General features: G+C 45.2%; 3 protein-coding genes and 2 pseudogenes across 6 annotated transcripts; 3 read left to right on the forward strand and 2 right to left on the reverse strand.

Moving 5' to 3' along the window:
• The first annotated feature begins 5,293 nt into the window (after positions 1-5,293).
• LOC120665443 (MLO-like protein 1) lies at positions 5,294-9,719 on the forward strand. 2 transcript variants are annotated; one of them, XM_039945016.1, is made up of 14 exons: positions 5,294-5,597; positions 5,681-5,738; positions 5,836-6,071; positions 6,234-6,350; positions 6,447-6,504; positions 6,725-6,816; positions 7,872-7,946; positions 8,026-8,114; positions 8,252-8,301; positions 8,463-8,503; positions 8,626-8,835; positions 8,944-9,011; positions 9,133-9,193; positions 9,278-9,719. In XM_039945016.1, the coding sequence occupies exons 1-14, from the start codon at positions 5,478-5,480 to the stop codon at positions 9,425-9,427; spliced, it is 1,425 nt and encodes a 474-aa protein (XP_039800950.1). In that variant the 5' UTR covers positions 5,294-5,477; the 3' UTR covers positions 9,428-9,719. The 2 variants fall into 2 exon arrangements, with proteins under 2 accessions (XP_039800950.1, XP_039800948.1); XM_039945014.1 differs by having other exon boundaries at positions 5,836-6,074; positions 9,278-9,707.
• A 942-nt stretch (positions 9,720-10,661) lies between these two features.
• Positions 10,662-17,190, reverse strand: LOC120665444 (guanosine nucleotide diphosphate dissociation inhibitor 2). The gene is made up of 13 exons (XM_039945017.1): positions 16,937-17,190; positions 15,051-15,113; positions 14,834-14,917; positions 14,385-14,492; positions 14,082-14,254; positions 13,305-13,416; positions 13,099-13,179; positions 12,947-13,009; positions 12,754-12,855; positions 12,508-12,632; positions 12,184-12,394; positions 12,022-12,096; positions 10,662-11,090 (listed from the first exon to the last, which is right to left on the reverse strand). The coding sequence occupies exons 1-13, from the start codon at positions 17,021-17,023 to the stop codon at positions 11,037-11,039; spliced, it is 1,338 nt and encodes a 445-aa protein (XP_039800951.1). The 5' UTR covers positions 17,024-17,190; the 3' UTR covers positions 10,662-11,036.
• Positions 17,191-20,476: 3,286 nt separating this feature from the next.
• LOC120665445 lies at positions 20,477-28,298 on the reverse strand (annotated as a pseudogene).
• Positions 25,545-26,667, forward strand: LOC120665446 (annotated as a pseudogene).
• Positions 28,299-40,029: 11,731 nt separating the features above from the next.
• Positions 40,030-41,084, forward strand: LOC120667466 (protein AUXIN-REGULATED GENE INVOLVED IN ORGAN SIZE-like). Of its 3 annotated transcripts, none has more exons than XM_039947536.1 (2): positions 40,030-40,350; positions 40,427-41,084. In XM_039947536.1, the coding sequence occupies exon 2, from the start codon at positions 40,487-40,489 to the stop codon at positions 40,808-40,810; it is 324 nt and encodes a 107-aa protein (XP_039803470.1). In that variant the 5' UTR covers positions 40,030-40,350; positions 40,427-40,486; the 3' UTR covers positions 40,811-41,084. The 3 variants fall into 3 exon arrangements, with proteins under 3 accessions (XP_039803470.1, XP_039803469.1, XP_039803468.1); XM_039947535.1 differs by having other exon boundaries at positions 40,033-40,350; positions 40,440-41,084; XM_039947534.1 differs by having other exon boundaries at positions 40,034-40,350; positions 40,433-41,084.
• The last annotated feature ends 17,012 nt before the right edge of the window (positions 41,085-58,096 follow it).

The following is a 58,096-nucleotide window of genomic DNA, read 5'->3' on the forward strand; positions in this document are numbered from 1 at the left end:
CAACTACGACCAGTAATGACTCGGATAAATGATGTCATGCTCGGACTTACTATGGCATCTACCCTACGACGTTTGTGTAGTTATGTTTTAATTTCCACTGCATAACTTTTAAAGTAAGCATAGCTTACTTTTATCTCTTTTCTCCAAATAAACTTGTAAAAGCTAGACTTTTATTTACTAGCTTTAAAACTCTAAATTATACCTCTTATCTATGTGATGTAAAATATTGTGGAATATTATATCTCTGACTCGCCTTTGTGCGGGGCGTATACTTGTGTTACGATAAGATATTCAGTGGTTACATCGGGATGTTACCCGACAGACCAATGATTGTACCAGTTAAGGTGCGCCTAGGTGTTTAGCGTACTCTAGCTGGTGTAATTCAAAGTGGTTCTGCCACAGCTTCTAAAAGTCCCTGGACTACTAAAAGTTCCTGGCCTAAAACCTTCAGCCCCACCCTGTTTGGTTTCAGAGACTAGAGGGACTAAAGGCATTTAATGAAGTTAACAAAGTACAAAAATACCCCACACCTCCACCGCCAAATTCCAATACCTTCTTCTGCGCCTTCTTCGCCATGTACTCCACGATCTGCTCCTCAGTGACGTCCCGGCGCCTCCGGCTTCCACTCCTCCCCCGGCTTCCGCGGCCGCCGCCGGAGTCCGACCCGGAATCCTCGCTCCCGCTGCCGCTCGCGTCACTGGAGGAGGACGGGGAGTCCCTCCGGCAGCGGCTCCGGTAGCTGTGGCGGCTCCGCCTACGGCGTGGCAAGCCGCTGGAGTCCGAGGCGGCGTCCGAGTCGGATGGGGACGGGCTGCGCCGCCGCCGCGACGACGACAAGCGCCGCCGGCCCTCGCTGTCGGCGGCTTGTGCAGGTGCAGGTGGGGAGGAGGCACACAGGAGGGGGGAAACTGAGGGTCACGGGTGACGGTGGTGGTGGGGAGGGGTGGGGCCCGCAGGGTAGGCTAGAATCTGGGTCTAAAAGACCAAAAAGCTCCTCAATAGGGTTTTTTTTATTCTTTAGACTCAAACCACCTTTTATAGTCTTTTAGACTCTCCAGTTTGGGCTTTTAGACTCATAAGACACATGGACTTATGGAAAAGACCCATGAAACAAACACCACTTTAGTCTCAGTGAACAGTTTTATTGCACGGTTACCACGACTGAGAACTTGGTAACTGTGATAGCTAGATTTCATGGTGATGAAAGCCTCTCTCATCTTACATGTAAAACTCTTCCTACTCTCTTCTAATAATAGCACTCAAATAGCACTAAAAAGTTGAAAAAAGAATGTTGATGGAGCATGTTATTTAATGCTTATAAAATTTTCATTAATACTGGATTTAGTTTTTTTATTAGTTTACTGACTACGTAAGGTCGTAGTCTTTAATATATTGGAAGGCATCTTTCTCGAAGATGCATGTGAGTTCCGTCAAACAGTTCTAGTTTTCTGACAAGCATAGCTGTGAACTGCCATTTAATTCCTGCAGGATCGCTTATCCCAGTCATCATACTATGACCTAATATTTTTTTTCAACGAACGACTATGACCTAATTTGATCAAGGCTACATAAAAAAAAAGAGGACCAAGAAAGAATACGCGCCATGCATGACGTACTTAGGATGCGGTCAAGCCAGTCGCATATATAATTACATGTAAGTTAATTACCAAATCAATCTCTCTAGTTACCAGAGAGCAAAACGATGAGACGTGTACGATGGCCAGTAAAACTTAGAATGTTTTAGAGACAGTACTGTGTAAGGAATATGGTCCCATTAGGTCATTGTTTTGTAATTTTGGTGATTGAGTGACACCGCAATCAATGAGACTAATGAGTTTGACAAATAAACATTTATAGATCTTAGGGATGAAGCACGAAGAAAAAACTCAAAGAAACGCTGAATTGGACGAGTTCTACATAAAACAGCTGCACCGGATGAACCGATGCCGAGTCACCAGTCTATCCGGTTAGCATCGGATAAACCGACGCCAGGTCGTCGGAGTAATGTGCAGCACTGGAGGCAAGCCACGTGGAAAGAGCCAAGTGGCACCAGATGATCCGACGTGCCAAGTTGGAGCATCGGAGCAAGCACCGGAGGATCGTGCAGAGACGATGTCAAGCACGCGGAAGCAAAGCCTTCAGCACTGGATGATCCAACAGGCACCGGTGTATTGCGACGGAGCAATGATGTCAGCACAACAGCCGAAGACTCCTTTCAGCACCGGATGAACCGACGCCCACTGAATAAACCGACGGCCCAGGATCGGTTTATCCGGTGACACCTACGTCACTTGACAGAAGACCCAACGGCTACCTCGGGGCGCAGTGTGACCGGATGAACTGGTGCCCTACTGTCGGTCTATCCGATGCCTTCGTAGGAATTTGGGTAATGGCTAGTAACGGCTCTTTGGGCTTGGAATCCTATATATATGGCTTCCTCTGGTCATTTCAAGGTTGCTGGAGTTGCTACAAGCCTCATACACATCCAGAAAACCCTCCAAGGCAACCCAAGTGCATGTTGATCAAATTCTAAGGTGTAGCACTAGATTTAAGTGAGTAAGTGCTAGATTAGCTCTTGAGTGAGTGAGCAAGCAAGGTGTTGTGCCTTGTGGCTGGTTCTTGAGTGAACCAATAAGAAGATCTCGGTGTGCCGGCCCCTTGGAGCATTGGTGGCTCGCCGACACGTCATCGACCCTTCGTCTTGGTGTGGAGTGGCGACGACAATCTTTTACGGGGGACGTGGAGACCCTCTTCTTTCGTGGACAAGCTCCTTAGTGGAAAACGGGATCAAGATGACCGTGATTGTGTTCACGGAAGAGACTTGATTACCGTGAAGCGATACTCTTAGTGAGTGCTTCAACAACATGGATGTATGTGTGCCTTGGTGGCTAACCGAACCACGGGATAAACACTCGCGTCGAGAGTTTGCTTCCTCCTATCCCGCTCTTTACGTTTCCGTATTTATACTAGTTTTCTTGTGTGCCTTTACTTTCATAGAGTAGTATCTTGATAGGAAAAGGCTATAGGTTGCTAAACTCTTTTGGGATGTGGGTTTCACACTAGTAAAGCCGTAGTTGCACATATAGATAGCATGTTTTAGTTTAATATTGTGCAATTAAGTTAGAGTCATAGGTTAAAGTTTTAAGTTGCCTAATTCACCCCCTGTCCCTTTTAGGCTAGATCACCCGATCTGATCTTTCACACTGTAAATACTATATGTGTTATCTATGTTTATATAACCATTCATTAATATAGAGTTATATTGAAAAGCTATCTGATGATTAATAAACAACTCGGTGTATGAGTTATCTATATAGTGTGGTCTTATGTGATATGATAAATATTTATAGACGGTCGATGTCTAACCGTTGTGTATTTTCTAATATTGTTAGCTAGTAAAAAGAAACATTATACTGACAGAATGCACGGCAAAGAAAGAGTTTGGAAGGAGAGGGTGAGGTAGGCAATGGGCGCTTTGCAACCCCTGCCCTGTGGCATCTTCGATCGTTTGCATTAGATATCTATCCTTTTGCTTCCGTCTTTTGCTCTAGTAGCTGTATGTTGTTGTAGTAAGCCTGGGTACCTTTTGCTGTTTTCGCTCGTCATTTCTGTTTAAACTCTCACTACTAGAAAATAAGCCTTAGATCCACTCCAAAAGTACCGATATGGAGATGAACCGGTACCGGTTCATCTCCATAGGTACCGGTTCATCTCCATACCGATACTTTTGGGGTGGAAGGAATTTATGAATGAGCCTTAGGTACCGGTTGGTATTATCAACCGGTACCTAAGGCTCTCCATAGGTACCGGGTGGTAACTTTTATATTAGTACCGGGTGGTACCACCAACCAGTACCTATAGATGAGCCTTAGGTACCGGTTGGTGTTACCAACCGGTACCTTAGTCTCATCCATTGGTTATTTTAAAAGGAAAATATCTCCTATTTGATTAGAACAATTGTGTAGATGAGATGGTAAAGGAGCAACGTGCGAGGCTAAAGGTCGCGAGTTCAAGTCCCAACCAAAGAGAATATTTTGCGTGAATTTTGAAGGCTTAGGCACCAGTTGTTTTACCCGGTACCAAAGGCGGGGTACTGGTTAAAAAACCCGGTACCAAAGACATTCTCCGACCGGTGCCAAAGGTAGTTTTTCTAGTAGTGTCTCTTGCAAAACGTTGGTACGGGAGTTTCTTTGTCTGAACTCTCTAGCTGTAATTTCATTGCTTTTGGGTAATGAAATTAATTTCGGGTTCATCTAGTATGAAAAATAAAAGTAAAAAGTAATATTATTGTGTATATGACATGAAAATTCTGTTCAGCTAGCTTGTCAGCCAGCCAGCAATATTTTTCTCTCACACCAAATCAACATCAGTCACCAGCTAGCAGCCAGCCAGCAGTACTTTTCTCTAACAACAAATCAGAACTAGGTAACAGCCACAGCCAGCGAAATAGAGTGAGTATGTTGGCATTGACCTACAGTTATATATATATATACTTTTCTTAGTCTAATTTCTACAGTACAATGGGAGAGATCAGCACTTACGCAAGGCTAAGACGTGGATTCCAACAAACAATGCAAGTTCATTGGTTACATGCATCACATGACAGGATAATATATTTGATCAAGACTCCACTTACAACTGTATTTATGACGAACACACATGACATTTGATATGATGCAGTCACATGATTCCAAATAGATGAACTAGTAAATATTATTCTCCCTATGAAAAAAATTATTAGGTCTATAGCTGACCTGGGGATGATGGGCTCCAGTAGGATGCATGACTATCCCCCGTCCGTGTGAATTGGATGATCGTCCTACATATAATATATGCGATCTACCCATGGGAGTGTACGAGGTGCGCTTAGTGGCATGCACGCAAGCTTCTTCGGATCCTTCTAACTAAAAAATTTGAAAGTTAAAAAAACAAAAGATCATTATTTCGTATTTACTCCGTTCTTTTTTATATGACACCGTTGATTTTTTTCTTCAACTTTGACCAACATTATTTAATTAATCAGTTAGTTAAATGAAGTGAAATGAGTATCTTTACGTCTATTATCAAGAGTCTCTTGAATCTAACTTGAAGATTTGGCTATTTACATAAATATTTGTAGAAAAGACGAATAGTCAAATGAAAAAAAATCAATGGTGTCATATATTTAAGAACGGAGGGAGTACAAAGTGGAAAATGTCGAACATCATATGTACTGGAAAATATCTTTCGTTCAGGATCCAACGCTATCTTGCTAAGATTTGTACTTGTTTGTTCATGCCCACACATAGCTCTTCGCTTCCGTTCGCGTCTTGCACCGCGGGCCCCACCGAGAACAGCCTCCGTAGTCTGGCGACGGCCCCACGTGCTTCACGGTATAAACGAACGTACCAGCAGAGAAGCGCGCGCAGGTCACAGCTAGCCTTGAGCCTTTGCTGGGAGGAAGAGGAACTGAAGGGGTGAGGGGAGAGGAGAGGGCGATGGCGGAGGCCGAGGAGGCGGCGCTGGAGTTCACGCCGACGTGGATCGTGGCGGCGGTCTGCTCGGTCATCGTGCTCATCTCCCTCGCCGCCGAGCGTGGCCTCCATCACCTCGGCAAGGTACGTAAGACTCCGGGGCTGGCCGGAGTACTACTTGCCATCTGTTTTCCTGCTGACGCCGCCGATGGGCATCGTGCATGCAGACGCTCAAGAAGAACGATCAGAGGTCGCTCTACGAGGCGCTCCTCAAGGTCAAAGAAGGTATTCGATCGATTTCTCTCCACAGATGTCTGAAATTTACTGGACGTACGAGAAAAAACAAAATGTTTAGCTCTTCTTCGGTTGGTGTGTGATGCAGAGCTGATGCTTCTGGGGTTCATCTCCCTGCTGATGACGGCGTTCCAGAGGACGATCCAGCGGATGTGCATCCCTCCCAGCTGGACGGACTACATGCTGCCGTGCCAGAGGCCGGGGGATCACCAGCCTGCAAGGGTCGCCGCGCGTTTTACCGCCGCCGAGATCCTCGCCGGGGTCAGCAGGGCACGGGTGCTCAGCGAGGGCGGGGCTGGAGCCGAGGCCGGGCTCTGCCAGGAGGAGGTGATGAACTGACGACTGGACTGAACCATGCGATTCAGATAAAAACTCATCATTCATGCATGGATTTTCTGCAAACAAATACATGTGTTGAAACAATACTAATGATAATGAAAACATCAAGCAATGTGTAGTGACAACTGTTGTGATTTATTTTGATAGGGAAAAGTTCCACTGCTGTCGGAAGAAGCCTTGCATCAGCTGCACATCTTCATATTTGTTCTGGCTGTGGCGCATGTCTTCTTCAGTGCTACAACTATGTTTCTGGGAGGTGCAAAGGTAAAAAAAAAAAAAGGCCGCGGTTAAGCGCAGAACTCTTTTGTCGCTCTTGCCGGCTGCTGATTACGTGCTGTGTCTCTATTTGTTACTCATCAGATACACAAATGGAAACAGTGGGAGGAGGAAATTCAGAAAAACAATGATGCAGGAAACGGTACCTATCAGGACCTTAGCTGGTTGTTGCTCATATTCTTGTGGCTTGAATTGAAGCAGCCTTTTTGTTCCGTTAACACAGGAACGGACAAATTCTAAAGCAAAAGCTGTTTTTTGTGACACGTTTGTTTTCTTCTCAAGGAACAAAAATGTTTGTTTTGTCACAAGAAAAGAGATCTGCTTGTTTGTTGTGGGTCTTATAAATTCCTATGAAATTGCAGGACCTAAGAAGGTGCTACCTATGCATCAAGTTTCATTCATTAGGGAACATTACAAGGGGATTGGCAAAGATTCTATGACGTTGTCTTGGCTGGTAAGTTATGCATTCACGTTCGCAACTGCCATATCATTTTTGTATACTACAAAGTTTTGTATACTCGCTGCAGTAGAAAAAAAGTGATATTTCATTTTTTTTAAACTATGTGTAATACAAACTTTTTTCCCCCAAAAAAAGGCAATCTGAAGATGTCTGTCTTGAAAATTAGTTTAGTAGTATTACAGTCTTTTTATGCCTACAATTATAGACGACTTCACTATCCAAAAGGACTCATTTCGTAGTTCTGTATTATCTGAGCTCTCAGTTTGGCATACACAATTTCTTCTGTGCAGCTACGCCAATTACTTGATGAGATCTGCTCCAGTGCTCCTCTTTTGAAGAAAAAAAATGCACAAATCTTAAAGCAAGCAAACACCCTAGATGATTACATTACCTTCAAAGGGTAGCCTTGTGCCGCCCTTGTCTTTCTCCTTTGCATGCGGCCAACAAGATCCAATTTTTTGGCGATCCTGTGACGGCTGAATTTAAATCACGTCACGAGGTGATGCCCTGTTCCTTATCTCCAGCGATGAAATCAATCACCAACTCACAGCGTAACGCGCGCTGTGTTTTAGGAATCTGGGATGTAGGCGAAGAGATGAATCAAGCTCTGAACAAACAAGGAAGCAGCAAAGAATTTTCAATCACAGCGCAGGTGTTTTTAATTTTGGCTCCGCTGCCCGATACGTGTGACAGTAACCTCTCTTTCAGTGTCCATGTGAAGCTGAGGCCCATCCATATATACATCAACAGTCGTCAACACCCGCCCATCCTAAACCCTATAGGCTATAGCTGGTATACAACATGCTTAGCAGCCAAAGCATGTCACTGGCTGCCGGCCCGCCGAACTCTTCTCGTTCTCACCTCGACATGACGACATCATGTGCGCTGCCCTTTGCTTGCTACAACACATGAGTGTGTTCTTCTGACTCCTCCATCCATCCTTGTACTAGTAGGGTCGTCATTTAGCTGGTATTAATGTGTTAATGCTTGCAGAGTGTAGTCTGTTGGTGAACTAATCAGCCTTTTCATTTTTCTTTTTTTTTTCACAGCAATCATTTGTGAAGCAGTTTTATGGTTCAGTAGCTAAATCAGACTACACCGCAATGCGTCTTGGTTTTATCATGGTAAGCATCATTTGATTTCTAGCTGGTGTGGTGTCCTTTAATTTCCCTGTATATAAACATGCTTTCTTTTGTGTTGCAGACTCACTGCCGAGGAAATCCAAAATTTGATTTCCATAGATACATGATGAGAGCTTTAGAGTCTGATTTTAAGAAAATAGTCAGTACAAGGTAATCCAAATAATGTTATATATTCTTTTAATAATATTCTTTTTGGATTTAGGAAATCCCGGCTCTTTTAATAAACATAACCAAACCTTTTTGCGAGTCAATATATTTACTTGAACACTGTTTCTATCTCCTTCCAGCTGGAGCTTGTGGATGTTCGTGGTGATATTTCTGTTGCTGAATGTCAATGGTAAATCTACATTTCAATCTTAACGAAAAAAAACTTTTATGGTTTCTACTGTTCCTGAACAGTCTTCTTGCAGAACCAGTTTGCCTTTTAACTTTTGAAAAAAAAGTAATTTTGAAGTAATATTTCAGTAGCACAACTCATCCCATTTTGTCAACCTGCAGGTTGGCACACGTATTTTTGGATGGCTTTTCTTCCCCTTGTTGTAAGTACATATATAGCATGCTGATTCAGAGTCCTTTATTTTACATAGTCAGAACAAACAGAATCATGCTGTTAATGATCCTCCTTGACCACACTGCCTTAGCACCTGCATACTTCTTGCAGCTTCTGCTGGCTGTTGGCACCAAGCTGGAGCACATCATCGCTCAGCTTGCCTACGATGTAGCCGCGAGGCAAACGGCGGTCGAGGGCGATTTGGTCGTGAAGCCATCAGACGAGCACTTCTGGTTCGGGCAGCCACGAATCGTCCTGCACCTGATCCACTTCATCCTCTTCCAGAACGCATTTGAGCTCTCATTCTTCTTCTGGATACTGGTAAGTAACCATTGTGGCACACCATCTCCAAAGTGTGCTCAGCTCAGACGCCATGACTGAACACGACATCGTTCATCGCGTAACGGCTATCATCTTACCTTTTTCCAGATGACCTATGGATTCCACTCCTGCTTCATGGACCATGTCGGTTTCTTGGTGCCGAGGCTCGTTCTAGGGTAATTCGCATGGCCTCCAGTTTCTTGCATCTCGCAGGAAGCCAGGAACTAAAGATGGTGTTGACGACCAAAACACATGAGTGTGTTCTTCTGACTCCTGCACCCATCCTTGTGCTTGCAGGGTCGTCATCCAGCTTCTCTGCAGCTACAGCACCCTGCCTCTGTATGCAATTGTAACCCAGGTGCGTCATCGGTGTTCTTCTTCGATATCGCACACAATTGATATCCTCAAAGCACTGATCAATGGTCTCCCTCTGTGCTCGAAGATGGGGAGCTACTACAAGAAGGAGATCTTCAACGAGCACGTGCAGCAGGGCGTCCTGGGCTGGGCGGAGAAGGCGAAGAAGAAATCAGGGCTGAGGGAGTGCAACTCCACGGTCGAATCCAAGCATGGCGACGGCCCCGATGCGGCTTAGTATTGGAATGGTGAAATGGGCAGCTGGGGAAGAACAATGAGGCAGTTGGAAACACGTAGTGGTAGTAACTTGTGTTGTGTGCTCTACAGCAATGGCTCGCATCATGTGTAGTTTCCCTGCGTTCTAAGGCATAGACGTGGCATAATTTTGGCATATAGCTTCACTCACAGCAGCCATAAATAGTGCTGATATATCTGTAATCTCACAAGTAGTCATCTGCATCGAAACTTACTCAGATGATCCTGAACCTGATACTTTTGATGATGATGCCTTATTTTTAGTTTGTTGCAAATCTGGCAATGGCTGCACCGTGGTACATCAGAATGGATCACTGTAGGAGCAGCACGAGAGCATCAGATTCTCACACGGGACTGATAGCAACAGCAGCAGCTCACCTCTGGTTTTGATGGGAAGTTGGGGTAATGTAGGAAACAAAATTCATTGATTCAGCAAGAGCCGAAGTTTCCAACATCATACCACAAGTGCCACAGGAAATCAAAAAGAGCCAAAAACTTTCACCATCATACCTCGTGCCACAAAATTCTGCCACTTGCACATCTTGCTAAAACTCACATAAATTGTGGAGAGAATTTTCTATTTGGCATACATGACACCAGCTTGATTCCGGATGGAAAATAGAGAATTCCCTCCAACATTTGGCAGTGGATGCTGTTACATCATGCAGCTCGGACAGTACTCATCAGTAACATCAAGGAGAAAAGCACAACAGTGAAAAGCCAGTAACATCAAGGAGAAAAGCACAACAGTGAAAAGCCAGACATCATACCAAGCTATGGTCATAGCCGCTGCAGTCACTGTTTACAGTTTTACACCATTTAATCAACTTTAGTAAAACAACCACCATAGGGTGAGTAGATAGCAATTTGGCGCATCTGTAGAGCGATAGTATGCTCTAAAGCTGTGGTTGCATGAGTAACAACATCAATAACAAAGCCCTTGATTGCAATGAAACCACCAGCAGCTGCTGCATGAGGCTTTGACCAAATTTGTGTAAACAAGAAACAGAGTTCAACGAGACCCAGATGTTTCAACACCATAAAATGTGCCTCCAAATTTCAATCACCATACTTCTGCCAAAAAATCACAACTTGCAGCGAACAATATCTCCATCACAAAAGCCAAAGCGTGCTTTTTCCCACACCAGGCCAAAAAGATTTTTTTTTGAATGGATGCTCCAAAAATCTTTGAAGAACACAACGTGCGACACAGAAACTTCATTCAAGCACGCGATGACATAAAGCTGAGGAAGACAGCATCAAAGAACCAGACATCCAAATTTACTGAACATTATACATCACACAAAGCCATGATGGTAGTAACTCTCACTGCATTCACTGTTTCAGGCTTTACACCATTGATCAACTTTAGTAAATAATAATAATAATTAAACCAGCACCATCCATCAGCTTGAGACAATAATTTTGCATAATACTGCTAGCAAAGAGTATCCAGTAGGCATCGGATAGAACAGTAGAACACATGATGTAATCTGGTTCGGAAGAAACTCAGACTAGCGGCTTCATTAAAGTTTGTCTCGTGCTATCCCCGATGTGCTTCTTTGATGAACATGAGGTAATGATTGAGAAATCTAGTATTCTTCAGCAGCACTGGCAGCACTCAAATCCACACTAAGATCAACCGTCTGCAATGAGAACGGAGTTAGGATGCAAAAGGATATATCCATATTTACAGCATAAAGTAGTGCATTGAGTAATTAGATTCACTCAATCTTCAAAAGGAGAGAAAAGTCTGTTTTGCACCCCTGAACTTGTCACCAAATCTATATAACCCCCTTAACTTAAAAACCGGACAACTATGCCCTCCAACTTTAAATGCCGGACAAATTGCCCACATTGACCATTTCAAATTCGTTTTTAACGTGGTTTTGCTAATGTGGCAATGGACCCAACATGTAAGAATTTTTAGGGCTTGATTTCTCACGCAATCAAGTCCTACCCACTTCCTACTGCTTTGACTGACAAGTGGGGTCCGCAGCTTGACTACACGAGCCATGGCCATGGTCATGGTCATGGCTGGTTGCGGGTGAGGGGCAGAGGGATGGAGCTCACCGCCAGTGGGCCAGCCAGCGATGAGGTTATGGTGCCGGCCCCAGTGGTGCCGGAGGAGCGGACAGGGACCCCCCTGTCTCCCTCCACCGGGCTGCCCTTGGGGACTACATGGCCGCCGCATAAGCAAAACCACCATAGAAAACTGCTTTAAAATGGTCAAGGGGGGTAGTTTGTCTAGTTTTGATAGTTGAGGTATGTAAGATGTCTGGTTTTTGAGTTGGGAGTTGTTTTTCAGATTCAGTGACAAGCTTAGGGGGGTAAAACAGACTTTCTCTTAAAAGAATGACACAAAGGTAGACTATTTGCTCAGCGATTGTTACAGCAGATCATGTGAGGAAATATAATCTAGGTATATGTGTTTTTGGCATAAGAGCATAAAGGCATTACAGATCTTTTAAGAGCAAATATGAGGTTCAAGTGTTTGCCTAACATTTTTCGCAAACCAAAGACTGTTCCTGGTTGCATACAGTCCAATCAAGAAAATAAAGATGAAATGAATGTTACCTTTCCAGTGATCATTGTATACATGTTAAGAACATCTGTGACGGTTGTCTCAAAATGTGTGGTGGCATCATAACTCTGCAAGAAGAAACCACCACAAAGATTTTAGTAGAATGTCCAAGCAATGAAATTTAACGTTCATTTTGTAATTACTGCAAATCTTACCGTTGAGACAAAGCAATTATCAAGAGATGGTTCATTCACTGGTTCATATCTGTCATAAATATCATAAAATATATCATCTACAGGGCCAAGTAGATCAAGTCCAGGCTTTAGCTCGGACTGTGGGTTATCAGTCTCGGCTTCTGCAGACACAAATGCAATGAACTTTCCTTTTGGCGCAACATTGTGTGTGTATGAGCAGCAGAAAACATACCTAAAAAGAGAATACAGACAGAAATATCATAACAGTGGCAAGCATAATGATCCATTCAATACAAGTGTGCACTAATGAAAAGGAAAACATTTGAGCATCAGAGAAGGCCTCACATGTCTGATCTGCGTCCAAGTTGTTTCTGTGGCAAAATAATCTGAACTGAGTGGGACTCATTTGTATTAGGGATTGGGTGGCTCATGATAGCAATTGCGCGTACAACCCTACCTATCTTCCTAACCTGTTGAGGTAGAAAAGCCACAAAGTTGCCGTAAATTAGCTTTTCGTCTATCAAAATACAAGTATTTGGCACCATAATGACCAAATAACCCTTTTACAATATGGAAACAGGAAGTATTCACCTTGTTGGGTAAATACGAAGGATCACAGACCACCTTCTTGCACTTTGCAGTTTCACCTTCAGATGTAACACCACACACTTTCCCCTCCATATCAAATTCAACCTATAAAAATGAGGCAAACACGGGTCAAAATGATAGCTTTTCCTTGTTATCCACATTATGCAAGCCATGACAAGAGAGTAATAAAGCAGACCTTGCACTCTGGCTTATTTAACATGTAAGTACCACCATAAACAGCACTCAGACGTGCAAAACCCTGTAGCCAAAAACAAGCATTGTATAATCAACAAGGAACATGATCCCCACTTGAGATGTATTGGATAAATAGATTGAATTATGACTGACCTGTGGTAGCTCACCCAGCCCGTATAGTGGATAAATATACGGTGAGCCTCCTTGGAAGCGTGCAAGAGACTCTGCATACAGCTGCAAGCACAGAACACGTAAATTTAACTGAACTATATAAAGCCAACATATTCAAACAAGAGCACCATGACAAGTTTATATGTAGCAATAGCAACAATTAGGAATCAGCTTTGGCCAAAACTTACTTTCATCCTTTTCACTGTATCAAATGCCGGTTCATCAAGATAACGATCATCTCTATGAAGAGCAAGTGCATGCCCAATGAAATCCACTGTATCTTCGCTCAAACCATATTTGCTGAAGAAATACACATGGAAACATGGAGTTACTTATTGACCAGAAAGAGGTAAGCCCAACAGGTCAATGCCTTATTTGCAATTGCAAAATTTTGCATTCCCAAAATGCATAAGAACACAAGCAAAATTATGGTATAAGAACACAAATTATGCAAATTTTACATAATATACAAGAGCAACATGCACAAGCAATCTATTTTTCACAACATATGGAAGGTTAAATGCTATCTATGGTATAATCTGAAAGGCAGCAATTTTCACATCGGTTTTTTTTAGCAGCACGACCCTGAAGGTAGCAAGAGCACCACTAGGGAAAAAACCTTGTTGCTAACTACACTGAATTTGGTTCATAGGTAAGATGCAAGACTAAGCAATTGTCTACAATGAAATCGAAAAATTGCAGTAAATATCATATTGGTGAGACACTGTAATACTCTAGGTAAGTCATAACTCACCCCTTCATTTACCTAAAAGGGTTATTCAAGCATTATGCTATTCTGACGCTGCAACAATTAACCATGTGCCCACGTGGTGCCAATTCCAAGTCCCAACACTACTAGGAATATCTAAGACAAATTGGGTTGGGTGTTACAGTTGGTCTATTGGAGTGCTGGCATATAACTGGAAATGGAATCAACACAATGCAATAAGAGCAAAGGTACTGACGCTATAAGCTCCCTAGTTGTCACCCTAGTAAGGTCCAATCCTTGATGGGTTTTTGGATCAGCTTCATTGTAATCTTGGACATAAATGAAGAAGTTCCTTGCTCTGCGCTTCTCAAAGAGGCCCATCAAAGGGGACTTCAGAGCCTCCATATCAGTTGCAGGGACCTTGTAAATCTGATTGAACATGATAACAGAGAAAGGCATGTTACCCCACTAGATCTAAGAACCACTAAATCATCTACAGAAAATTCAGGAAAAGTGATGTTGATGAAAACAAAAGGAGAACATAGACTGAAGAGACTACCTTCCCTTTGCTGAAAACGTAGCTCCCATCAACAGCTTTGAATGACAAGTACTTTGTCACGTCAGTGTGGATGAGGGTTCGAACCAATGTCCCATTTGCCATCATAAACTGATAAACAGTTTTTTTTACAAGCAACAAAAATTAATTATGGTACACACTAGTATAAAATATTAACAAACAAGTCATAAATCTAGCAGGAATGCTTTGCAGACTTCTTTTTTTCAAGCAGTTCGACAAGAGATTTTGCAGTTCTCTAAATGCCTAAATCAGTGAAAATTGACACACAAATCAAACAAAAAGAGTACAAATCTTTCCTGACAAGATAGAACCAATGCACGATCATGGGGTTGGTCATTGGTGTTTATGTAATCTCAAATGCTTTCTGCATACATTAGCTGTGCTAATAGAGGTGTAGAAAGAGATATTTGCATAGGATAAGACTGTTGCACCTTTGGGACCATGTCCACATTGTAGTCTCTGCTTGCACCTAGATGTGCCGGAGGCTTGTCTTCCCCTCTAAACCTCTTCCACAGCTGTCCCAAAAGGTGAGTGAAAAGCATGTCAGTGTAAAAGTTCCAGCAAATCCTAAAAGCTTGTTATGACAAGAAATGGATCCACAAATCAAGAACCATCAGTACTTAAACAGTAGTAGTAAGAGCTGCTTACCTGGTTAAGGTTGAGTGAGGTGGAATCTCCTCCATAGTAGTCATTTCTATCCATGTGCAACACCTAAAATATAATCGCAACCACGTTCATAATGGTGTCCTCAAAAGTGTAATTTACAACACTTACATGTAGATCTCAAAGTAAGGTTCTAAAAAAAGGCATATGCCTCAAGAGCAATTAAAGTCCAGGTGGGCACATAATAATTCAACTAATGCATTCACGTACAGTGCACAGAGAAAAGATAGATGCGTTTGTGAGGGGTGGTGGCAACTGCCAGATATCATTCATGTATTTGCCTAAAATTGACTCATACTGCATTTTCATTAATCATTATACATCTACTTTAAAGCAGTTATCAGAGCATCTATATGGAATTTAGAGAAATTTGCAAAAATGGGACCGTAAACATTGGCCTTTGCAGTTTTGCCATTGGCCCCACATTTCATAGGCACAGATGGTCCCACCGTGTCATTCACTGAGAGTGGCAAATTCACGAGTGGTCGGTGTTTGCAGTCCTAATATTGCAATTTTTTCTGGAATTTAAGATCTAAGGGTTCACTGTTCCATGAAAGGCATCCTTTTCACAAAAGGAACTTTTTGATTCCATCCTCGGTTTGGAGTCGTGGTAGCTCATTTATGACGGGGAACTTGACATCTCACAGTGCAACACATAGCCAACCCCACAAACCATCTCCAATGTGCCACTGCAAACCTCATGTTATGGATGACCTCCTCCCACACCCCATTTGCCATGCCTCTAGCCCTCTACCTGCTGCAGGTAGCCTCTGCCACAGGCTTCTCTGCTACCATCTGCAGTTGATGGCGATCTGGGGCGACCTACGCCCTACAACTCCACTACTGCCACCGCCACATCCTCGCCTTATGCCTGGCCTATTTGGTTGGAACCCTGGGAAAACTGCCTGGCTCAGGCAGCACTCCCAGGCGTTGGATTTCGTCAGCCTGGGGTTGGATGGTGCTGCCTGGCCGGTGAGCTGCCTGGCAGGCAGCAACCAAACAGGCCTGACTGCCAGGCTGCTCCCAAGCTGGACCCAGTCTACCCGCTTCAGACCAGTTGCTTAACAGCAAACCCGTGGTCAGCAATACCCTTGCTGCCCCACTACCACAGGTGTGCCACTACCCATCATCACTCCAGCTTACTCCCTAAAGCTGTGGCGTAAGATCAGGGTGACTTGGGAAACCCAGAAATCCCAACCCTCCATCATCACTGACATTTTTGTGGAAGCGATATGTTGCCACCTGTGTATGTGTGACAAAATTATGAACCCCGCTTATTAGGTCAACATAGAAATTGAAAAGGTCAAGCATGGGCAAGCAACCCAACACAAGGCATTCTAAGGTGCTATTAAATGAATCGATTCCTTCAGGTAAAGACCCTTCTCCCTCTCATCTGGCTTTAATACATGCTCTTCCACCAAAACACCAGCAAACACTAGAATTAGATGCCACCTCTCAATTCAGCAAGCGTCTCGGAGCCCCGATCTAGAGAATTCAACCTGGCTAAGATCAGACTTCACTCACTTCGCGGATCAATGGCTGCCCACAGTGGATCCACCAAGGGCTTAGTAGTCGGGGGCTTCTAGAGTAGACACCCGGGCGCATTACGTAGGTAGACGAACACTATAGGTCAGCACGCAATAGCAAAGCAAAGCCAATCATTCATCTAATTGCAGCGCAACGGCCAGATCAATCGAGCGGTGGCTCCCGATCTACGAGCTCGCGTGCTCCAGCGGCCCAGTCCACTCCTAATAATGATGAACGCGACCTTGAAGCACCGAGTAGGTACGCGGACACGGAATCCGAGCACGGGAGCAGCGGATCGTGCGCGCCGGGGCTGGGGGCAGCGAGCGTGCGATCGGCGGGCTCACCTTGAGGCCGTCGACGGAGAGGAGCCCGCTGAGGATGCACTCCTTGAGCCCCGTGCCCAGCACGATCACGTCGTACTCCTCATCCATGGCTGCCCCGCGAGATGACTGCTGCGACGGCGGCGGCGCGCCGAAGAGGTGGTGGACGCGGCGTAGAAGAGGAGTGGAGTTGACGAAAGGCAGCGAGCGGTGCGGTGCGTGGGGAGGTGGGAATGGGATTTGGCGTTTGGGAATCCGAGAGGAGCAGCAGGCAGCCGGATGCGGATGCCGGTCGCTTTAGCGCGCAAGTCCTCGGCTCGCGCAATATTTGCGGCTCACTCCTTCCTTTTTGTTTAGGGCCCGTGATTCGCCATTTGTGTGACGGATCGGGGGCTGATTAGTCAAATTTCGAGCCATTTGATGGTCTAGGTGCGAGTGTGATCGGGTCTTTGTCTCGACAATCAAATATATGACCACGATTGTTATGTATATGTGGAACGGGTGGACTGGTAGAAGGTGACGAGTTGACGACAAGACACGTGTGATAATTTCGGCTAGTTTGGTAAAAAATTCTCTTTGCTTCTGATTGGACGGGGAAAGGGTTACATGAAAGAATTGATTCCTTGCATATTTTCTAGGTTAACTGATATTACAGTGGAAAACTTTTACATGTAATTTTGTTAAGATAGTATGAACTGATGTTGCAGTAGAAAAGTCACTGCAATCTCAATAACAGAGGTTGTGGTGGACTTCTTATATCAGGGGCGAAGCCAGCCGAGTACGCCACCGGGGTCGGCTCCGTTAGGACAGCAGGGTCAAATACAGATATCTACAATAGTTTATATGGAATTTCACAAAATTCGTCGGGGTCGCCGGACCCCAATGAGTTAGGCAGCTCCGCACTGTTCTTATATGTTTTTTTTTGTTGCAATAGGCAAATGATGATCTTGCAATATAAGTTTAAGTTGATTATTGGTGTTGCAGCGAGAATTTTAGTTGATTACCGGAATTACAATAGTCATTTAAGATTGTTCGATAGGTCGATCTATGATGTTGCGGTAGTCCTTTTCAGTATGTTTAACGCATAAGGTGTCGTTGCAACAATTATTTTAGGATGTGGCATAAATTTATTCTAAATACTTCAATAGTTGATTTGTCATGTCGCACCTCTTTAATCTAATCGACTAGTTCTATTTATTTTCTTATTTCTTAAAAAATAACTTTTTGAATGTTACAATTGTAGTTCAAAAAATTAGGTTGTGACGGGAATTTTCTATCGCAGAATCGGATGATAAGATTTATTTTTTATATATTTTTGTAGTGTTGCATGCAGTGATCTTGAATGTTTTTGTAATTAACTTCTAATGTCGCAATGGAGCATCCGATGAAAAATTTCACATCGGGTGTCTGAGTGATAATAACTCCGAAAAATCATTTGATAGAGTTCACCTAGAACCACATAGAGGTGCTTATTTGGCCTTTGGGACCTCTGTCAAATAAATCTTTGTTCTTATAACGAGATTGTATGCGCACTTAATAAAGAGTGTATCTTAGTCTTTTGAGATTATCATTCAACACATTTTGCTATGCCAGTCATATTTTATGTTTAAATATCTCCCAATTTATCTTATTGCAATCTCCTATGACCCATATGGGACACCAAAAAACCTTCAATTAACTTCTGTTTAGGGAAATGCGTCAGGTACTACCATGGGTTTGGTGATTTTGAACCATTAAGTTGTACTGAAATGATTGTACATGTTGCGGTACTGGTTTGGTAAGGCTTACTATGTAATTTCTGTATATAGTAATTTGAACTGTTAGTTTTGGTTGGGATGAAGCAATATGAACCACAATCTCCAACCACGTTACACAATTATTCATTTTTTTAGGAAAAGGCAACAGAGTGCCCAGTTATTCAGTTGGCACTATGTAATTTCAGACCCTTCAACTTTTGGTTGCGCATAATCAAGTTGGTTGCATACATGTGCAGTGCAATCAGTACATCTCGTTGATTGTGCCGCCCAGCAAGTGTTGGACGGCCGTGCCTTGGTCTTAGGTTCGCTGCGCTCTGACGCTACCGAAACTGGACCTCAAATGAGCGGCACAACCTAGTATGCTCGCTGCGCTAGGCAGTAAGGGAAACTGGACCTCAAACGAGTGGCACAACCTAGCAAGCTCGCTGCGCTAGGCAATAAGGGAAACTGGAGAACGGCGGTCTTGGTGGTGGTGGCAACATCGTGGAAGATGAACACTTGCCAAGGTTGAGGCGGAGCACGCTTTATGCCTGCATCAGGATGGGGGATGGCCGTCTAGTTGCTTCAGCCACACAGGGATATAGGTGACACAAGCGGAAGTCCAAAATTCGCCTAAATTCACTGAGATAAATAACGGCACACAAGTTAACATGCTTTGTCACGTTCGCGGCACAAAGCAGATCTAGGGTGCCTGTTTTGGCTCTCCCGTGAACCACTGTTGGGGCATGAAGCTGCGGGCAAGAGATAGATGCATAGCTAAGAAGTGATTATGATACAGCACTTGTCGGTACCCTATAGCAGGGATACCTACTCTTACTGCAGTAAGATAGGACTCGCGTAATCATCCGTAACTACGTCTTAAGGGGCGGAGCAGCCGGGCCCCACGGGTCAGGCTCTTACCTCACCGGGCCAACGGCCCCGGACCCGCTCTGGGACGGGTCCGGTGACGCCACGTGCCACTGAGGAAGGGAAGCTACGAACCAACAGCCGAGGGCTCGGACCCCCATAGGGGTCCGGGGCCTCCCGTGTCCATCCGAACCTCCCACGCGGGTAGATCCAGCATACCGCAGGGGGGTCCAGAGCACGCCTCGACTCGCCCACCCACCGCATTCAATGCGGGTGGTTGAGGCGTGCTCTGCCGCCGCGGCTTGCGGGGCAGTCTTTGTCAGTCCTCACTGTAGACCGCGTATTACCGAGGTACACAGTGTAGCCGCCTACGCCGCATCCGCGCAGAGCCCGTTTGCCGCATTAATTGGATACGACGACATGTCACTTTTCCATTATGTCGCCTACGCCGCAAGCTACACGGCCGTTCAGCTACGCTGCAGGAAACGCCGCACGCCACACCCTGGCGCCGTTTCAACAAGACAGGGCAAAGCACACCAGTCGGAAGATTCCCACAGACAAACCAGGGAAATCCGGAGATGAGATCTCCTTCGCCTACAACGTCATAATATATGAACAGTACGTTATTTTATACTACATCGTTGGGCCCATCTGTCGGGGACTCAACGGCCATGTACGCGCCTCAACGGCCATGTACGCGCCTCCCTTGAGATATAAAAGGGAGGCACTCGCTGCACACAAGAGGTTTTTTTCCAAGCTCACTCAGACTCAAGCAATACAGCACACAGTGGACGTAGGGTATTACGCTCCGGTGGCCCGAACCACTCTAAACTGGCTGTGTTCATCGTGTTCTTCCAGGAGATCGAACTAGTCCTAGCTAACCCCCGAGTACTCACCCTCTGGGCTTAGGCGGGTGTATTCCACCACTCGGTTGTGGTTTGCCACACCACGACAGCACTGATGAGTACAAAGAGCACAGTTTAAAGTCTACAGCCATTCGACCATCATGTAAGTAACAAAAGAACTACCACCATCATCCGACTAACAACTTTGCACAATGCTTCTGCTGCAAGCATGGATCCGAACACCACAATATGGTGGAGCTGAAGTAACTTTGCAAATTACCAGGCAAGGGCGCAAGGCCTGCCTAGCACTGTTCTTAAAAAGTATGGTGTCTTGAGTAAATGCAAAGATCTCTAGTATTCTTCAGCAGCACTGGCAGCACTCAGGTCAACGCTGAGATCAACGGTCTGCGAGAAGAGGAGGCAGGGTTAAGATGCGCAATCCATCTTTCGACCACAAGCATGGGATAATAGTGGCAAAATTGCAGTGCTAGATGTCTACTGGGGTTACTTTTCTTTGAGGCAAATCGTCTATTACCAACAAGAAGTTAGCAAAGAATTGACCAAATTTAATGTAAAACTAGCAAAACTTGGAAGCAGGTTTTGAACTCTCAGGCCTTATGCAGCACTGATGAAATTAATATCTGATGCATCTACTTTGCTGAAAAAAGAGGCATTGCAAATCTAAAAAGATGTGACGATGAAGCTTACTTGTCCGGTAATTGCTGTGTACATACTGAGAACATCTGTCACAGTTGTCTCAAAGTGTGTAGTAGCATCATAACTCTGCAAAGAAAAAAAAACTCCATAAACATCTAAAATATATGAAACTTAGCAAACACTTTATTATTACAGAATGCTAAACTTACCGTTGAGATAAAGCAATTATCAAGAGATGGTTCATTGACAGGTTCATATCTGTCATACATATCAAAAAACAGCTCATCTACTTCACCAAGTAGATCAATTCCAGGCCTGAGCTCAGACTGCGGATTATCAGTCTCAGCTTCCGCAGACACAAACGCAATGAACTTCCCTTTTGGCGCAACATTGTGTGTACGAACAACAGAAAACATACCTAAGAAACATTACCAGAATGCATATCATAAGCACGTGATGTAAACTGAATTAAGAAACTTAGCCAATGTAAATTATTTGAAGTAGAAGTAAGAGACCCACATGTCTGACTTGCGCCCAAGTTGTTCTTGCGGCAAAATAATCTGAACTGAGTGGGAGTCATTTGTGTTTGGAATTGGGTGGCTCATAATAGCGATTGCACGTGCAACTTTTCCAATCTTCCTTACCTATTCACAAACAAAAAGTGAACCCAAAGCAGGAGAGCAGTACATAGCGCCATATGTGAAAGCAGCCAATGGAGGTGTTAGAGCAGGAAGGTTAAAATGCAGTAAATTTGGTTGGTATAATATGAACGTTTCAGTGAAATTGCTTCGGATATATGTCAATAAAATAGTTCAATTTATATGGGCATGGTGGCATTTACCTTGTTAGGCAAGTAAGAAGGATCGCAGACAACCTTTTTGCATTTAGCCGTTTCACCTTCTGAAGTAACACCACATGCTTTCCCTTCCATATCAAATTCAACCTGCAATTGTATCATATAGTGAAAGCAGAAAAGAGCATATTTGATAATTTGTGCTCTCAGACATGATAGTAGGAGATAGGGAAAAAAAACAAGACACTACCTTGCACTCTGGCTTATTTAACATATAAGTTCCACCATAAACAGCACTTAGACGTGCAAAAGCCTGAACCATAAGACAGCATCTTAGCATGGAAGCTTCTTAAAAGCATCAAAGTGCAGTATAAGCGGCTAAGATTAGAGCAAGGAATTGAGAAACAACTGACCTGTGGCAACTCACCCAACCCATATAATGGATAAATATAAGGCGAACCTCCTTGGAAGCGTGCAAGAGACTCAGCATAAAGCTAATAGACAGCCAATGAAATTTCATTACGTTCCATCCAAGAATATTCAAAATGGTAGGAATATAACAAAAGGACATATATGCCAGGGAGGTAGATTTGTTAAAAATTTACAATAATATAAACAAATAGTCAGAAACCACCTCCTTTCTTGAAGGGAAAAAAAAACTGGACATACCTTCATCCTTTTTACAGTATCAAGGGCTGGTTCGTTTAGGTAACGATCATCCCTGTGAAGAGCAAGTGCGTGGCCTATAAAATCCACAGTGTCATCACTCAATCCCTGTTTCCTAACAACAAATGACAAAAAAGGTTACTTATAATGCAGGACGAAATGCCAGGCTGAATAGCTATAGTAGTTTTACAATGAAGAACTTGTATACCTACTAAAGCAGAAAGAGGCCAAAGTAAGTTAAGAATCATATAAGATGCATGCAGCAACATGGGGAGGAGTGGTATAAGTCATAAAATACGTAAGAACATGGTAAACAAGGAAACATTAAGGAACAAAAATGGCAAAAAGTACTAACTTGACTTATCAATACAGTGCAATGATGATAAAAGGAATGATGCGAGAATGAAGAAGATACTCACGAAATCAATTCTCTAGTTGTAATCCTTGTGAGGTCCAACCCCTGATGTGTTACTGGATCAGCTTCATTGTAATTTTGGACATAAACAAAAAAGTTCCTTGCTCTACGTTTCTCAAATAGACCCATCAAAGGAGATTTTAGAGCTTCCATGTCAGTGGCAGGAACCTTGTGAATCTGATGGAAACGCAAAAAAAGCAATATAATTATAATACAGAAGCCACTTGTGAGAAATCCAGCATAGATTGGACCCACAAGGTAGGAGTAGGACGGATGAGTCTAAGCTTGAGACATTACCTTCCCTTTGCTGAAGACATAGCTTCCATCAACAGCTTTGAATGACAAATACTTTGTCACATCAGTATGAATGAGAGTCCGAACCAAAGTTCCATTTGCCATCATAAACTGGTCAGAGAAAAGAATAGTTTGATACATACACTTTGTCATCAATAAATTACCATAAGAATATATTACTTGTAGGCTTTAAGCATTTCATGGGCTGAACTATAAATCAAGCTATTGTTCATCACAGACAATAATACATTGATAAGAAATATTATCTGAACAGCGATCGGGACTTCGAGTACAAGGTGCCGGTCAGAATTGGCATGTTCCAATACCAGGGAATCTACGATACGCGGATACTTCGCAAAACTCACGTACCGGTATCGGATACCGTATCGGATACGGATACGTCCGGATACGTATCCGGGATGTATCGGGCGATTTAGGCATTTCCAATTAATAAAAATAACTCGGATACTTATGGGATACCTGTGGGATACTTCAAACCCTAACACCACTCAATCGTTTCCTATAAAGTCTCTGCGTTCAGCTGTGCGCACCTCTCACCCCCCTCGCGCAGCCACAAGCCTGCAGCGGCCTCCCGCACGGCAAGTTCGTCGATTCGTGGAGCAGCGCCGCTCCGCTCGTCGGCGTCGGCGCTCCCGTGCCGTCACCGCCGCCCGGCCACCCGGACGTGCCTCCTCCGTCCTCCCACTCCTTCCCTCTGCTGCTCATCGCTCTTTGCCATCACCGCCGCCTCGCCGCCCGGCCGCCCGTCCACCCATCCGTGCCTCCTTCCCCTTCCGTGGTGACTGGTGAGTCCAACTCCGTGCCTCCTCCTTGTCCTTCCCTTCTCAGATCTATCTCCCCATGTGTTGATTCATCTGCTCTGTGGCTATTTCCCCTCATGTTAGATCTAATGGCGACTAGTAGTAGTACAAATGCTTCTGCATCTACTGATGGTGGTGAAAGTGAAGGATTTCCTGTTGCCAACAATCTTGCTCTTGCAAAACAAGTCTTGGCTTCTGCTCGTGTGATTCCTCTAGACGATGATGACAAGAAGCCCCTGTGGAGGTATGTTCGGATCATTGAGAGGTGTGGAAAGGGTCAGGGTGGCAACGCAAAGGTGCAGTGTAGACTTTGTGATAAGGGTTTCCAAGGAAGTTACTCTAGAGTTAAAGCACATCTATTAAAGATTTCTGGTTTTGGGGTTTCATTTTGTCGAGTGGTGACTGTTCATGTTCTTGAACAACTGCAAGCTGAAATTTCTGCTGCCAATGCTGCTGCTGGGAGGGCCATGCCTAGAGATATTCCACTTCCAACTGAGCGTAATGAGAAGAGGAAGAGGAAGAGTGTTTCGGCTATTGAGTCTAGCTTCAATCTAGAAGTCCGTAGCCAACTTGATGAACTGATAGCTAGGATGTTCTACACAGCAGGCCTGCCTTTTAATCTTGCACGTAACCCATATTTCAGAAAGGCTTTCATATTTGCTGCCAATCATCCAATTGGAGGATATGTCCCTCCAAGCTACAACAAGCTGAGGACAACCCTTCTTGTGCAAGAGAAGACAAATGTTGAGAGATTGATGCAGCCCATCAAGGCAACATGGAATTCTAAAGGTCTGAGTATTGTATCAGATGGATGGTCTGATGCTCAAAGGCGCCCACTCCTGAATTTCTTGGCTGTGACAGAAGATGGTCCAATGTTTCTTAAAGCAATCAACACTGAAGGAATATCCAAGACCAAGGAATACATTTCAGAGAAGATGCTAGCTGTAATTGATGAGGTTGGGGCACAAAATGTTGTGCAAGTGATCGCTGATAATGCTGCCAATTGCAGAGCTGCTGGTATAATTGTTGAGCAGAAGCACCCTCAGATTTTCTGGACCCCATGTGTTGTGCATACTCTGAACCTTGCCTTGAAGAACATATGTGCTCCTAGGGACATTGATGATGAGCTTTATGATGAATTCCAGTGGATCAGTGAGATCATTGGAGATGCTAGTTGTATAAAGAATTTCATCATGAATCACTCCATGAGGCTATCTATGTTCAATGAGCATAGCAAGTTGAAGTTCCTTGCCATTGCTGAGACAAGATTTGCCTCTGCTGTTGTGATGTTGAAGAGGTTTGTTGCTATAAAAGATGCTCTTTCAGTGATGGTAGTGAGTGAAAAGTGGACTGCCTACAGGGAGGATAATCCTGGTCCGGCCCAATTTGTGAAGGACAAGATTGTAAATGATGTGTGGTGGGATAAGGTGCGCTATTTCCTCAGTTTCATTGATCCTATCTATTCTATGGTGCGGGCAGCTGATACTGACAAGCCATGCATCCACTTGATATATGAAATGTGGGACACAAAGATAGAGAAGGTGAAGAATGTGATCTATCGTTATGAAGGGAAAGAGGCACATGAAGAATTCACCTTTTACTCTGCTGTGCGAGACATCTTGGTGAGCCGTTGGACAAAAAGCAACACCCCCTTGCACTGCTTGGCACACTCATTAAATCCCAAGTACTACACTGAAGCATGGATCAATGAGATTCCAAACCGACAAGCCCCCCACAATGATGAGGAGATTTCAGAAATGAGAAATGCTTGTTTCAGGAGGTATTTTTCTGGTGAGGAATTAAAAAGGGTCAAGCAACAGTATGCTAATTTCTCTTTGTTTGGACCTGGATTCAATTCATTTGATTCACTTGAGGATAGAACTTATATGGATCCAAAGCAATGGTGGGGAATTCATGGTCATTCTGCTCCAGAACTGAAGAAGTTGGCACTTAGACTACTTGGGCAGCCAACATCATCTTCTTGTGCTGAGAGAAATTGGAGTACCTATGGGCTGATCCATAGTTCTTTGAGAAACAGGTTCTTGTTCTACTCTACCTCTTAATCTCTTATTGTTGTTTTCTTAAATCTTAATTGTTTGCCACCTGTAGTTCGGTTCAACGATTCCTGATTGCAAATTTGCCTTTGTAGGCTGAATCCTGCACGTGCTGAGGATCTAGTTTTCACACACCAGAACTTGTGTCTTCTTTCAAGGAAAACTGAGGAATACAATCGTGGTCCATCTGCAATGTGGGACATTGGAGCTGATACTTTTGAATCTGATTTTGAGGGCGGTGCTGATTTCCTTGAGCATGCTGATCTGTCACATGATGAGCCAGAACTTGAGAGAGTTCTTGAAGATCTTGGGGCAATGGGTCTGACTGAAGATGCTTGATCAACTCCCTCATCGGGAATCTGATCAAAGGAAAAACTCCCTCATCAGGGATGATGGATTGATGGATGATTGCCATGGCCAGTTGCCGTTCATGCATCATCAGTTCATCACTTTATCTGTTATCGTTTTATCATTTCATCATGTCATGTCCTTAATCTAGTTGCTACATTATGTGTCTGTCGAACCTAAGTTAGCTTAATGGCCTGAACGTTATGCCTTGAACCGTTGAATGTTATGTCCTGAACAATGTTATTATTATGTTATGTAATATTTAGAGTCTGTGTGCTAATTTCTAATTTTGGTGGATTTTTTTTATTTTTTATATATATTGACGTATCCCCGTATCCGCATTTTGTGAGAAATGGCGTATCCGCGTATCGCCGTATCGCGTACCGGTATCCGTATCCGCGTATCCGGGCAACATAGCAGGGAATACATTTACCAGTCAGATTGGCATGTCCAATACCAGGAAATATATGTACCAGTCAGGACTAAACTAACAAGTGCCAAAGTATCTGTTATTGCAATGAATAAACAATAAAGAAACTAGTGAGTGCAAGAATATGGAATGATATGTTCAGCTAATGTTTGCCGAATTTGATAAGGCTGTGGCAAGAAGCAATAAGTACATAGAAAGGCTCAATCCATGGGGGATCATCGTACCTTTGGAACCATGTCTACATTGTAATCTTTGCTCGCACCTAGATGGGCTGGTGGCTTCTCTTCCCCCCTAAACCTCTTCCAGAGCTGTTCACAAGAAAAAAAAAAGATCAAAGGGAATACAATGAAAAATAAACAATACTTCATCAGTCAACAATCCAAACTAACTGAATGACTTTCAAACACACATACACACGCATAAAACAAAGACATATAACTACTCAATACATGTTACAGTTTCAGATAGAACAAAAATCATAGATCTATAGCTTCTTGCCTGGTTCAGGTTTAGGGAGGTGGAATCTCCTCCGTAGTAGTCATTTCTGTCCATGTGCAGAACCTGCAAAAGCATCATAAGACATTCTTCAGAAAACAGAATCCATTAAGCAAATCCACCATCCTTCAACTTAAAGGAGTAGGCTGATTGTTACACTTCAGCATTGTTCAATCCAGTTTCAATAAAAGATAGTTGAACCCTGCCTCTCCGCCTGACATCAGAGGACAGACACCATCTATCGTCTTGCAGAACACAGGAACAACGCTTCTAGGTCCTAGAAATGAAGGTCATACGCTGTATCACAAAACTCAATGCAGTGAACGGCCCTTGAATCTAGATAGATGCTACTAGAACTTCACTAGCTTGCCGCCTCATTTAAGAATCTAACCGGGTCCCGACCGTGGCACATTCCCATGATTTCACGATCGTGTGGATCAACTGCTAACTCCACGAACCAAAGTCGGAGGAGCCAGATGCGCAGACAGCTTAGACAAGCGCCCATCCAAGCGCACCAGGCGCGGATCAAGCAGGGGACTGGCCAGCACTGCCTGATCTACTACGACGACGCGCGTCACCAGCCCCACCGGCGCAGGCCCCGAGCGGTGTCCGGGGAAGTGGGGAGAGCACCAGATCGGACTCGGAGGTAAGCGGGGAGGTCCGAATGCCGGGAAAGTAGGTGCACGGAGCTCACCTTGAGGCCGTCGACGGAGAGGAGGCCGCTGAGGATGCACTCCTTGAGCCCCGTGCCCAGCACGATCACGTCGTACTCCTCATCCATGGCGGCGCGGCGGGTCCGGTCCGGTCTCCGGTAGCGCTAGCGAAGCGAAAGCTAGAGGAGGGATGACGGCGGCGCGGCGATGCGATGCGGAGGTACGAGTGGGCGGTGGTGGAGTCGAGCTGCTGACGCAACGGCGCCGCAGGTGGAGGGGCAATAAGACCGGTGGGGTTTGGGACTGGGAGCCCGGTGCGGAGCCGGGCGCGTGCGGCGCGGAACCGGTTCTGAAAAGGGACTCCATGCCGCAGGTCACCTGCGGGCCCATGGTTCGGGGGTTCACAGCTCATTGGAAGAGTCTCCCTACAGTACTGAAGGGATTCGATGCCACTGATCTACGAGCCCATGGTTCAAAGGGCCACAGGTCAGTGGAAGAGTCTCCCTGTAGTACTGTAGAGGAGACTCATCCGTGCGGCGCCGATCGCCCGGAGCACGGCGCGGCGGTTTCGCGTGCGGGTCCTTGGCGTTATGTGGTAATTGCCAGATGGGGGCCGGAGATCTCTCGGATAGTCTGATGATGTTTCACGGCGTCTTTTCCGCTTTCGGCCACACCGGCGCGGCGTGCGCGAGTGGGTGCTCAGGCTCCAGCACATGCATGGAGCGGTTTTTTTATTTTTTATTTTCATTTTTACAAAAATATAATTTCGTATTCGAAATTTACATGAATATACCCCGGCCGCCTCGCTGCCGGGCGGCCGGGACCTGGTCGCCCGGCAGCCGGGCGGCAGGAGCTTATCTGCAAAAAAGTCGACAAAAAATTGCGCCGATGTCCCTGGAGGACCGGCCGCCCGGCAGCGGGGCGGCGGGCCCTGGCCGCCCGCCTGCAGGGCGACCAGTCCCCCCAACTCTATATAAGGTGTTGGTTGTCCCTCCCCCCTCATTTGCCTCACTAAAAATCCAGAAAAAAAGAAAAGAGAGGGAGGGAGGGAGAGGCAAAGCGGCGAAGCCCTGCCGGATTTTCAAGCCGGCGACTGTAGGTAATTAAAATTTTCTACATTTTATAAATAGATTATGTTGTAATTATTTTTTTGAAACAGTAGATTAGCAATCAGTTCAATTATTGTTAGGAGTGATTAGTGGTACATTTAGGTGCAGTACTTATAGTGATTAGCGTTGATATAGTACATTTAGTGTTAGATTTAGTATTAGAAAATACTAGAAAATTGTTAGAGAAGTATTAGAAAATCAAAAAAATACAATATAATATTAGAAAATTGTAGAGAATGTTAGAAAATTGTAGAGAATGTTAGAAAATTGTAGAAAATGTTAGAAATTGTAGAAAATTATAGAAACTATTTTGTTGAAACAGTAGATTAGCAATCAGTTTAATTATTATTAGGACTGATTAGAGGTACATTTAGGTGTAGTTATTTGTAGTGATTAGAGTTGATATAGTACATTGGCAATCTAATTAATTAATGTTAGTAGTGATTATTGCTAGATAAAATATTAGAAAGTACTAAAAAATTGTTAGAGAAGTATTAGAAAGTCTTAAAAATTGCAAGATAATATTAGAAAATTTATAAAATGTTAGAAAATATTATAAATTGTTAGAAAATCTTAGAAATTATTTAGGAAATATAAGGAACTATTAGAAATATTTAGATGTGTGTGATTGTATTGTATTGTTTTGATCTTACGTGGTAGGTATGGTCGGGGTTACTCCTGCATTGCTGGACCCAACAATAGACTCGGGTCACCGGTCCTTCTTTGCGAAGGTTCAGCACCAAGAACTAAACGTGCTGCGTCCACGTCCACCTGCAGAGTTGGTTCCTGTAGACCCATGATGGGTGCCCAGGTGATATGTCGTCTATTTTCTGTTTTTATCCGTTATAAATTTCGTTATACAATGTATTAACATTTGTGCACTGTATGATGCAGGCTGAGCGAGGCAGGTCTTCTCACTGTGGCTCGTCTTGCTGAGAGTGCTTTGGTGAAGCTAGACAGGTATCTACTTTCAGCTCTCGTTGACAGATGGAGATCTGAGACACACACGTTCCACCTCCCTTGTAGGGAGATGGCACCGACCCTGCAGGACGTTGCGATGCTGCTTGTTCTTTCTATCACCGGAGACGCTGTCGGGCCCCGCGTGGTACCTTCTACGTGGCTGGAGGATCTTGAGGAACGTTTTGCAGGTGTTGCCACCACGATTGATCCTGAAGATTTCAATGAGCACCCACAGTCGAAAGACCCTTCCAAGTCATGGCTCATACAGTTTCAGGTACAATTTCGTACAAAACGATGTGTTGATGTATTTTATGGCTTTGAAATACCTCATGTGTTTCTTATTCTCAATGTTCGTACTTCATTGCAGCCGGATCTGTTGACAGCCGATGCTGATGAGTACAGCGTGACTAGATCACTCGAGACATACCTGCTGTGGTTATTTGGGTACATCATGTTCAACAACTCACACGCCCACTGTGTGGATAGGGTGCTTCTGCCCTACGCACACGAGATCGCCGATGTAGATGAGGATGCCATATCCTTATATAGTTGGGGTTCAGTGGTTCTTGCATGCACATATCGTGGACTCTGCAAGGCATCACGGCAGAATGATAGGAATGTTGTCCTAACGGGGTGCCCAATTCTGCTACAGCTTTGGTCTTACGAGAGGATTGCTATCAGTCGTCCCATGATTGACCAGTCACTGTACAAGCCGGATATGTACGGTGACACGGATGACGACAGACCCACCATGGAGACTCTCTGGTACTCTCGACAGGTATGGACCCGATAAAAAATTATATTCTATATGGACCCGATAAAAAATTATATTCTATGCATACTATGGTCATACATTGTTCCCTCAATACCTTTCTTATGGACACATAATTTTTATTTTTGCAGAAAACATGGGCACATGTACAGACTCGGCGGTCTTATCTCGAGTTTGTTGCCGAACTTGATCGATTGACCCCAGAAGACATTGTGTGGGAGCCATACAGTCCTTCGGCTATAGCCGCACGTGCACCACTTGGGATATCTTCGGTGTGCACATAGGAACAGGGCCTATGGATGACTACTGCAGCTTTGGTGTACGACGTTGCAGTTGAGGCCCACTGCCCGGATAGAGTCATGAGGCAGTTCGGTCGACGCCAGTCTTTCCCTGTGTCCTCAACGTTGGATCGTGTTCAGCGCCACGATCATAGGTAACAAAAATGTATAAGTCCCCATGTACTAATAACGTGAAACTAATTTCTATTTAACGTGCATTTTATCAAGGGCTGGACATTCTTTCTCGACAATGTGGGTCACTAGATTACATTCATGGGTGGCTGCGTGGGATGATGCAGGTGAGCAGTTGGCTGAGGATACTAGTCCACACACTGAGCCTTCGTTTTGGGCGTACCTGACCTGGTATGAACCGACTCGTTACCGTTTGACGTATGTTGACATGCATCCACAGCCGCATATTGCGACTTCGCAGGATCGCTATGCACGACACAGAGATGAGGCATTAGCTGGGGCGGTGAGTAAATATTGACGGCATTTTCGATCTTTTAAGATTTGCATACTAAGTTTTTTTTTGCAGTTTGAGGCCTGTAAGTTGCTTGAATTAGATTGCTCACTGAATATAATTAGGATTCATGGCGGGTCTACGATGAGCATGCCGGCACAACTCGAGGCCTGGACCAGAGCATGCCGGCACAACTCAAGGCCTGGACCACTCAACGTGATAGAGCTCGAGGCATCCTTAAGGCCTTTGGTACGCGGACGGAGTACGAGGATTCCTACGGATCGTCGCAAGCGTCGACGTCGGTTCCTTGTGGTCCCGCATGGCAGCAGCCTCCCTTATACCACCGACAGTACGAAGGTATGGTGTGATATTTACCGATCCATATGTTTATATGCAGTATTTAAATACGACTCCACACAGGGTACGGGTACCCCGGTTCTCAGCCCTATGGAGGGCCAGGTGCCTCGCAAGGAGCTCCATTTCAAGGAACCCAGTTTACCTCTATGCCACCAGCTGGAGGGACTTTAGGTAAATATGTGGTGCATAATTTTATTTGCTTATGTTTTATGGTCGAAGGCTCATACGTTATTATTTATACTAAGGACCACAACAGTTCACCGGAGCGGGGCCATCTTCGTATCACCCTATGCCGCCACAAGGAGGATACGAAGGAGCTTCTTCCTATCCACCACCACCACCACCACCTGAAATACATGGTACGTAGTATAATTTGTACGGAATTGCATTCACCTTTTGAAATTTGTTTAATTTTTTTTGTGATCTGTAGGGTGGTCTGAAGACAACGACGCGGCCTTTTTCGACGACTTTACACGGTTGTTTGCTACGCCTGCCCAGGACGATGATCCCAGCTTACATACACCTGTGGCTTTGTTACGCCGTCCTGCCAGAGACGTTGGGCCACCAGAGCGTCATAGCTACCCTACATATCACGTACACGCACAACATAAGAGAGGTCGGAATGGTAGGGGTGGTTAGTTGTTGGCACTTGTTTCTCTATTGTTATTATGGACTGTTTCGACTGTTCGGATTATGGTTGTTTATGATTATGGTAGTTTACTTGTCATTTGTTTCTATAGATATTATTGATGTGAACTTGTTATGTTTGTGGGTTCCATAATGCTCGTGAAATAAGAGAAGTTCTTGCGAATTTTTTCCGTGATTTAATGAAGGACAAGTTAGGTGCGGGAGGAGTTAGCGGCCGAGATCCCGCCGACGATGATGACGACTACCGCATACAGCGTAAACTTCATGACATGCTCGTATATCTCAAAATAGGGACCATAGTGTATCTAGCTGCGAGTACGAGATCACAGGTTGCCACTGCTCAGCACGGCGATCACGGGTTTCCTATATGTCGCATTGTTTGCCCAGACAAACGTGACAAAAGACGACAGCCCAATAGCAGTGTCCTTTCACCATTTCAAAAAGATGTGACAATACGGAAACCACACCAGCTCACCTTCAAAGCAGTCTCTCGGGCGAGGACGTCGGAACTATCATTCTACAGCGAAGGTTTGTGGCGTGTAATGGGGAAGGCGGCATCTAGACACGATCGACCGAGCGGCAGCGATGCAGTGCTGTGAGTCTGCATGCACTTAGATACTCTGCATGCACAGAGATGCATCGAGTAGTTAGTTCGAAAATTGAATCTAGCTTTTTCAGTGTTCGGTCAGTTAGCCTCTTCACTGTGTTGTCATGTAAACTTTTCAGATGCATTTACACTCCACACTCCGGGTATCAGACCTTTGTGCGCCTATAAATACTCCGAAGTTTGTGAACTCCCAGCAGCACTCAAACACCAAAGCTCATTGTATACCCAATGTTTGGAGGTGGGTCTAACGGGAAGAATTACTACGGTTTTGGGAAAAGAAAAGGGGAAGAAAGGGAGACCCCATAATATGGGAGGGGCTCTTGGACCTGATTACTTTCCGGAACCAGTGTTTGAGTTTCCGCCACAGCACAAGAGTGAATTTACCAATGAAACTCCTCTTCGACAATACGATAAGCGTAGAGAACCGTGGCCAAAATGCAGACATGGTGAGGACTGCTTAGTGCAGATGTGCACCGACGGGATGGATGGCGGTCGTCGTTTTCTTCAAACGCCCACATGCATGGGTAATACTCGGTTGTTTTATTTCTTTATCCTTATTGAGACACCTTACATGAAATTTATTTTGCAGTCTTCAGATGCTCCAGAAAACTGTGGTTTTACCAGGTGGGTCGATCCTGCACCAATTGATTCAGTTCAGGAGTTCATCGAGTACCTCCAGATAAAGATCTTTGATCTGGAATGTAAGGTGAACCATTACGAGGAAGTGAGCGAGGGTAACAAAGACGACGAAGATGATGATACCAGCAATGCTGCCGCTTCACAGGATGAAACATGCACTATTCCTTACTGTAACTGCCCTTGTCACAAGAAGAAGGGCCCTGCCCCTCCGGCACCACCTCCTGCACCACCTGCAATGGGTGGATACTGCGGAGAAGACTCAACGCAGTTTGCTACGTGGGGGTACGGCTACTAGGACTACCTAATGCTAGGGACATGCTGCATCGTTGTGTTTGTTGTATTTTTTTAAATTACCTAAGGCATGTTAGCTTAGTTCAGAATCTATTTACCGTAGTTGCAACGGGTTCTGTTATGCCACTGCATGTCTGATGTGTGTTTCATTAACGTTGTATTATGATGTAATTCCTATGGTTTACATTGTGTAATGTAGTTTTTAGTTCTTAATTCTTACCGTTATATTTGATGTGTGGTTCACAGTATTCTAATCTCGCGAAAAGGTCCGAAAATATTAAAGCCAAGTTTGAAGATTCACTAGATTGCTTGTGCGTGCGTGGCACCTCGGCGCCGTGATCTGTGGCGCCAAGACGTGTTATCTCGACGCCACATATTACGGCGCCGACCCTAGGGTCTATTTCTGCAAAAAAATTATAAAAAGGGCACATATGTGAAATTCTTTCGCGAAAAAAACTAAATTACAAAAATTACGGCCGGTCTTTGCGAATTTTTTTTCAAAATTGCCCCTGCCGCCCCGCTGCCGGGCGGCCGCCGCCGGTAGCGGGGCGGCCGGGTATATTTCTGTAAATTTTCAAATCGAAAATATTTTTTTGTAAAAAACAAAAATAAAAAATAAAAAAATAAAAAAAACCGCCATGCATGGATTTGGATGCCGGCGGCGTGCGGCCCGCGGCAGCGGCGGCGTCGGCCGGCCGTCGTGGCTGATGCGTGCGCGGTCTGGGCCATCGTGGCCTTGTGCGTGGGCCAGGCCGGAATCTTAGGTTGCTCAGCCCATATTTGGCGGAGATATTTTCGACTGGGCCAGATTTGAGTTTATAAACTTCAAAGAGCCATTGTTTCGATCCGATCATCTGAGGGGTGCTTAGTTGCAAAACGCTCGCATCAAATCTTCGGACACATGTATAAAATATTAAATATAATTAAAAAAATAACTAATTATAAGATTTAACTTACTAGAATGAGATGAATCTTTTAAGTCTAATTAATTCATGATTAGATATTAATTACCAAATAACAACGAAATGTGCTACAATATCCAAATCCAAACTTTTTCATCAACTAAACACCAACGAAATCAAGGAGGTCGCCTCGGCTAGTTTCATTTTTTTGGAGGAAGTTTCACTTCTTTCTCTATGAGTTTTTGCCCCGAATTTGGTCCTATATTGGAACGGCGTGCCTTTAGGTACCTGGTGGCTGGTGATCTCACCAAGCCTTTGAGTTAAAAAAAAACTTTTCCGATTAAAAATAACCTTTTCCACCAAATAACCGAAGAAAAATTAGTTTGAAATGCAAAAAAAAACGAAGGTTTCAAGCTTGATATACCATCACCATCTTCTTCCTCAAACTTGGCTTGGATAAATCCATTCCTTCCCAATACTTATGGATTGGAGGGAAAAATAAACTAAATCTCCACCTCAATCCCTCCCAACCCATACTAACTGAAAGAAATTTGTAATGTATCCACTGTGGGCGCCGTTGCCGCTATTGTCGGAGTGAGTTAGAGGAGAGACGACGAGCTGAGCACACCAGCATGAGCGGCGGAGCCAAGGGGGCGCAGCCCCCTCCCCAACAAATCTTTCCTTAAAGCAACTCCAACAGATTAATCTTCCCCTTTTCTTTTCCTCACCATATAAAGAAATCATCTTTCTCAATTTCAACATATAAGGAAAAAGTACTCCAACAGATTGATTTTCTCCCTTTCTATATGGAAAGGGAGATGTGATGTCTCCCCTTTCTATTGGGGATTAGAGAAAAATTATTGGGGGTTGAGAAAAAATAAAGGGGAAAGGGAGATGGAAAATCAATCTGCTAGAGTAGGTTTTTTCAACATCAATCCCCTATATTGAGAAAAAGTGGAAAGGGGAAAGGGGAAGATCAATCTGTTGGAGTTGCTCTTAGCACCACTAATACCCTCTAATAAAATGGTACTAATTATCAAGTTTAGTCTATATTGATCCCCTCCAAAGATAGTTAATAGAGTAAATTGCACCCACCATACAACAACTTGTCAGGTGGGTGCAAATTGGTCCAACAACTTGTAAAATGCTCAATTTAGTGTAATAACTTGACAGGTGGGTGCAGATAGGTCCAACAACTTGTAAAATGTCCAACTTAATGCAATAACTTGGCAAATAGGTACATTCACAGTCTAAACATTATACGGCAATGTAAGTAACACAAATTCTCAATAAAAAGTATATTCATGTAGGATAAATTATTGAGTATTATTTGACTATTGATTTTTATGCTGCGCCTGCGTGGCAATTTTTTGGCTGGGATAAAAACTCTCACTGTTTAGAAAATTAATGTTATGTCTTTATATTAATTATTTTTGTATAATGATTTAATTTTAACTAAAACTATTTAATTTGATATTCAATATTGAAAAATTTACCCTCGCTATTTACGATATGTTTGATTATATGCACTGCTAAACTAAAAAAGACAATACGTTGATACAAACTATTGATACTTTTTAGGAGCTTGGTACATATATTTTAAAAGCTTCATATATTCGTTAGAAAGAGAAAAATGAGCTAAATAAACAGAAAAAACATGAGCATTGTTGAATACATGAGTAGAAGCGAAGAAGAACCTAAGGTTTCAAGATCTCTCTTATCAACTTCAGTGTTTGAGTGATGCTAATGGTGTAATTCTAAAATTTGTTTGTATTTGAACTAATAAAAAATTGCACATAGTTGACAAGCAACAACCGGATCACCATCAATAATTTCTATTTATAAAATTTAAGAATTATTGACGTTCATCTACTTTGCTTAATATGTTGCTGTTGTAATGGTGGTTAAATAATATATTATTTTTAATAAAACCATAATTAGTTTATTCTGAGAATAAAATTATTGGTGTCCATTACGACACAAAAATCTATGATCAAATAATACATTTCGACGTGAATATACTCTTTATTTTGACTTGGCATTAGAACATATATTGTCATGTAATGTTTGGAGTGTGAATGCACCAATTTACCAAGTTATTATACTATATTAAGTATTTTCTGAGTTGTTGGATCAATCTGCATTCAGCTATCAAGTTATTGTACTAAACTGAGTACTTTATAAGTTGTTGGACTAATTTGCACCCATCTATCAAGTTATTGTATGATGGATGTAATTTACTCTAGTTAATAACTATTTAGCCCTCCTTAATCTACGCCCCTGCAACCACGCGTGCATGCAAGAGACGGCGGGCGTCCGGTCGCCGTCGCGACTCGCAAGTTGCAACCACGCTTGGCATCGGTCGCGCGTGAGTGAGCCGGAGCGCAGTGCTGGGCTGCCGGTGCATGCACCTCGCGAGAGACCATCGGGTCGACCAGCAGGCCAATGCAACATGTTGCGCGCTCGCTTTCCCAAAGCGAGATACGCACCTGCAAGCAAAGTGCAAACATATATGCCGATCAACTAATCCGGCTCGCAAGCGGAAAGCTAGCGCTGCGTGTACATTGGTTGATGACCCGGATGTGCATACAGGGTTTCGTTGCCTGAGGCTGTCCGCACCGCACCGCCAAAGCACCCGGGAAGCCATTCTGCAGGACGCCATAGGGTCCCGAACCGCTGCAGCGGGTACGCTATGGGCGTCCGCAACCGTAGCGGACGACTTTCGCTATATTTGGAGCTGTGCAGGACGTCCGCTACACCGTCCTTCAGCCCCACCGCGCAACCGCTGCGGCCGTCTGCCCCCGCCGCTCGCCGCCGCAGGCCCATCCTGCCCACGGCTCCGCTCCGCCGGCGCCCCCGCGCCGTTCGCGATCGCCACGCCGCGTTCGCCTCCGCTGCCGCTGCACTCGCCTCGCCTCCGCCGCCCACGGGCCTCCGCCGTCCGCCCCGCCGCGGTGCGCTCGCCATGGCCCAGGGGCGTCCCGGCCAAATCTGGGCCCAGTGCGAAATGCTAAGATGAGACTCTAGTCGTCTAATAAAATCAAACAATAATAATAATTAACATATAAATGGGATATTTCAAGAATTATCGTATCTATTCTTCACTTGAAGAACTTTATTCTATGGACATTCTTTGAAATAAAATCTTTCCATTGCCCCTTTCTGAGATTCAATAATTAGTTCATGTATTCATTGTTTCTTTATACGCTTTTGATAGCCAGAATCATATTTCGTATGTTGTTTTGCCGATGACATGACTTGCATTTGTAATGGAAAGAACAAAATTGATAGATGTATTTTAATCATCAAGACAAAGACATCAGCATAATTAAAGGAGGGAAGAAGAAAATAACACCGAATAAGTCTTACTCTTGGCCTGGCCTTCCGCCCTATTGAGTGCCTCTGCAACCAATTGCAAGCGACGATGGAACAGCAATGAGCAAGAGGCCTGCGATGGAATTGGATGGGCGGTCTGGGCACTGGCGCGAGTCCTACTCGCCGACGTCCCGGACGCCGCGATGCTGCTTGCCTACTTGGACGCGTCCGCGATGCCCCCGCCACAATGCGATGGCAATAGGCGATGCCGGCCGCGTCCGAGGGGAAGCCGAAACATTGGGGTTTTGCGTCGGTATGTGCACTGAGAGAAATCAGGAATAGGAAGGCCGGACGTCGGCACGCACGCTGATCATTTCAACTTCTAGTAATTTGAGCCTCATTTTCCACGAAATGGGCTACAAACTCATGAAATTGAAGCCACATATACTAGTATATACTACATGTACTCCATACTTTGGGGGTACTTCAAATTTGGGGGTCCTGTGCGGTCGCACAACCCGCACGGGCCCAAAGACGCCCCTGCATGGCCCCGCGCTGGCCGAGCTCGAGCCGCCGCGCCGCCGTGCCGAGCGCCACCCTGCCGTGCCTCGATGCGGAGTCCGCGAGGAGCCGCCGTCCTGAGCGCCATGCCTCGACGCGGAGTCCGCGAGGAGCCCAGCACCCCGGCCACCGTGCCGAGCGCAGGCCGCCGCGTCGCGCCGCACGCCGCCCTGCCCCGGGCCGAGGAGTCGCGCCGCGCGCAGGCCCGCGGTTCCGCCCCTCCGCTGGCCAGCTCAGGCAGAGCAGAGGAGCCACGCGGCCATGGAAGGGAGGGAGGAGGGAGGAGAGAGGAGGTGGCGTTCGACCGGATCCCGTCCGCCACCGCTGCCGCCGCCGGGAGCGTCGCCGTACAGCGGGCAGGGGATATGACCGAGGTCGTCCGCGCGCGTGAGCAGTGGGGGGCTCGCCGGCCACCGCCGCCTCAGCCGCTCCGGCGCGCCGCGCCGGAGCCGCGTCACGCGCAGCCACAGAGCGCGTCGCGCGAGGGCTGCTCTGCTGCGCCGCGTCACGCGCGGCCGCAGGGCACGCCGCGCGGGGGCCGCCTGGAAGGGGCCTCCGCCGCCCACCGGGCAGCTCGCCGTCACCGGCCGCCCACCTTTGCTCTGCACGCTCGCCGGCCGCGCGCTCCGGCCAGCTCGAGCGCGGGAGGCCAGCCGCCGCGGAAGAGGAAGGGCACCGCTGTCCAACCCGCCGCGCCCGCGACTCGATTCCGCTGGCGAGGAGTCCGCCGCCGTGCGCCATAGGAGGGGCGGTGGGAGTCGCCGGCAGAGGGGATGGGGAGGGAGAGAGAGAGCGGGGGAAGGGGGTGGGCGTGGGCGGAGAGTTCTAGGAGGGAGAGAGAGGAGGGGGGTGGGGGTTGACATATGAGTCTCGCGGGTAGGTAGATGGGATAGATGTTGTGATATAGAGTATGATAAGTGCGGAAAAATTGAGTGTGGAGGAGAGAATTTCGATGATTAAAATGAAATATTTTTTTATAGAGAGTGAATTTAGAGTATGATGAGTGCCCCAGCACGTCTCGCTAGTGGGAGTATGGTACACAAAAAATGATCCGATGCCAAGTCGTCCGGCCAGTCGGTGGTTGGACTACGTGTCCTCGAGGTTTTGGTTTCTCGAGAACGACGAGCCCAACTGTCCAAGTATTCGATCGAGCACAGCACAGGACGACCAACTTGGCCTCCAGTCTGTGACTGTCCGGCCATGTCGTCCTGCATCCGCCCAGGTGCACCACACCTAGACCCTGCGGCAGCCACAGCTACGTACTCCTCGGCCTTCAATATCTAGCTGGTGCGATCGCGTCGATCCGCATACACTGCACCGGGGCCTCCCAGATCTTCCTCGTCCGTGCTCACTCCCAGCACGAGCCGAGAGCGATCCAGGTCGATCAGGCTCCGTATCCGTCATCTTGGCCGCTGCGCCATGATCAGATTTGCTTGATTCCATCGAAGCCATTAGAGGCGAGGTAAGCAAGATCACATCTTCTTCTATTTATGTGCATCACTCCCAGTCCCAGCTGCGCTCCATTCTTGAAATAAAAGTTGCAGCCGGCAGGGAGTGAGGAGACCGACCCGATCACTTGGTGTCGGCTGCCGGCGGGCATGGTGCTGGAGAGGCGGCGGCCGGGTTCCCGCGCGGCCGGAGGCGGAATGCGCGGCGGCGGGAAGCTGCAGGCGCAAGGCCAGGCGCGGGCGCGGGCGCCGGCGGCGCCCGGGCAGGGGTACTTCACGGCGGGGCTGGCGGGGCTGTTCCTCTGCCTGACCGCGCTGCTGGTGCTCCTGCCGCTGGTGCTGCCCCCGCTGCCACCGCCGCCGCTGCCGCTGCTGCTGGTGCCGGTGGGGCTCATGGCCGTCCTGCTCGCGCTGGCGCTCGTGCCGTCCTCCGACGGCCGGCGCGCGAGCGGCGCCTCGTCGTGCCTGTACTGAAGAACGCGCATGGCACGTGTGCGAGGGAGCTCGTGCTCGTACAGTCGTACATGTAAAAATGTGGGGGGTTCATTTTGGTTTTTTCACTCTTTGGTTAATGGTAGCAATTTATTTCCAGCTTTTGTCTTTTGTGCTCGGTACGTAGGATCCCTCCACTTGTTCATGCTGACTTGCTGAGGGCCTAAGGAGACAGTTTTCACGCTCCATGAGTTGTCACCGAAATTCCCGGTGGATTGAGAGGAACGGGAAACGGGAAAACAACACTTTGAATGCATTTTTACACTGCAGATCAAAAATGTTCCCACGTTCCGGGAGGGGAACGGCGTCCCCGGAACGCGGGGGCGTTCCCGTTCCCCGGTGACTAAGCGTCGGCGTTGCTACAGGATGAAGCATAGGGGGTCTTGTTGTTAGAACTCAGGACAGACTCGCAATCACCATTTACAGTTTAAGTTGGGTGAAAGTGAAAGCGTAAAGGCCACACATGTATATAATTTAGATGCATCATTCCCGTGCTCACGCCAGACGTCCATAGGGCACCAAATGGATGAAATGGTGCAAACCTTTCTCAAAAAGTTTGAATTTTGCAATAGAGGAACACCTCTAGTTTTCATTATTGTTGATCCCCCCCCCCCAAAAAAATCCATTTTATTGGTTTAGAATGCCATCCAAGATATTACTTTCAAGGAAACACAAGAAGGCTAGCTCGAAGAATCTTTTTGCTTTGTTTTTACTGCTTTTCGTGCTAGGCAATGTGCCAACGTGCTCTAAACAATCTAAACAAATTTGGAGATTGTCGACCATATTTAAGTGAATTGTAAAATTGCAAACCTAGAAATTTATTTGAGGCGCGATGTGGGATCAAATGAGCATCCGTGTGGTTCGAAATGATTGTTTACTCATATTCTCTAATGGTGATACTGAAAGCCACATATATATATATATATATATATATATATATATATGCAGGTTCTTCGAATGCCTTGTTCCAGCTTTCACGTTAGCCATCTAGATATGATTGAGTGGCATGTAAGGAAAATGGCTTCATTAGACCATTTATTATGTTGGTGATTGAGTGGCAACATAGTCAATACGACTAGCAAGTTTAATTTGTCAAGTAAATAATATTAGATCACATAGATAAAAGCACCTAGTAAAGCAAGAAACAAAGAAAGAACTTCAAGAATTTGTCATTAGCATAAGTTATTTTAAAAAATTCTAAATTAAATAAATCAATCTTGATTATAATTGCTTTTGTGCATTTGTGGTGAACTACATAGTGTCTTGTGTGAAAAATAATTTTGAAATGATTCAAAATTCGAATGAGTTTGAAGCCAATTCTCATAAATCTTTCTTTAACTTGCTAATTTACACCCCCTAAATCCAGATTATTGTTCCTCGGCTTTTGAAACCATGTAACCGTCAAATTCCAACCCTCTCATCCCACCTTTGTTCAAAAAAAAAAACTCTCCTCCCACCCAACCCCCTGGGCTGACAGCTGTTGTGGCACTTAATTAGACATTGTCAAATGGTTTCAATGGTTATAGCCAGCTGAGTGGTGCAAGGTCAATTAGAAGTAGTATAAAAGTTTAGCACTAAAACAATAATTGGCTCTTAATCCGCACTCCAAAACAAGAAGAGAGGTAGCAACATGAGCCTCGATGGACGTGCCATAAGCTAGCGGTGAAATAATTGATAGCCCTTTGCTTTTTACCATTTCTCTTTCATTATCCCACCATTTCTGTGTCATTATCCCGCCGTTGGACGTGGCTTAAGAGATGTCATTTTACCCAGAATCATCATTATTAATTGTTCAAACACCCGGTTCCCACGCTCATCTTAGCCATCGGATTTGGAATGGACGACACCAAATAAACACAAGATGGCGCGAAACTTCCACCAACATTTAAAACATGACATAGCTGAACACCAAAAATACATGCATGCAAATGATTTAGGACACAACACAAGCAAAAGTAATCGGGGGTACCTCCAATTTTCATCATTGTCATCCTTCAGAGTTGAACATTTATTTCTCCTTAGAATGCCTTCAAACTATTACTGCAATACCATGACATTCTAGGAAACATATGTTATGAAGCAAATAGATTAGTGATCAATTCTGTAATTACTTTATTAATTAAATTAATGACATCATTAGGATGTCACTAAGCACATGAAATGGTCACTCCCGAAGGGGCATATAAAAGGAGTGGCCTAAACCACCAGTCAATAGATCAATCATTCCAATCGGTCTCTCTTTCACTTTCACCGCAACAATATAGACACGGACGCTAGCTCCAACAAGACGACCCAGGTCACTGATTTCTATCTTGCGCATCATCTCCGGCGCCCTCCTCTTCCTCCTCTTCCGGAGGGTCCTGTCCCTCCTCTTCCGCAGGGGCCTCCGCTGCCGCCGCCGCCGCCGCCGCCACCTCCGCAGCCGCAGGGTGGCACGCCTGCTTCTTCGTCACGGGGCGGAGGCCCGTGCCGACGCACACGGCGAACTTGCGCTGCACGTAGGCGTCCAGGTCATAGCCAATCCGTTGGAAGGCCTGAGACCCGACGCAGTAGCGGGCCAGGGCCAACGAGCGCCCCGACCACCGGCCCGTAGTTGCCGCCATGGTCGTGGTGGTGGTGGGAGTGGGACGCCGCCATGGCGTTCCCGAGTCCGTTCAGCCCCGATGACATGTTCACCAGGGCGAGGATGCCTACGGCACTACAGGCTCTCGCACCAAGAACTGATGCCGAGAGGAGATTATTGGGGATGCTCTCCAATGATTCTGGTTTAATATAGGACGGGGAAATAAAGGGGTAAATCGGGGAGGGAGATTAATGCGTGATGTGTTGCAAATTCTCCTTGGATCCCATCATTGCCGAAAGTAATTAACCAGGAGCGTCCGCATGAGATTTTTCTTTTTCTGCGTAGAAGAAACAAATTCAGTTGAGATGTGCACGAGGCTTCCATGCAATTGTGCACAGCTCAAGTACCGTACTTTTTGTGTTTTGCCTTTTTTTTTTAAAGAATTACACATTCAAGTTTTTTTAGAAACGATTTGTGTTTTTGGATCCTAAGAGTCAACGTCGAGGTAACACGTCTTGGCACCATAAATATTTACCACTAAACTAAGATGGTGCTGACGTGGCATTTATCTCGATGACATAGTTTGGGGCGCCGAGCTCGGCGCCATCAGCTACGGCGCCGAGGTACCAGCTAGTCACCGATAAAGCGGAGGCGGAGGGGGAGCACATTCATGACTGCCACAGCATCACCTCTGCCACGCAGAGCACATGCTGATCAAGCTCGAGCACAGCATCGAAGGAGCGCGCATGATGACTTCAAGTGGCCGGTCAAACTGCGGAACCCAGCAAGCTCAATAAGACTTGTTGTATAGCCAAACTAGAACATTAACCGATTTCTCTTTCCTAGTTCTTTATTTATCCACCGCAGATCTTTCCTCGGTACATGCGCAGAGAGGAGAGACTGCATGATGACAAACAATCCAAGCGCCGGACGCAGAATCCAGCGACTACCGACCCTCTCTCACATTTTTCGTCTGACAAATCAGAGCACAATCGGCTTAACACCCCGTTATTGTACATGCTGTGAGAAGTAGGAGGCTAGTACTAGTATAGGTCTGCTGCACTGCAGCCCTACAATCCCCCTGAGCCACACATATCCTTGCATGCATGTTAAATATTTTCTAGAATTATTTTAAGAGGAAAGAGATAAAGAGAAAATTTGTGCATGGCTAGGATTTTTGTACTCTTCCACGTTCTCTCTCAAAATTGTTTATTGTCCAAGATGCACGTGAGTTCAGTAATTGGTTCCGTAATTGATTTACGGTCAGCAACACAGGAAATAATCTCATCTACTGCTGCGACCCACACCAACATGCAGTGCTGCATTTGACTTTCGCTTCCTACTCCATTATTGTGCTTAGCTCCTTAAAAAAATTTGGACAGTACCCGTAATATCGAATCTTCGGACACATGCATATAACATTAAATGCAGTTGAAAAATAACTAATTACATAGTCTAACTGATTAGCACGAGCTGAATCTTTTAAGCCTAACTAATTCATAATTAGATATTATTTGTCAAATAACAACGAAATATACTACAGTACGAAAACCTAATTTTTTTCACCAACTAAGCACTATGAATCCATCATGTCCATGGAAAAGAAAATATAGGTGTTTTCACCAAATTCATTCTGTATTTCTGGAAAAGAAATATAGATGTTTGTGCATCACTATGAATTTTTATATGCCGTGCATCTTGACCATGGAACAAAATTAAAAAAAACAAATATAGGAGTATGTGCCCTCGGCTTTAAGGATGGATTCGGATCAGATACGGATGAAATCGAATCCGAATGTCACCTTTTACCACATTTTAATTCGGATACGAATGCGAATGCGGATCTTATTGAATACGAATACAAAACGGATAATTCGAATCCGGATTCGAATCCGGATACCTTCTCGATTTGAAACATAGAGCTATCACGAGTATCAGTTTATTTTGTCAACAATTTTATAGTAGATTAAAATCATTATACAAGTATGGAGTAAAGGATTAGAAGATAGCTAATAAAAAAAGAATATAATTATCTATGTATAACTTTTATATTAAATATATAATACTAATTTTAAAGGTAAAATAAATAAATATTGAAATACTTAATAATTAAGATATATAAAAAAGATTTTATCACTAAATAAACAATTGATTTGACTCGTATAAAATAATTTTAATCATGAAATTAATATATTAAATAGTTAAAGTTAATTTTTTTATATCATTACTAATTTTAATAAATATATTATTAGTTATCTACTTTCTAAATAATTTTAATAGTATACATCATTAAGTAATTAGGTATAAAGATAAATTTAAGATTGTTTTACTAGTCATTTTTTCTTTGCGGATACGGATGTGATCGGATATTTCTCGAATACGAATATAGAATTGAATAGAGAAAAGTTCTCAAGGTCGGATTCGGATGCATTCATATGACATCCATATTAAAATCGAATACAAATACATATATTTATATAAATATGAATACGGCTGTTCAGCCGCCTGCATCCATCCTTACACGGCTTGCAGCTACGTACGGCAGAAATCAATGGTAGGCATCGTTTTCCGTGCCCCTCTTTTCCCCATCTCCGACGCGCTGCTGCAGTGCAGGCCTGCCCTGTCCATTCATGCGCGCTCCATCGATGCTGTGCTCAGGAGTCTGCTCCCCTCTGCTTACTGTGGCCCGTACGTTAGCACCGTAGATGGCGCCGAGATTGACGCCCTAAGCTATAGCGCCGAGCTGGTTGCCACGTCAACACCACCTCAATTTGGTGGTAAATGTCTCGGCGCTATGAGACGTATTACCTTGGCGCCATGATTCATGGCGCCGACCCTCAAAGTCCACAAACACAAATCGTTTTTAAAAGTTTCAAAAAAAATTTGAATGTGTAATTCTTTATAGAAAAAAGCCAAAATGCAAAATGTACGCGCTCAAGTAACACCTGTTCGTGCTATAGCATCCCTTGAGTTTGCCAGTCCTTTTCCTGGGACGTTACCGATTCCCCTGACCGGGCGCCAGCTCACTTGCTGCTCATCGCAACCACTCGGCACTCGGGTGTGTTTAGTTCGCGAAATGTTTGTGAAAAAGTTGCTGTAGCACATTTTGATTTTATTTGGCAATTATTGTCCAATCATGGAGTGATTAGTTTCAAAAGATTCATCTCGTCATTTACAACCAAACTGTGCAATTAGTTATATTTTTAACTACATTTAATACTCAATGCATGTATCGTAAGATTCGATGTGATGTGCGTCAGTGAAAAATTCTGGGAACTTTTTGCGGAACTAAACACAGCACGGTTGTTTTTTTCCTGCTCATCCCAAGTCATCATGGGTGGGCCAATAGCTTGCACTGTTTAGAGTTCACCCGAAAAGCTATGCATCGCGCGGAGTTTTTTTATTTTTTTCGATTTATCAAAAATATATGTCGTTATGTTTTTTTTGCAAATATTTCACCCTGCCGCCGGTTCGTTTGGCGGTAATGAGATACCGCTGGCGGTAAGTCGCACCTGACAAAATCTCACCGGATCAACCGGCGGTAGGAGGCCGGCCGGTGGGCCTTGGTGGACCGGGCACTTACCGCCGGACCAATCGGCGGTATCTGGAACTTACCGCCAGATGAGCCGGCGGTAAGTACCTACCGCCGGTTGGTCCGGCGGTAAGACCCCCCTTAAATCCCCCCGCGGTTCCCCTCGCGCCGCCGCCCGCCCGCCCGCTCCCCCCGCGCCGCCGCCGCCACGCGCGCGCTGTCCCGCGCCGCCGCCCGCCCACCGCGGCTCGTCCGCGCCGCCGCCCCCCGGCCGCAGCGCGGCGGCCTGCGCCTGGCCCCCAAGCGCCGGGCTTTGGCCGGCCAGCGCTGCCCCGGCCACGCGCTCGCGACCTTGCGTCGCGCGACTACTCGTGTCAGGTATATTTTAAAATTTACTTTTATTAATAATAATTATTAGATTAGTATTAGAAATATTAGTGCTTTAGATATAGTTTTAAGTGTAGAAATAGTTTTAATAAATATTAGTGATTTATATATAATTGTTTTTAATATAAAATCGTAGAACATGAATTTGAAAATAGTAGTTTACATACGAATATAATTGAAAATATTAATGAGTTCAAACAGACATATTAGTCTCATAAAAATATTATTAATTGATATTATATTATATAGAAAACGTACGAATATATGTCAGTAATAGAAATTGTAGAGAAACAATTAAGATAGGTGTAAAAATAGCAGAAATATTTTTTAGCGTTGATTAAATTCTAAGGACAAGTAATTATTGTCGTAAATATTGGCAGGCATGTCAGATGATTTGTATTTTCAAGTGTTTTACGGGTTAGGAGAAGTTAGATATGGTCCTGAAGGGGTAGATTTGTCAGAGTTTAGCTCAATCACAAAAAAATACCCCAAGCTAGAGGGAGGACTTGGATTTCAATATCCAATTGGCTATTTAAAGCTTTCGGCCTTAGTCGAGATGAACATGAGATCTCTGTCATGGCAGTGGTCAGTCGAAGGGAACCAATATTTTGGGAGTTATTATCGCTTGAAGGGACGCAAAACTGGAGGAACTATGTCAATATAAGTAGTAGCCAAGGCTTACCGCTTGTGTTGTTTGTTCAAACATTCGAGAAGATTAGTTTTCGAACTGAAGTGGGTGGAGATCATGAAGGGCAGGGAGATATAGTATCGGAAGAAACCGAAACGATGCATGAACCTCATGAAGAAGGTGGTGAACTCGAGATTTTAGAAGATGATAGACATGCTGCACACGAACCTCGTCAAAGAACTGGTCAGGCTGATAAAGGATTGTACGGCATTGAGTTATGGTGGCCGCACAGATGGAGCGGACCCATCAGAAGCTACTCCAAATCCGGCAACGCAAGCAATGGGTCGTCGTGCCCGCCGTCCGAACAACGATGGCCTTATGTGATCGATGACGATTGTCATCTGTGTCATTCGCTATTGAATCATGTTCGATGTTAAATTATGTAATATTAAGAACTAATATGTCGTAAACTGATTTCGTCTTGGCGTACGAATATTTGTTGTAATGTGTGGCACAAACGTATGTTCAACTTTATTGCTGTAATTGGAAATTGAAGTTATATGATATGTAATTTGTTGTGCATCATTTATTAGTTTATTACGTTATGTTTTATTTAGTATTTTATTAAGTATTTGTTGTATTACTTAATGTTATTATGCTTAATATTGTTATTTATGTTCTGAAATTTTTGCTAATAAATCTTATTATACCGGTATGGCGCACGAGGAAGGAGCCACCCCTGAGTTGCTCGATGCTCTCGTCGACAAGCGCCACCGGTCGTACATGTCTGCGGTCCGTGGCATAAGCTTAGGGACGTTTCGGGCTCGTGTGCCCATGTCGACGATGCCGATACACCGTCGCTGGGTTCCTAGGTACGGGTTACATTTGTCACATATTTTAATTGTTTCCGCAACCGTTTGTTCTAACTTGATGTTTCAATTTCGCGATGCAGGCTACGCGCTTCAGGTCTTCTCCCGATTGCGCGACTTGTGGAGGGAGATATGGCCGACCCTGCACGTCGACCTAGGGACAGGGCTCCACGGTTTCAGTTCGACATGTCCCTCCTCACGGCACTTCTCGACCGTTGGCATCCGGAGACGCACACGTTTCACCTCCCGGTCGGTGAGATGACCACTACTCTTCAGGACGTGGCGATGCTTCTAGGCTTGCCATGTGCTGGACGAGCAGTGGGTGCAGAGGATGTGGGACTCTCGTGGCGCGACGACCTTTTGGTTCCGTTCGCCGGGGTTCAGCGCAATGAGCTAGCGTTGCCGTACCGGCCCTTGCCTGCGAACCACGCACACGGACCGACAAAGAGGTGCCTCCTACAGTTCAGTGTGAGTACATAAATGTTAAATCTTTTCGTACTTATATTCGTACGTATTTGCATTGACGACTCGTACGTATTTTGAAGGCGGATTACATGAGGTCAGACGCAGACGACTTTACGGTTGCCAGGCACTTCGAGGCCTACTTACTATGGCTGTTCGGCTGGGTCATGTTCTGCAGCTCCCAGGGTGACTCGTGCCCCAAACAGCTCATTCCTTTGGCGATGTCGATAGCTGATGCTCCACTTCACGAGGTCCCACAGTACAACTAGGGTTCTGCGTGACGAAGGTCTCAACAGAGGAGCATATTTTTGTTGGGTGTCCTCTACTGTTACAGCTCTGGTCGTACGAGCGGTTTCCCATCGGTAGGCCAGAGATGGACTTCGAGTCGTACGTCCAGCTGTCTGCAGACCACGACGACGTCGACAGACCTACGATGGGTTCGTTGTGGTGCCTCAGGAGGGTACGTTACATCGTTTGTTTTACTTATTATTACATGCCTTCAAAACTGTACGATTTAGCGGTTAACATATTTTTTCATTATGCAGCCTTCTTGGGTCGGCGTGCAGAAGAGGAAGTCGTACCACGACTTCGTGGGACAGTTTGATGCTCTTGTCGACACGGACGTGAGGTGGACTCCGTACACTGCAGCCGACATGTACGCCCGGGCACCGAGCGGTCTTTCATCCTTATGCCTGTGAGATCACGAGTACTGGATGACGAGGAAGCCGATCCTTTACGACATCCACATCGAGGAGTACCACGTGAACCGGGTCATGAGGCAGTTCGGTCTCTACCAGCAGACCCCGGTCCCGATTGTGCACTCAGTGGAGGCCCATTTCCACAGGTACCGAATAAATAGTTCTGTTAATAATTCATCTTATTTTATAACCTACCATTTAGCATGGAATCGCTCAATCTTTCTATTATAGGTGGACTCGTCAGGGCCAGCCACCAGGCTCGCGGTGGGCCGACAAGGTCCGTCCTTACGTCGACTCTTGGGCCGCGGCCCTCGACGACGTCGTTTTCGAGGATCGGCCCCACAGCGACGAGGCGTTCGCGTACTACCTACTGTGGTACCTGCCGAGGACGCGCACACGTGTCGTGCACATTCCACCAGATGCTCGGATCGAGCCCGCAAGGGTGTCCGAGACGTACCCCGTAGTTCGAGACCAGAACTTCGCCATAGCGATACGTTTCTCTGATTCATTTTGCAGTCTATAAAACTAGTTGCATATGATGTTACTACTTTCTCGGTTCAGTACGATGTCATACGAGCGATTGAGTTTGAGGCTTCATCGAGTATGGGCCAGTACCATGACATGACGCCCGCGCAGCACCAGAGCACGCTGCAGAAGATCGTCGACATGTGCAAGCGGTTTTCGACGAACCGTGACCTGTCGTGAGGACGACACCTTCCTCCCACCTCGCAGTTCGGGGCCGGTACCTGTGCTCGGTCCATCGTCACGACGGTCTGCACCCGCGGTACAGTCAGGTCCACCGCCACCGCCACCTGACGCGATGGCGACACCTTCGGGTTCTGCAGTTCGGCCCACGTACGTGCCGTGACCGGCACATTTGTACTCGGCAGGTAAATCGTACTCTAACCTCGTGTCACTTACAATACCGTATCATGTAAAACTTTATTCATTAACTTGTACTTCTTATTCGTGTAGCGCCCGGCTTGTCGTTGTTTCCGTCGATAGATCCGTATGACTCCGGATCTTCGTCTCTTCGTCGTCCAATACACGATTTAGGTACGTCTAAGACGAATTGTTAATTTGCGATAACAAGTACATACTTAATGGAACATTAATGGATGGAGGTTTGTGAATCAGAGTACTGGCAGGTGGGAGGGACAGACGACGATGAGGAGATTCAGGAGGTGGACGACCTCGCGCAGATGGAGTGGGTGAACACGTTCTTCTCTTCTGCACCGACGCAGGAGGTCGTCGGCACTTCACAGCTGGGGGGTGCCCCACTCTGTAGCGAAAATGGCCTCTCATGCCATATTTCAATATAATGTTTTGGCGATTGATGACACACGCAACACTTGAACTAATGTGTTTGCTTAGATAATATACTCAGGCTTTTAGGTTCAAGTGATGACAAAGAGAAGAGAGGCGAAGCTAGGCCCGAAGGGCCGCCCCTACGGGGGTTCCGCTAGGACCTAAAAGAAATCAAGTCACCGGTTGAACCGACGCCAAGCAAATTACACACGTCGGTGCATTGACTTGAGCACGTCTGGGAGTTTTAGTATCACCGGATGAACCGACGTAAGGCAAAATGTACTCATCGGTGCAATGACAGAGATGGCCTGCGGGCTAGGGTTTGGCACCGGATGAACCGACGATAGGAAGTTTGAATACGTCGGTGCAATGGCAGAAGCAGACCAAGGAAAATGCATACATCGGATGAACCGATGATGCACCGGTTAATGGCGTCGGTGCAGTTGTCCAGAGAGTTTGTTTTTCAAGGATCAGAGGACAGTTGCACTCACCGGTTAAACCGACGCTAACATTACATACACCGGTCGATTGCGTCGGTTGATTGCCCGTACACATAACGGCTAGTTTTCAGTGGGCAGTTTAGTATCACCGGTTAAACCGACGATGGCGATTTGGGGAGCATCGGATTAACTGGCGTTAAGCGTTTTTCTGGCAGCTTTTCTCCAACGGCTATATTTGCTTGTGCTGCCTATATATACCCCCAAGGCCGGGTCATTTGAGAGTGCTGGAGTTAAAAGAAGTATACTAGAGCTAAAGATCATCTCCAACCACCATAGAGCTTCATTGTACATCATATAGGCTTAAGCACACTTGTTAGAGTGCTTAGTGCTTGATTAGGGATTAGTTCTTGCGAGAGCTCCCTTGAGAGAAGTCTTGCTGCTGCAAGCAAACACTTGTACTCGTCGTGTGACCCTCCGACTTGGTGTGGAGTGGCAACGACACTTTGTGCGGGGAAGGAGGCCCCTACTTGGTGTTAAAGCTCCAAGATAGTGAAGACGGTGCCGTGGTGACGCTTCGAGATAGACGGTGGCGGTGACCTCGTCTTTGTGACTTGGTGTCACTTAGCCTTTGCTTGTCGGGAGCCTTGGAGGCGTGGCAAGACGGTGATCAAGCGAAGAGACTCGGTATCACACTTGTTCTTTGTGAGCAAGTGGCCGTGGACGTAGGGAGGGACTTTGGTGTCCTAACCGAACCACGTTAAATCGTGTGTCTTGGTGTCTTCACGGGAGTTTGCATATCCTCTCCCTTACCGCTTTACTTACCGCATTACGTTTCCGCATTTACTCTTTCTTGCTTACCTTTACTTTCCTAGTTAGTTTGATTAGGATTGGCTATAGGTGGCAAGTCTTTTGGGGTAAGTAGAGGGTAGCATAGATAAACCTTAGTCATAACTAGCATGTGTAGGACGTGTTAGGTTTATCTTATGCAATTAGATTGAGCCCTAGGATAGAAAAGCGATTAGCGACCCTATTCACCCCCTCCCCCTCTAGGGTCGGACACCCCGGTGATCCTTACACACTCGCGACGCAGGACTACAGTCAGGTGGAGCAGACGCCTATTCCTGAGCAGGGTCGTCGGTCCACTCGCGAGATCATCCCGCCGGATCCACTGACGTACTCGCAGCACCACACTAGGGCGGGCCAGGCTACAGACCGACGTGGCAGGAGGAGAGGGGGCAAGCGCGGACCCATCTAGTTTACAGGTTGTAGCTTGTTAATTATTTTGTTCCGTCATACTATGTTATGTAGGCCTGTGCAGACTATGATTGGATGTGTCCATTACGTACCATTATGATGAGTAGGCCGGTGCAGTGTTTCGGGCGATGGTATGTGTCCATGCAGTGAAATTATGTCCGTGTTTAAAGTGGTACCAGTGAGCGCTGTGGAGCGTGCGAGTACTGTAGGCTTTTCATGTGCATTTACACTCCACACTCCGGGTATCAGACCTTTGTGCGCCTATAAATACTCCGAAGTTTGTGAACTCCCAGCAACACTCAAACACCAAAGCTATTTGTATGCCCAATGTCTGGAGGTGGGTCTAGCGGGAAGAATTACTACGGTTTTGGGAAAGAAAAAGGGGGAAGAAAGGGAGACCCCATAATATGGGAGGGGCCTCTTGGACCTGATTCCTTTCCGGAACCAGTGTTTGAGTTTCCGCCACAGCACAAGAGTGAATTTACCAATGAAACTCCTCTTCGACAATACGATAACCGTAGAGAACCGTGGCCAAAATGCAGACATGGTGAGGACTGCTTAGTGCAGATGTGCACCGACGGGATGGATGACGGTCGGCGTTTCTTCAAATGCCCACACGCATGAGTAATACTCGGTTGTTTTATTTCTTTATCTTCATTTACACACCTTACATGAAATTTGTTTTGCAGTCTTCAGATGCTCCAGAAAATTGTGGGTTTACCAGGTGGGTCGATCCTGCACCAATTGATTCAGTTCAGGAGTTCATCGAGTACCTCCAGATAAAGATCTTTGATCTGGAGTGCAAGGTGAACCATTATGAGGAAGTGAGCGAGGGTAACAAAGACGACGAAGATGATGATACCAGCAATGCTGCCACTTCACAAGATGAACCATACACTATTCCTTGCTGCAACTGCCCTTATCACAAGAAGAAGGGCCCTGCCCCTCCGGCACCACCGCCTGCACCACCTGCAATGGGTGGATACTGCGGAGAAGGCTCAATGCAGTTTGCTATGTGGGGGTACGGCTATTAGGACTACCTAGTGCTAGTGACATGCTGCATCGTTGTATTTGTTGTGTTTTTTTAAAATTACCTAAGGCATGTTAGGTTAGATCAGAATCTGTTTACCGTAGTTGCAACAGGTTCTGCCATGCCACTGCATGTCTGCTGTGTGTTTCATTAACGTTGTATTATGATGTAATTCCTATGGTTTACATTGTGACGATTACGGCGATGGGATGTGTCAGGGCAGTGCAATAATCACGAGTAGGTCGATGCATTGACAGTACGACGATTAGGTTAGTGCGATAGTACGCTCCAAGGGATACCAGTGAGCGCTGTGGAGCGTGGAAGTGCCGAGGTCATGAGCAGTGAGACGTCGTGTCGTTGTTTAAAGTGGGATGAGTGAGCGGTGTTGAGCGTGCGAGGGTAGAAGTCAGGAACGAGAGGTCGTGTCCGTGTTTAAAGTGGTAGCAGTGAGCGCTGTGGAGCGGCCCTGCGTGTATAAAAGAGCACCTTGTGGTTGCCGAGAGCACAGACTTGCAATTCAGGTTCCACTTTTTTTTAATTAGCCCAAATAAACAGCTATGAGCTCCTCATTCTCCCGGGCAGCTTTCCGTCGGGAAATGGAGGCTAATTTTGGACCCTCTCCTAACGATCCCAATAGATGTTTTACAGATTGCAAGGTATGGCCAAAAGGTGTAGAGCCACCTGATTGCTATTGCCAAATGCGTTGTGTTCCGAACATATCTCGTGATTACGAGACTTTTGGCCAGAGGTATTGGTGTTGCAAGAATATCGAGGAAGTCCAAAAAAAGGTGCAACATCACAGGTATAGATTAATTTGTAAATATGCTTTTGTTATTTTTATTAATTTTGAATCGTTTCTTGTTTGCAAAAGTACGCTGGTGATGACACGCATACTCATTGGTGTCATTTCCATGAGTGGATTGACACGTGGATCACTCATCGTGATCAGCAATATATGGAGTGATTGAAGAAGGTGAATGAAGATTTACGCAAATGCGAGCGTGCAAAAGCAGACATCGCGGGACGTGATAAGGGTACTCCCCGTGAATGATTGATGTTGTACTGCTCCGTCTGAATAAATAATGTAACGTTTGTTCGAATTACCTAAGGCATGTTAGGTTTAGTCTTGGACCTCGTTACCGTAGTTTGCAACAGGTCCTGACATGCCATGCCATGTGTTCTGTGCGTTGATTTGTGTGGACCACTATTTAATTTGTGTTCAATGTATGAACGGTGATTGTTTTGATTGTTTTTATTGTGTGTACTGGCCGATCTATGCCCATGGAGTTGTCATCACGTCGGTCTGAAAAGTTTATTTGTAGAGCAATGCTTCTGAGAAATCTAGTTGTAGCTAGTACAAAGTACACAATGCAGATTAATTTGACATTGAAATTACAAAAACAATTGCACTGGCATGTACATGGAATACGCTAACGTCATGTTCCATCTAGACCTAACATGCCTTAGGGAATATGAAATTCGAACATTACATGATAGTCATCTACTGAGTGCACCGAGGATACTTCCCCTTCCTAATAGCCTCGGGCCCCGCCTCCTTCGCACGGCGGGCCCTCTCTCGCTTCCTCTCCCTATTAGCTTCACGCTCCTCCGCCTGCCGACGTTCCACATCTGCAAACCTCTTCTGGATCTCTTCTTTATCTTTCTTGCGCTTCTCCTCTATTTTTTCCTCTTGCAGCATTCGCTGCCACCTTTCCGCAGCCCACCTTGCTTCGCGCTCAACGTGTTCCTTAGCTTCGGTCGATTGCTCCGTGTCCAGCCACTGTATGAAATCACAAAGAGGTGGTGGACTCTATTTCCAAACCGAGTTAGAATTAACTTACTGAACTCCGAAGGCGCAAACTAGATAGTGCGAGGTGATACCTTCGCTTTGTCCTTGCCGTAGCGCTTTGGCGGATCGTACTCGTAGTTCTCACACATGAAGAACCTCCTGCCGAAGTCATCGCCCAAAACTTTGGACTCCATCAGCTTGCATAACGAACCGCAGAAGCACATTGGAACCTGCACTCCTTGAGGCACAGGTTCTCTAATCTTGTTCCACGGAATGTAGGTAGAACCAGAGAAAGACATGGTGGTAGTGCGGGGATGGCTAGTGACTTCGTATGAGATGGCTAGTGACTTCATATGAGATGGGGCGATGTTCTATTTATAGATGGAGCTATTTGGTCTATAGGCATAGTTCACACATGTCTATCGCCGTTTCAAATGGCGGTAGGTCTTCCCTCATTTTTAATTATAGTGGGGGTGCAGAAGAATCTGATGCAAGGTGACAGGACATCGAAATCGTAATTGAAACTCATGAATATCTCATAAAAATATATTTTCACATTCTATTAGAGTTAAATCTAATTTGTATTAATTTTTTAAAAAATATTTCCCTAACCTCCGCTATCTCTATTATTTTCTGAAATATCTCTAAACGTAAAGAAAATAATTACAGTTCAGACAGCCTATAAAATAATTAAACAATTAATTACAGCATTGAGAGCATATAAAATAATTAAAAAAATGTGGGAATATCTACCGCCGTTTCAAACGGCGGTAGAACACTGGGCGTCTACAGGACGGCTACAGCCGGCTATAGCCGCGCTGTAGCCCGGCGGTAAGGAGCTACCGCCGGATGAAACGGCGGTAAATTTCATGAGCCGTGGGCCAAGGATCTTACCGCCGGTTCATCCGGCGGTAGCTCCTTACCGCCAAACCAATCGGTGGCAGGGTGACATATTTGCAAAAAAAAATACAATGACATATATTTTTGATAAATCGAAAAAAATAAAATAAAATTCCATCGCGCGTGGTAGCATCGCCTGAAGCAGAGCAACGTAGGTGTGTTTTGGCCCATTACGACTTTAGGCTCGTGTAGTTATTTTTTCTACTTTTTTTTCTTTTGGAGATTTCAAGCTGCAGGTGTTGTAGCACTTTTCTCTTCTTCTTTGTGTTTATTTGTCTAATTTTAATTTTTGTTTTTCATTTTTTCCTTGTATTGCTTTATATTTATTATTTATTTATTTTCCTCCTTCCCTCTTTTTCATTCAATCATTCTAAAGCTCATTTACAATTAAATGTTTCATGATGTTGACCTAGTTGTTCATCTTTGTAGATTAAATTGTTCCGCGACATTGACCCATTTATTTGCGATATCATTTTCCATTAATTATCCTATACAATCAAATATTCGCGATGTTTAATATTTTATTCGTTGCACATTATTATTTGTTTGTTATGTTTAATTTTTTGTTCATCAAAATAATTATTTGTTCGTGTTGTTAAATTATTTGTTCCCAGGATCCGAAATTAATTATTTAGTGTAAAAGAAAATATTTTATAAAATATCATACAAATATAGAAAAATGTGACTTGTTTTGAAGATCTTGTCATAGTGCCACACAAATTTAATTTGGATTAATTTGGATGCTCGATTTAATACTTATAGCAAAATAGCATGTATGTGGATGATATCATCATTCTAGTTCTCTTTGCATGTACATGATTTTTTCTCTTTAAATGGGTCAAATTGGGACCCAAACAACCTGAAGCCACTCATAGTCGCGCCCAGAGTTCACCCCGATTGATATTCATTCTACCAAAGCAACTCTTGCTGGGCTCAAAGAATTGTTCGGCACAAACATGGGCCGCCGCGCCTGACGACCTAAGCATCTTCCCTCCTGAGAAAAGCAAACGAAGGCAAGAGGAGACTTCTGAATAGTTTCTTCCAGAACGTGCCAAATTAAGTTGTTGAACTGGTAACGCACCGCCGTATAGTCTGAGAGATTTTTACTACTGGTGTTGGGTTGGCAGCGGGCACCGATGTGAGCGAAACAGGCTGCAACATCAAGCTGTCTGCTGTGCAATCTTTGCCAGGGGGGCTGAGTCCAAAATCAATGCAGCATCGCTTGAATTAAAAATCAAAGTGAACTGAGACAAAAACAACTGCGATCCCTAAAGATTAGTTTAAGTTAACAACTGGGACGAAATCACAAGAAGACCGCTACTATCCCGAGAACGTGAAGGCCACTAGTTTTTGTTTTTTGAGGGTACCACTTTACTCAATTAACATTATAGCTGGTACAAACTCCATC

This window comes from Panicum virgatum, chromosome 3N (assembly GCF_016808335.1).
Source record: "Panicum virgatum strain AP13 chromosome 3N, P.virgatum_v5, whole genome shotgun sequence".
Taxonomy (NCBI): Eukaryota; Viridiplantae; Streptophyta; class Magnoliopsida; order Poales; family Poaceae; genus Panicum; species Panicum virgatum.

What these genes read in the sequence shown, in the direction of transcription:
- LOC120665443 (XM_039945014.1), top strand. Translation starts at nt 5,478, where the DNA reads ATGGCGGAGGCCGAGGAGGCGGCGCTGGAGTTCACGCCGACGTGGATC. An exon ending in CTATGACGTTGTCTTGGCTG is followed by an intron (nt 6,817 to 7,871) that starts GTAAGTTATGCA and finishes TTTTTTTCACAG; the next exon opens with CAATCATTTGTGAAGCAGTT. An exon ending in TGTATGCAATTGTAACCCAG is followed by an intron (nt 9,194 to 9,277) that starts GTGCGTCATCGG and finishes CTGTGCTCGAAG; the next exon opens with ATGGGGAGCTACTACAAGAA.
- LOC120667466 (XM_039947536.1), top strand. Translation starts at nt 40,487, where the DNA reads ATGGTGCTGGAGAGGCGGCGGCCGGGTTCCCGCGCGGCCGGAGGCGGA.
- LOC120665444 (XM_039945017.1), bottom strand. Translation starts at nt 17,023, where the DNA reads ATGGATGAGGAGTACGACGTGATCGTGCTGGGCACGGGGCTCAAGGAG. An exon ending in ACGTTTTCAGCAAAGGGAAG is followed by an intron (nt 14,255 to 14,384) that starts GTAGTCTCTTCA and finishes ATGTTCAATCAG; the next exon opens with ATTTACAAGGTCCCTGCAAC. An exon ending in ATACAGTGAAAAGGATGAAA is followed by an intron (nt 13,180 to 13,304) that starts GTAAGTTTTGGC and finishes CTGTGCTTGCAG; the next exon opens with CTGTATGCAGAGTCTCTTGC.